A 71689-nucleotide genomic window follows, 5' to 3' on the forward strand; every position below is an offset into this window, starting at 1 on the left:
ATATACTTTTATTGTGTTTGGCATTATGGAAAGCAGGAACTTTAACAACAGTAGAGACTGAAAAGTAGTGTACAACTCTTCATGCCTTTTGTTTCCATAGATGCTACCGGGAAACCCTTTACTTAGGGTAGTGTGAAGATAGAACAGTAGCTCTCCAGCTCCAACCAGTGTCAGCATCACCCAGAGGACTTGTTACAACAGATTGCTGGACTCAGACCTCAGAGCTTCTGACTCAGAGGTGCTCTCCCAAATTAACGGCAGGGACCCAGGTACTTCTACCACCTGTGGTGTGCTTTAGCAGAAAGCTAGAATCAGGAGCAGAGCTGGGATTCAAATCACTCCAAATATGGGATATGGCTATCCCAAGTGACATCCTAACTGCTGTGCCAAATGGTTGTCTTTGTGTATGTGTTGTGTATGTGTGTTTTTTTATTCAAGAGATGGAGAGGGAGGGAGGGGGAAAGGGGTAGAGGGGGAGAGGGGGTGAGGGGGAAAGGGGGAGAGAGGAGGGAGCACTTTCATTCATCTGCTGGTTCACTCCCCAAATGCCCACAATAGCTGACATTTGACCATTACCAAAGCCAGGAGCCAGAACTCCATCCAGGTCTCCCAAGTGAGTGGTAAGGACACAGGATCTATACTGGCAGGGACATAGAATTGAACCTAGGGCATCTGATATGGGATATGAGTGTCTTAACTGGCATCTTAAATGGGAAGCAATATTCCTGTCCCCTTCCTGTAAGTTTTTAAGTTTTTTAAAGATGTATTTATTTATTTGAAAGAGTTACAGAGAGAGAGAGGAGAGGCAGAGAAAGAGAGAGAGAGGTCTTCCATCTGATGGTTCACTCCCCAATTGGCTGCAATGGCTGGAGCTGTGCCGATCCGAAGCCAGGAGCTCCATCCAGGTCTCCCACATGGGTGCAGGGGCCCAAGGACTTGAGCCATCTTCTACTGCTTTCCCAGGCCATAGCAGAGAGCTGGATCGGAAGTGGAAAAGCCGGGTCTCAAACTGGCACCCATACAGGATGCCAGCACTTCAGGCCAGGGCGTTAACCCACTGTGCCACAGTGCTGGCCCTGAGTTTTTAAGTTTAAGTAAAGGGGCCAGCGTATTAATTAGTACCATATTGTCCTATTTTTGGAGAATGTCATTTTAAATATGGAAAGGGGAGTGAGGACAGTCAAGAGAGTAAGCAGACAAGTCACAGATGTGGAAAAAATGTTCATGAAGGACGTGTCTGACAACGGAATGTTACCTGAGACACACCACGGGCTCTTGGAACTCAGCAATAATAAAGCAACTCAGCCTAAAAGTGGCTGACAGGCAGTGTGCACAGGTTTTTTATGTTTAGAAGACAAGAAGTGACTGTGGAAATGCAAATAGGAAGTGACTAATGTGATTAGCCAGCAAAGCAGTCGACAGCAGCACTGAATTCTGACCATGAAATAAAGGAAAATACATAAACTGTGCTAACATGAAAGAGGAGGAAAATAGATGAACCAGGGAAAAGGGGCGAGAAATAGAGGAAAGGAGGAGAAGGAAGAGGCACAGAGTGAGGTGTAAATCTAATAATGCATGATCCTAGATTCAGTCCAGACCAGGAAGAAAGCCTATACTAGGCATTATAATGAAGATGCCAGTTATTTTTTTCTTTTCAATTTTATCTAATAGATATAAATTTTCAAAGTACAACTTTTGAGTTATAGCAGCTCTTCCTCCATAACCTTGCTCCCACCCACAACCATCCCATCTCCCACTCCCTCTCCCATCCCATTCTTCATCACTAAGATCAACTTAGTATACCTAAGTAAAGATTTCAACAGACTGCACCCACACAGACACACAAAGAATAGAGTACTGTTTGAGTAGTAGTTTTACCATTAATTCACATAGTACAATATACAAGGGCAGAGGTCCTACATGGGGAGCAGGTGCACAGTGTCTCCTGTTGTTGATTTAACAATTGACACTCTAATTTATGACGTCAGTAATCACCTGAGGCTCTTGTCATGAGCTGCCAAGACTATGGAAGCCTCTCGAGTTCACCAGCTCCAATCTTACTTAGACAAGGTCATAGTCAAAGTGGAAGTTCTCTCCTCCTTTCAGAGAAAGGTACCTCCTTCTTTGATGGCCCTTTCTTTCCACTGGGATCTCACTCACAGAGATCTTTCATTTAGGTAAATTTTTTTTTTTTTGCCAGAGTGTCTTGGCTTTCCATGCCTGAAAAACTCTCCTGGGCTTTTTAGTCAGATCTGAATGCCTTAAGAGCTGATTCTGAGGGCAGCATGGACAGATGCCAGTTAAATCTGGGTTGTAGGATGGATAATGGGTTGTACTGTTAATAAATTTCCCATTTTTGATAACTGTGCTATGAACACATGAGAGGTATGCATTCAGGAAATCTGCAGGAAGGTATTTTAGGAAAAGGGTCACTATGTCTCCAAGCTACTCCTCTAGAGTTCAGAAACAATCAGTAACATTTGTGGCACACATAGAAGAGGGTACTTCACAGAGCTGTGGGAAGTGTGTATTATGCCTAGCGTGGACCTAGGCTGCACAGTGAAAAGATGTGTTGATTCTGATCTCAGGAAGATCACAAAAGAAAAGGCGATGGCTGGTGCTGCGGCTCACTAGGCTAATCCTCTGCCTGAGGCACCGGCACCCCGGGGTTCTAGTCCCAGTTGGGGCGCTGGATTCTGTCCCTGTTGCTCCTCTTCCAGTCCAGCTCTCTGCTGTGGCCCGGGAAGGCAGTGGAGGATGGCCCAAGTGCTTGGGCCCTGCACCCGCATGGGAAAACCAGGAGGAGGCACCTGGCTCCTGGCTTCGGATCGGTGCAGCGCGCCGGCCGTAATGGCTATTTAGGGGTGAACCAACAGAAGGAAGACCTTTCTCTCTCACTGTCTAACTCTGCTTGTCAAAAAAAAAAAAAAAAAAAAAAAAAAAAGGCGAGGCATTCCATGGGACAATTGGGCAGAAGCTTGCAGTGGAAACTGAACAAAAAAAAAGTGATGCTGTGGAGCAGCAGGGAAAGTACAGCCATGCGCAGTGAGCAGGACATCGCCAGTGGCCGCAGGGGACACCATCTTCTTGGAGCCAGGCATCTAGCAACCAGCAGGTGGAAAGCCATGTTAATAAGGTGAATAGAGGCTACTCTGGTCTGTGCACAACTTGGGGTTTTATCAGCGGGATAAATCCACAGTCCCCACTGACTTCGAGTCTGGCCTGGAGGGTTGGAAGGGGGCAGAGCAACTACTTAGGTCCACTCCCCTCCCCTCATTCCATTAAGACACTCAGACTCAGCTTGTCAAGGCAGAGCACTGACCAATCTCTACTGGTTAGACAGCTGGTTCTGGGAACACTCACGGCTCTTTCTGTGGACAGGGAAGCTCGCGGGGCTGACAGCGGATCCCCGGTGACTGTGTGGCTGTGTGACAGGGCATGTTGCAGTGGATTAGTTCTGAGAGGAGGAGCATGGTGGGGGCAAGAGGCGTGGAATCACCACACAGACCCTGGGAGTCAGGTGAAAGTGCGCCAGAGGTGAGCAGCCCGCAGACTCGTTTATTTCAGTTGGTACAGCAGCTTATATAGCCAAGGCAGCCAATCCGGTCAAGGGGCGGTTTATGCCCTAACCAATCACAGCCCATTGCCAGGTGGGTTTTGAAGCCATCCGATAATCACAGCCTTTTGCCAGGCAGGCTCTGTTGCCAGGGGGTTCCCGAAGCCACTCGCTTGCCAGCGGCCATCTTGGCATGGCCTTCTCATTCCAACACAAGGGCATGGCTAGTTCTTTGGGCCATCACTATTCCTGGCTCCAGAGGCTCAAGGTTCCGTATTCACACTGAGGAGCACACAGATCCTTTGTGTGGTTTGTGTGCCTTTGTGGGTAAGGTGTTAAGGCACTGTGGGCTCACCTTGGGTGGTGGGGTTACCTTAACATGAAGAGCTGATGCTGTGATCATGCTAGCTAACATGATCATATCCCCCACCCCCACTACCACTGATGACAGAGATCAGCCACACCCAACTTGGGTATCACTGTGGACTCTAGGCCCACCATTAAGTAAGCATGAGCCAGGGCTCCCTGACCACACCTCATATATACCTATGGAAAATCCACTTAAGAAGCAGATGGTCCATTAAGCCATGGAGACATGTTTTAAAGATAAAAGCTATGAGATGAGAAAAACCATAAATATTTCAATAAATGCCTAAAAATAAATGTAGAAATATAAGAAGCATGAGGGGCTGACACTGTGGTGCAGTGGGTTAAAGCCCTGGCCTGAAGTGCCGGCATCCCATATGGGCGCCAGTTCTAGACCTGGCTGCTCTTCTTCCAATCCAGCTCTCTGCTATGGCCTGGGAGAGCAGTAGAAGATGGCCCAGGTCCTTGGGCCCCTGCACCCACATGGGAGACCTGGAGGATGCTCCTGGCTCCTGGCTCCAGATCAGTGCAGCTCTGGCTGTTGTGGATGTTGTTGTTCATCTGGAGAGTGAAGCAGCAGATGGAAGACCTCTCTCTGTCTCTACCTCTCTCTGTAACTCTTTCAAATAAATAAAATAAATCTTTTAAAAAAACATGAACAAGGAAAATAGTATGATTCCCCAAAAAGAACACAAAAACATGTTAATATTAGAATGTTAAAGATGAAGCGACATGAGTGACATGGATGGAAAATTCTGCCAGGAGATGTAGATACTGAACAGAAATCAAACTGAAATATTAGAAGTTAAGAATTCAATAGATTAAAGAAAAAAATACAGCAGAAAGCCTTAACAGCAGACTTTGTGAGGCAGAGAAAGAATATCCAAGCTAGATGATAAATCTTTGGAAATACCTCAGTCAGACAAAACAACAACAACAAAGAGAAAGAAAGAAAAAATTAGAAAAACCAAAAACAGTGTTTGAGATTTATGGGATACTATCCAACAACCACACATACAAGTCTTAGGAGTTCCTGAAGGTGTGGGAAGAGAGAATGGATTAGAAGTTCCATTAAATGAAATAATAGCAGAAAACTTCTCTAATGTAGAGAAAGATAGGGACATCCAAGTACAGAAAGCATATGGAACTTCTAATAGACGTGATCAGAAAAGATCTTAACCATGACCCACTGTAGTCAAACTTTCAACAGTAAAACATAAAGAAAAGATTATCAAATGTACACAAGACAAATGCCAGATTACCTTCAAACAATCTCCAATTAGACAGACCACTGATTTCTCATTAGAAGCTCTACAGGCTAGGAGAGAATAGAACGACTTAGTCCAAGTCCTAAAAGAAAAAACTGTCAACCCAAAATACTCCACCTAGCAAAGCTCTCATTTGTAAAGGAAGGTGAACTAAACACCTTCCAAAACAGAAATACAAAAAATTTGTCACCACTCATTCAGCCTTACAAGGGATACTTAAATATGTGCTAGCCACAGAAACAAATAGTCACCATCTAGAATGAAAGGAAAGGCAAAAAATCTAGTTAAAGCACAACAGAAATCCAGAACAAACAATAGGAATATTTATGGGAAAATGGTGGGATAAAGCTGTTACTTATTGATAGTAACCTTGAATGTAAATGGTGTAAACTCTCCAACTAAAGGATACAGACCAGCTGAATGGGTTAAAAAACAACTGTTTAGGCCGGTGCCATGGCTCACTAGGCCCTGCAGCACCAGTACCCTGTGTTCTAGTCCCGGTTGGGTCACCGGTTTCTGTCCTGGTCGCTCCTTTTCCAGTCCAGCTCTCTGCTGTGCCCAGGAAGGCAGTGGAAGATGGCCCAAGTGCTTGGGCCCTGCACCCGCATGGGAGACCAGGAGGAAGCACCTGGCTCCTAGCTTTGGACTGGTGCAGTGCGCCGGCCGTAGTGGCCATTTGGGGGGAAGAAAGACCTTTCTAACGGAAGGAAGACCTTTCTCTCTGTCTCTTTCTCTCACTAACTCTGCCTGTCAAAAAAACAAAAAAAACTATTTGCTGCCTACAAGAAACACACCTCATCAACAAAAATACAGAGTGAAAGGATGGCAAAACATGGAAAACAAAAATTATCAGGAGTAGCCTTTCTAACATCAGACAAAACAGACTTTAAGAAAAAAACTGTCAAAAGTGACAGATGTGCATGATGCAATGATTAAGGAATCAGTTCAACAGGAAGAACTGACTATAATAAATGTGTATTCACCCAATACCAGGGTGCCTGGCTATTTAAAACAAATGTTGGTACATCTAAAAGAAGACAGCCTCCAATACAATAATAACAGGGGACTTTAACACCCCACTTTCATCAAAAGACAAAAAGAAAAGAAAAGAAAAGAAAAGAAAGAAGACCTAAATGAAAGATCTCTGCAAGTGAGATCCCAGTGGAAAGAACAGGGCCATCAAAGAAGAGGTACCTTTCTCTGAAGGGAGGAGAGAACTTCCACTTTGACTGTGACCCTATCTGAATAAGATCGAAGTCAGTGAACTCAAAAGGCTTCCATAGCCTTGGCAACTCATGACTAGAGCCTAAGGAGGTTACTGATGCCATAAACAAGAGTGTCAAATCATTAAGTCAACAACAGGAGTCACTGTGTACTTACTCCTCATGTGGGATCTGTCCTTACTGTGTTGTCCAATATGAAGTAATGCTATAACTAGTACTGAAACAGTATTTTACACTTTATGTTCTGTGTGTGCAAACTGATGAAATCTTTACTTAATATATACTAAATCGATCTTCGTATATAAAGATAATTGAAAATGAATCTTGATGTGAATGGAATGGGAGAGGGAGTGGGAGATGGGAGTGGTGTGAGTGGGAGGGACGTTATGGGGGGGGAGTCATTGTAATCCATAAACTGTACCTTGGAAATTTATATTTACTAAATAAAAGTTTAAAAAAAAAAGACAACAAATCAAAAAGGAAACAATAGAGTTAATCTATGCTACGGACTAAGTGGAACTAATTGGTACCTCTAGAATGTTTCATCCCACAGGTGCAGAACACACCTTCTTTTCATCAGTATGTGGAACTTTCTCTATGATAGACCATATTCTAGGCTATTAAATAAGTCTCAACAAACTCAGAAAAACTGAAATTGATCTACATATCTTTTCTGATCACAATGGAATGAAACTTGAAATTAATAACTTAAGAAACTCTAGAAAATATAAAAAATGGAGTGTGAACATCAATATCTCTGAATGAACAGTGGGTCACAGAAGAAATCAAAAGGAAAATAAAAAAATTCCTAAAATGAATACTGAATGAAGATCACAACATGTCAATCCTTACGTGATACAGCAAGAGCAGTGTTAAGAGGAAAGTTTATAGCAATTAGCACTTACAACTAGAAATTGGAAAGGCATCAAATAAATGATGTAACAATGCATCTCAAGAACCTCAAAAAACAAGAACAAATGCAACCCAAAATTAGCAGGAGGAAAAAATAATTAAAATGACAGAAAAAATTAACAAAATTGAAACCAAAATTGATACAAAAGATGAGTGAAATATAGAGCTGGGATTTTTGTTTTGAAAAAATAAATAAAATTGATACACCATTCGGACAACTAAGCAAAAAAAGGGAGAAGACCCAAATTTATAAAATCAAAGATGGAAAGGGAAATGTTACAACAGATACCACAGAAATAAAAAAATTATCAGGAATTATTAAAAATAGCTACATGCCAACAAATTGGAAAATCTAGAAGAAATGGATAGATATCTGGACACATACAACTTTGCAAATTGAGTCTTGAAGACGTGGAAAACCTAAATAAAAAAAAAGACGAATAATCAAGACGGATAATGAATCAGTAATAAAGATCCAACAGGCTGGTGCCACGGCTCACTATGCTAATCCTCCGCCTGCGATGCGGCACTCCAGGTTCTAGTCCCAACTGGGGCACCGGATTCTGTCCCTGTTGCTCCTCTTCCAGTCCAGCTCTCTGCTGTGGCCTGGGAGGGCAGTGGAAGATGGCCCAAGTGCTTGGGCCCTGCACTTGCATGGGAGACCAGGAGGAAGCACCTGGCTCCTGGCTTCTGATTGGTGCGGCGCACTGGCCATAGCGGTCATCTGGGGGGTGAACCAATGGAAGGAAGACCTTTCTCTCTGTCTCTCTCTCTAACTCTGCCTGTCAAAAAAAAAAAAAAAAAAAAAAAAAAAAAAAAAAGTCCAACAAAGAAAAGCTCAGCACCAGATGGCTTAACTGCTGTATTCTACCAGACATTTAAAAAAGAACTAATTCAAATTTTTCTCAAGCTATTCAAGGCAATTGAAAGGGAGGGAATGCTCCTAAACTCCTTCTGTGAGCCCAGCATCACATTAATTTCAAAACCAGAAAAAGATACAACAGGAAAAGTGAACTAGAGATCAATATCCTTGATGAACATAGATGCAAAAATCAACAAAAACTGATTGAATCCAACACATCAAAAATATTATTCACCTGGACCAAGTTGGATTTATCCCTGGGATGCAGGGGTGTTTTAATATATGCAAATCAATCAATGTGACACATCACGTTAACAAACTGAAGAATAAAAACCATATGATTATTTCAATAGACACAGAGAAAGCATTTGATAAAATACAACATTCTTTCATGAAAAAAAGTCTTAAGTATGGGGTACAGAAGGAATATTATTTAACACAAGGAAATATTTGAGAACTCCACAGAAAGCATCATAGTTAATGGGAAAAAGCTGGAAGCATTTCCACTAAGATCTGGAATCAGACAATCACTTTCATCATTGTTATTTAATGTAATCCTGGAAGTTTTAGCCAGAGTCATTTGGCAAGGAAAATAAATCAAATGGATATAAATTGGAAAAAAAGGAAGTCAAATTATCCTTGTTTGCAGATGACATAATTCTATATATAGGAGAACCAAAAGACTCTACTAAGAGACTAATGAAACTCAGAAGACAGTTTGATAAAGTTTCAGGATATAGAATCAACAGGCAAAAATAGTCTTTCTATACACAAACAATGCCATGGCTGACAAAGAATGTGTAAGATCAGCACCGTTCACAATATTTAAAAGAGCTTAAGTACTCTCCGATAAATTTAACCAAGGATATGAAAATCTTTATAATTAAAATCACAAAACATTAGTAAAACAAAACAAAACAAAACCTGGGCCAGCTCCATGGCGCAGAAGGTTAATCCTCCACCTGTGGCATGCAATCCAATATGGGTGCCAGTTCTAGTCCCAGCTGCCCCTCTTCCAATCCAGCTCTCTGCTGTGGCCTGGGAAAGCAGTAGAAAATGGCCCAAGTGCTTGGGCCCCTACACCTATGTGGGAGATTGGGAAGAAGCTCCTGGTTCCTGGCTTCAGATCGGCGCAGCTCCGGCCGTTGTGGCCATCTGAGGAGTGAACCAATGCAAGGAAGACCTTCCTCTGTCTCTCCCTCTCACTGCCTGTAATTTTACCTCTCAAATAAATAAATAAAATCTTAAAAAAAAACCCAAAAGACCCAAAAAGTGGACAACTATTTTATGTTAATGTGTTAGAAGGATCAATATCATTAAAATATCCATAAAACCCAAAGAAATTACACATTTAATGTCATCCCAACCAAAATACTTCCTCTGAGATCTAGAAAAAAATGCTAAAATTCATATGGAAATGTAAGAGACACCGAATAGCTAAGGCAATCTTAAATAACAAAAACAAAGCTGGAGGCATCACAATACCAGATTTAAAGACATACTGCAGAGCCAGCACCGTGGCTCAATAGGCTAATCCTCCGCCTTGCGGCACTGGCACACCGGGTTCTAGTCCCTGATTCTGTCCCGGTTGCCCCTCTTCCAGGCCAGCTCTCTGCTGTGGCCCAGGAGTGCAGTGGAGGATGGCCCAAGTCCTTGGGCCCTGCACCCCATGGGAGACCAGGATAAGTACTTGGCTCCTGGCTTCGGATCAGTGTGATGCACCAGCCGCAGTGCGCCGGCTGCGGCGGCCATTGGAGGGTGAACCAATGGCAAAAGGAAGACCTCTCTGTCTCTCTCTCTCACTGTCCACTCTGCCTGTCAAAAAAAAAAAAAAAAAAAGACATACTGCAAGGCAATTATAATAAAAGCAACCTAGTGCTTGCACATAAGTAGACATGTAGATCAACAGAATGAAATAGAAACCTAGAAATTTATCTATGCAGCTACAACCAACTACTCCTCCATATAAATGAGCTAAATCAATCCCTGGAGAAAGGATTGCTTCTTCAGCAAATGGTATTGGGTAAGCTGGATCTATGTGTGCAGAAGTATGAAATAAGACCCCTACCTTATACTTCATACAAAAATAAATTCCAAATAGATCAAGGATCTGAATCTAAGACCTGATAACATCACATCACTAAAGAAGAACATCGGGAAACTCTGCAAGACATTGGCATAGGCAAACACTTCTTGGAAAGACCCCTCTATTGCACAGGCATTAAAGACAAAAACAGACAAATGGGATTACATCCAGCTAAGAAGTTTATACACTGCAAAGCAAACACTCAACAAAGTAATGAGGCAACCAACAGAATGGGAGAAAATATTTGCAAGCTCTGTAACTGATAAGGGATTAATATCCAAAATCTATAAAGAGCTCAAGGAGTTCAACAACAATAACAAAACAAACAATCCAGTTAAAAAATGGGCAAAGGGCACAAACAGGCATTTTTCAAAGGGTGAAATACAAATGGCCAACAGACACATGAAAACTGCTCAGGATCACTAGCCATCAAGGAAATGCAAATCAAAACCACAATGAGGTTTCACCTCACCCCAATTAGAATGGCTATCATCCAAAAATAAAAAAAATACTAAGTGGCAGTGAGGATATGGGAAAAAGTTACCCTCTTCTGCTGTTGTTGGAAATGTAAGCTAGTACAACCATTATGGAAAATTTCTTTGAAATCTGAATATTGATCTGCCATATGACCTAGTCATCCCTCTCCTGGGAATTTACCTAAATCAAATGAAATCAGCATATGAAAGAGTAATTTATACCCTTGTGTTTATTGCAACTCAATTCACAATAGCTCAGATATGGAGTCAACCCAGATAACCATCAAGTGAAGACTGGATAAAGAAATTGTGGCATATATACACTATGGAGTACTATTCAGCCATAAAAAGGAATGAAATATTGTCTTTTGTAACAAAATAGATAAAACTGGAAACCAATATACTTAGTGAAGTCAGTCCCCAAAAGATAAATACCATGTTTTGTCTGATATGTGGTAATTAAATAGAACACAAAGTGTATAGGAATGAAATCAGTATCTTGTGGCTTGATTATGGTTTTCAGCCATTGTTTACACTGTTGTAGAACTGTGATCTTTCTACTTTTCACTTGTTGACTATTATGGCTAGTGGTGCAGTGAGTCTGTGATTATAGAGTGGACTGAAATTATTTTTGCAAAAATTAAAAAAAGAAACGAAGGAAGGAGAAGCATTGAGGGAGAGAACCAGGGAGGCAGTGAAGTATGGCTATCTTCTTAGAACTGTACCTATTAAAGACATGAAATATGTTCAGTGTTATTAATAAAGATAAAATTAAAAAAAACTATGCATGATTTTTGAAAATTTCTGGCACCAAAATAAACTCTTTTCATTCTATTTTCTGTGAATCTTTAAAGTCCCTGTATACATGTGGACACAGAGAAGACAAAATGACATGGTACAGCAATTAGTGAATCTGTAGAAAGGATGCATGGAATTCCTCTTAGAATTCCTTTAATATCTTGGTAAACTTGAATTGATATAAAAATGAGGTTTTAAAAACCTTATTACCCAAAAAGCTTCTATGATGCCAAAGGGCAACTTGCAGAAAAATATGTAAAGGTTATGGACAACTGACAAAAGAAATTGAAATTGTCAATAAAAATGTAATATATGTCTGGTTTTCAGGAAACATAAGTGACTTTCATTGAATAATTTTTTCTGTTCATTCACTTTTACTGACTTATTTTGAAAGCTGTGGTAAGTTATTTGTAACATAATTGATCATTTCGAAATGTATAGTGTAGTGGGTAGGGCTGTTCACCTTGTAGTGCAACCAGCACCACCATGTATCTCCAGAACGCTTTTTAGTCTTACAGAACCAAAGCTTTGTGCTCCTTAAATAGGAGTCTCCCAGTCTCCAGTGTGTGAAGATTCCAGTTACTCCATGCCCTCACCAACACTTGTCCTTTCTCCTTTTTCTTCCTTCTTCTCTCTCCCCCACCATCATTCCTTCTTTTTGATAACAGGTCCCGTAATGGGTAAGAAATCAGATCTCATTATGGTTTTGATGTGCATTTCCATAATAATATCAATCAATCTAATGCTGAGTGTTTTTAAACTATCTTTTTAGGAGGAGTGTCTTTTAAAGTCCTTTGCCTGTTAGGCTGGTGCTGAGGCTCACTAGGCTAATCCTCTGCCTGAGGCACTGGCACACCGGGTTCTAGTCTCAGTTGGGGCACCAGATTCTGTCCCGGTTGCCCCTCTTCCAGTCCAGCTCTCTGCTGTGGCCCAGGAGTGCAGTGGAGGATGGCCCAAGTCCTTGGCCCCTGCACTCGCATGGGAGACCAGGAGGAAGCACCTGGCTCCTGGCTTCGGATCGGCGCAGTGCGCCGGCAATAGAGGCCATTTGGGGGGTGAACCAATGGAAGAAAGACCTTTCTGTCTCTGTCTGTCTAACTCTGCCTGTCAAAAAAAAAAAGTCCTTTGCCTGCTTTTTAATTGAGTTTTTTGCTGTTGAGTTTTAGGATACCTCTACTAGTATTTCTCTTAATCTCTTATGAGACATATTATTTGAAAATATTTTTCTCTAATTCTGTGTATTGCTGTTTAGTCTGTTGATATTTTCCTTTGGTGCATAAATTATTTTTAATTTTTGAGGAAATCTATGTTTTCTATATTTTTCTTTTTTGACTATGCCTTTGGTGTCATATCCAAATCAATGCCAAGTCCAATGTCATGAAGATTTTCCACTAAGACTTTAACAATTATTTATTTTTACTTTACTTGAAAGTTTGTGTGTGTGTGTGTGTGTGTGTGTGTGTGAGAGAGAGAGAGAGAGAGAGAGAGTTATATATTGATTTCCCATCTACTGATTCACTCCCTAAATGCCTACAACATCCAGGGTTGGGCCAGGCTAAAGCCAAGAGGCTGGAACTTAATCCAGGTCTCCTATGTGGGTGGCAGGGACCCAAGTACTTGGACCATCACTGCTGCCTGCCAGGGTGTGCATGAGCAGGATGCTGGATCTGAAGCAGAGCAGCCTGTACCTGAATGATACACTCTGATGTGGGATATAGAGACCCCAAGTGGTGTCTTAACCACTGCCAAGTGCCTGCCTCTCTTCTAAGATTTTTATATTTTAGTTCTTAATTTTAGCTCCTTGATCCACTTTTAGCTAATCTTTGCATATGGTATAAGGTAAAGGCACAGCCTTGCTCTTTTGCTGCCGCTGCCCAGCCTTCCTGGCATCATACCTGGTGGAACCCATTCTTTCGTCCTGGGTGGTCTGGCCATCAGTGTCAAAATCATTGGACCACACATGGCGGGTTTGCTTCTGAGATCTCTGTCTCATCTAACTGGCCTATGTGTCTATGAAAGCGCTGCATTCTATTAATTACTGTGGCTTTTTTTGAAATTGTGAAATGTGACTCTCGTAACTTTGTTCTTTTTCAAGAGTATTTTGACTACTGCTGTCCCTTTAGATTCCAAATGAATTTTAGGGCAGACTTTTCCTTTTCTGAAAAAACATAGTCTTTGGAATTTTGATGGGGATTCTACTGACTCTTTCAAACACTTTGCATAGTATTGACATCGTATCAATATGACTCAGTACTGTGAATATTTCCAAACTATGAGAGGTCTGGTGTGGGTAGGACGCTGGGAAACAGGCTCTTCATGCCTTTCTAAGCAGAAATATTAACTATGGTAATTTTGGAAAGCACTTGGCAATACCTATAACAATCAAAAGCCCCGTTACCCCATTACAACAGTCGCACTTATACCACCACACATCAATATCCATGCACAGTGATACTGCTTGCAAGAGTGGTTGCTGTGAAAAACAATGACAGAAGATGTAGTTGTCTTTTATGGAGGAATTATTGTACAATTATAATGTGCTTACATTTTAGAAATTTCATACAGCAAGTTTGTGTGAGAAGTAAAAGACATGTGTATCAATTTAGCTCAGTAAAGAGGGCCGGTGCCCATGATCCTGGTTTTACACAGCACCATGCAAAGCCTGTGCACATACACGTCTGTACGAAGGCAGGTTTGGGAAACGTGGTTGGCTGTAACATTGCTATTTGGTGGAGGGGCCAAAGCTTGGAGGAAGCTGGTGAACAGAGAGACCTGGAGTGCAGCACAACTTCTGTTTCCTATCTCAGACCTGCAGTGACTCTCTCACCTTTAGGGTTGGGCTTCTTAGCTGCAGAGTTCACAACAGGCAGAATATGTGCAAATCCAACAATCTTCGGGCTTAATTTTTTCTTTTTAGATCGCCCTAAAAATGAGAACAATGTTACTAAATTCTACCAAGAATTATCTAATTTCAACATTTAAAAAAGTTAAATCGTTTCCACTTCTAAAGGACAGCTTCTTTAGTTTTCTCAGCAATTTAGATAGAGCAGCCTAAGTAACACAAACATTTCGTATCTGACATCTGCTTGCCTGGTGTTCGGGGGCCGAAATCACACACATAAAAATGTCAGCCCCCTGGGATTTCTGGGAAGTTCCTGTCTCTTCAGTTCCTGTGAACAGCATCCCAGCAACATTTTTTTATTCCTTCCATGGCACCCTATAGTTTATGTTCTTATTTATATTTACAGGACCTGTTTTGCCACCCCCCTCACATGAGCAGCAGATGGGCAGGGCCCCCTCTCCTGCAGAATCAGGGACCTGCCACCAGGCTCCTCGTTTCAGGCGTGGCAGCTCTTTCCAAACTCCTTCTTCCACATAAACAGAATTCTTTGTACACTTTCATTTACCTAGTTAACACATTATGCTTGGTTATCTAGGGTGTATATTCTTGCTCTCTTTTCGAAATTAGTCAAGTTTCTTTTATTTATTTTTTTATTTATTTGACAGGTAGAGTTGCAGACAGTGAGACAGAGAGACAGAGAGAAAGGTCTTCCTTCCATTGGTTCACTCCCCAAATGGCCGCCACGGTCAGCGCTACGCTGATCCGAAGCCAGGAGCCAGGCGCTTCCTCCCGGTCTCCTATGTGGGTGCAGGGACCCAAGCACTTGGGCCATCCTCCACTGCCTTCCCGGGCCACAGCAGAGAGCTGGACTGGAAGAGGAGCAACTGGGACTAGAACCTGGCGCCCATATGGGATGCTGGCGCCGCAGGTGGAGGATTAACCAAGTGAGCCATGGTGCCGGCCCCCAAGTTTCTATTTCTTAAATGAACCTCAATTTTCTGCTGCCTCATCCCAAACAATAGCCACCCAATTGCTGGGCACGGGAATGAAACCCTGACAGAAGCTCCAAAGTGCATCAGACTGACAGCCCCTGCTTGTGAGCTATAAACGAGGCCCCTGCTTTATTGTTCAGCGTTTTAGGGGAGCTATGCAGTAACATCACACTAACAGTGTTAGTGAATGGTTTGTCTGAACTATTGAAACTAACACTTTTGCCAGCAACCTGGGGAGAAAATGCTTTTCTCTGCACAACCATCTGCAATACAGGTTACTCATTTTTCATTTATGTTCTTCTGCATTATTAAATGACAAACTGATTTAATAGCCCTTTAGGAAAGCAATCTGGTAGCACCTTTTAACATTAAAAACCCATATATATTTTAACAAGAAATACCAATCCTAGGACAATACCCCAAAGAAATAAAGTACAAATATGAAAGAGGATATGTACATGGATATACCTGGTAGTATAGAAAATTCAGAAAGTCAATACTCTAATGCAATAACAGTTGAATAAATATCCTCTCCTGTGAAATGTAATGTTACCCATAGAAGTGATAAACCAGAGTCATTTCATCTTAAGACTTGAAGGATTTCTCTGAGATATTAATGAACCAAAAATAGGAGGCAGAGTTACCAAAAGGCACAAGACTACTCTGACGATTAGCTGCTGCTTCCTGTCTTCATGCCTCATTTCTTACCATGAGTTTCAAAGGGAGATAAGTTGATCACTTTCATGGGGAATTTACTTGGTGTAGTGCGCCTGGATGACATACTGTCCCGATACTCTGTGGAACCATCATATTTAAATAAACTTGTACCTCAAATAAGAATTTAAAGAGAAAAGCACATTAGTACTATGGCCATTCTCAAGCTGCTCCTCAGCCTCAATGGGTTAGCTTTGATTTCTACATTCGTAATATTCTTTCTGTGTTTTATCGAGTGAGCTACTACCCTAATTTCTGTAAGGGTTTGGGCATTTTCTTCAGAAGGTGTGAGTGCTCCTTCAGTGTGCGCACCTTATTCTGGAGCTGTGCCCCAACACAATACACTTTAAGCCAATTTCTGCATTTGGCCTGTAGTCTGTGTCTAAAATGATGGTTTCAGAGGGCAAAGCTTTGTACATAAACCACTGGATCTCCCATGCCCCAGTTCAACCACTGTTGGTTAGATTTACTTTTCAAAAATTGTATTTGTTATAAAAGTAATGCTATTATAGAAGACTTATATTTATACAAAATATACCTCATATTCTTTACTCATACTGCAGCTAAGAATTTAGAAGAGGCTGTAAATGACTATCATCAAGAGAACAAATTTTTGTTGGTACAATTTATTTCAGAAATCATGGCTCCAGATAGGGCAAAAGCAGGGGAGCATTTATAAACCACTAAAATACTTATGCTTGAGTGATGGCCCTGTGATCTCAAAATTTTATGTATTCTCAATATTATTTTCATGAGAGTGTCCTTGCCAAGATTAATTGCATGACACTCTTCTGATGTATCCTCACAGTGTGAGCTGAATGTAATTCTAGGTACAGGTAGTTTAGAAAACTAAGTATCCCAAGTGACCTCTCTTATTCCAGTGAGTAACATCCTCAATTAAAATATTTTGAAGAGGCCAGCGCTGCGGCTCACTAGGCTAATCCTCCGCCTTGCGGCGCCGGCACACCGGGTTCTAGTCCCGGTTGGGGCGCCGGATTCTGTCCCAGTTGCCCCTCTTCCAGTCCAGCTCTCTGCTGTGGCCAGGGAAGGCAGTGGAGGATGGCCCAAGTGCTTGGGCCCTGCACCCGCATGGGAGACCAGGAGAAGTACCTGGCTCCTGCCATCGGATCAGCAAGGTGCGCCGGCCGCGGCGGCCATTGGAGGGTGAACCAACGGCAAAAGGAAGACCTTTCTCTCTGTCTCTCTCTCTCACTGTCCACTCTGCCTGTCAAAAAAAATATTTTGAAGAAATAGTGCTGAGATGTGAAAAATGCATGCTAGATATAAGGAGTTAAAGCATTTGGCTTTGGAGATTAGTGTGTGTCTTTTTTTTTTTCTCAAATATGATTGACATGGAGCAATATGGGTAGAGGGGGAGAAGAGGATGTGTAGAATCCTACAGTAAAGAAGATAAGCACTGAAGAGTTTTGGGAAATACACAGAACATCATCAACTCTGTTTATAAGAAAGCAGAGGATGAGATTAATGGCAGTGAGAAATGGGTTGGTAGTTCTCCTGGATTTTTATATCCTCCTTTTCAGTGGCTTCAACATTTGTGTCCCCCTAAGCATCACAGGGGTGGTCTAGGATGTGGGATCCTTAGAAGATGACCAGGGCCCCAGGGCCAGCCCCAAGAATGGGAGCAGAGCTGCCTGTTCCTTGGGCCACAGGAGGACTACAGAACAGAAGGGGCACTCACCAGATTTTGAGTCCTCCAGGTCGTTGGTTTTAGACTCCACCACTTCCTGGACTGTAGGAGAAAACAATGCATTGTTTGTCACCCTGCAAGTCCAAGTGTTTTTGGTATAGTGCTTCAGCTGAGATGGTCTTCATATATTTTATGAATATTCAAAATATTTCACCAGGAGTAAAACTGAAAAGCATGCCAGAAGAACTATTCTAGGTTTATTTCATACCAGTACCTACTAACTTTTACCTTCACTGTCAAAAGATGATTTTCTTGACTTAATTGGTGCAATATGCTTGATAAAAATATCTTCTTGTGTGAGCATGTCTTTGTTTCTAAGTAAATTCACACCTAAAATGAAATGAAAGAGGAAAGTCACATAGAGATACCATGGTGACTCACGCACTCTCCCTGTATGCCTGCCTCAGTCCTTATTTCCATATTTGCAACTTTTCTTCCCAAATTTTATTAAGTGAATACTTCTCTATAACTCCAGTTTATACAAAATGTTTCATCACTATCTCTTCTTTCTTTGAAAGTGTCTTCCTTAATTTTTGTATTTGTCACAAACCGATTTTATTTTGAACAAGCTTATTTATGTGTTTGATCTGTAGTCTCTTTTCAACCCCTTTCCTCTTAACAATTTCCATTTTGAAATTTCATTTAAAGTAATTTTACTCTTGCCATTAACAAATAAGCACAAGTGAATTAACACAGTGATTCTTAAAAGGCTGATATTTTAAGTGGACTAGCCTCAAAGGAAAGCTTTTACTGCTGTGTCTGTGGTTGTTCAAGAGTGACAAGGATCTAATTATTAAGAAACACTGAATCCAAAGTAATTTAAAGAGATCCAAAATGGCTGAACAGGGTATAGCTACACTAACTTAAGCTGTTCTGAGATATGAAAAGGACAAACATTACATTTTCAGGGGTCTAACTGATGGACATTTTTAGCAAAGAAGAAAAAAAAATGAAGATTTCATAGGACAAGAGGAGAGAGGACAGAGACACCATTGCAGCCAGCCACATAGCACAGCCAGCTGCTGGCTTGAGCTACCATCTTACCACATCAAAGTAGGAAGAAATTGCTGTGCACCTGCCACTCACAGTTTTAAGCTGAGAGAGAATTCCAGAGTCACCTGCTGATTGTTACTTAAGCCTGCAGAGTTGAGTGGAGTCCAAGCAACTGCTGGGTGGGGAGCCAGGAAGCTGTATTGTTTCCTTCTCCTCCCCCACCCACAGAGAGCACCATACTTGGCAGCAAAAACTCATGCAGCATGCCTCTTCTCTCCCACCAGAATCATAGTCAGGGAAGCTGACTATGCAACACATGGGGCAAAGGACAAATCTCCTGAAACCGTGTTTTTTTGTTTTTTTTTTTTTTTTTTGGCATCAGTCCCAGGGACACTCACACACTCACCCACTCACACACTCACCTGAGCCAGGGGGATGCACCTCAGCTTCTGGAGAATAACACCAGAAACAGCCCAGAAACAAATTCACTCCCACTCTGGGAGATTTGGGTAATGTACCCACTATATCCACAACACCAGTACTGTACCGATTTGCTCTAAATGTCTTGGTGCCACTGGAATCTACCCTGTGGACACAGGGAAAAACAGAACGGTATGCCACCCCTCTGAACTCATACCCTACAAAGTAAAATTTCCTGTATACCTTGTAATAGTCACCCTGTAGGACGGAACACGGTTCAGTACACATGTCCTAGTCCTAGGACTAGGGCTGTTGGTATTATAAGCCACAGCACCAGTTGGACTCTCTTGGCAGGACCCAAGAAAGAGTCCATCTGTATCACACAGTCCTAGAGTCACAGCTATTGGTGCCACAAGCCCAGGCATCACTAAGGCTTGCCAGCAGGATAAAGGGGTAGCCACCCTTGTCTTCTTTAGCACCAAGAACAAGGCCCTGACTATTATACTTGCCAGGGCGACAGATACCAAACTCTCTGTAGGCTAAAGATATACACCCAAGGAAGTCCTTATTCATCTTGTATCCCTATGAACTGCAGCAGACTAGACCAATGTGTCACTTACAGACACAGTTGACATTAAGACAAAAGAAATCACTCAGAGACTACACGCCTGGGCTTACCTAGAACCAAAGCCAAAGCAACAAGCCAAGTGATACCCTGCATTCCAGCTAAACTATAAACTCTTTTCTAATAAAGCCTACTCCATAAAGAAGAAAGAATGAGTATACAGATAGGAAGATATCAACATAGGGATACAGCAGATATGAAGAAGTAAGGTAGCATGATGCCCTGAAAAGAACACATTAATTCCCCATGATCCCCCACAGTTGAACCCTGAAATGAAGGAAATCTAAATAACAGATATATAGATACAGAATTCAAAATGATGATTGTAAGGAAACTCAATAAGATAAAAGAGAGTACAGATTAAAGAAATGAGGAAATCAATTAGTGACATGAATGAAAACATTACTAAGTAGGTAGAATTCATTAAGAAGAACCAAACAGAAATCTTTTAGATGGAATCTACAATCACTAAAATAAAAAAAAATCTGAGAGCTTTAACTGCAGAATAGACCAAATGGAGGAAAAAATTTCTGACCTTGAGGATAAGAATTCTGAAATAATCCAATCAGACCAGACCAAAATAAAGAGAAAATAATTAAAAAGAATGAAAGGAGTCTACATGAAATATCATCCGGATCTGGTTAAAGGTCCATGAGAGTCTCACAGGCATGGGAAGCCATGACACGGTGGCAAAAAACAATCTAAATGAAAGATCCTGGTGAACAAGACCCCAGCAGAAGGAACAGGCCATTAAGGAGGGAGGCGCCTTTCTCTGAAGGGAGGAAGGAACCTCCACTGTGATACGGCCTTGACTAAACAAGTTCAGAGTCGGTGAACTCAAGGGGCTTCCATAGCCTAGACAGCTCACAGCAAGAGTCTCGGGTGATTGCTGACGTCATAAATAAGAGTGCCAATTGTTAAGTCAACAACAGGAGTCACTGGGTACATGCTCCCCACGTAGGATCTCTGTCCTTAATGTGTTTTACCATGAAACTTAAAAACAACACTACTAGTCGAACAATGCCCTATACCTTGTGCGGTTGTGTGAGTGCAGCCTGTTGAAATCCTTGCTTGGTGTATACTAAGTTGATCTTCTGTATATGAAGGTGATTGAAAATGAAACTCGATGAAGGGCTGGATGGGAGAGGGAGTGGGAAAGGGGAGGGCCGCGGGAGGGAGGGAGGGAGGTTGGGGGGGGCCACAACAATACAAAAGTTGCACTTTGTAAATTCACATTTATTAAATAAAAAAAAGAACTTATGGCGGGAAAAGCCATTGTAATTCATAAACTGTACTTTGGAAATTTATATTTATTAAATAAAAGTTAAAAAAAGAAAGGAGTCTACATGAAATATGGGATACTACTAAGTGACAAAATATTCATATTGTAGGTATTCCTGAAAGAGAAGAAAAGGCAAAAGCCATTGAGAGCCAGGTAAATGAAATAATAGTTGGACATTTCCAAGGTCATTTTTTTCTGATGTGTAGTATTCCATACAGTACATATCCCATAATTTCTTTATCCAGTCTTCAGTTGATGGGCATTTTAAGTTGACTCTATGTCTTAGCTATTGTGAATTGAGCTGCAATAAACATGGGGGTGCAGACAACTCTTTAGTTTGATCATTTCATTTCCCTTGGGTAAATTCCCAGGAGTGGGATGGCTGGGTCATATGGTAGGTCTATATTCAGATTTCTGAGGATCTCCAAGCTGATTTCCATAGTGGTTTTACCAGTTTACATTCCCACCAACAGTGGATTACACTACTTTTGCCCAATATCATCACCAGCATTTGTTGTTTTTTGATTTCTGTATGAAAGCCATTTTAGCTGGGGTGAGGTGAAGCCTCATTGTGGTTTCAATTTTCATTTCCCTGATTGCTAGTGATCCTGAGCATTTTTTCATTTGTCTGTTGGCCATTTGGATTTCCTCTTTTGAAAAATGTCTGTTTAAGTCATTTGCCCATTTCATAACTGGGTTGTCTGTTTTGCTGTTGAGTTTCTTGATCTCTTTATATATTCTGGATATTAATCATTTTTCAGTTAAAGAGTTACAGAGAGAGGTAGAGACAGAGAGAGAGGTCTTCCATCTGCTGGTTCACTCCGCAGATGGCAGCAATGGCTGGAGCTGTGCCGACCCGAAGCCAGGAGCCAGGAGCTTCTTCTGGGTCTCCCATGTGGGTGCAGGGGTCCAAGGACTTGGACCATCTTTTTTTTTTTATTTTTGACAGGCAGAGTGGACAGTGAGAGAGAGAGACAGAGAGAAAGGTCTTCCTTTGCCGTTGGTTCACCCTCCAATGGCCGCCGCTGCAGCCGGCGCACCGCGCTGATCCGATGGCAGGAGCCAGGATCCAGGTGCTTTTCCGGACCATCTTTTTATTTATTTATTTATTTATTTATTTATTTTCTGACAGGCAGAGTGGACAGTGAGAGAGAGAGAGAGACAGAGAGAAAGGCCTTCCTTTTCCACTGGTTCACCTCCCAATGGCCGCTGTGGCTGATGCACTGCACTGGTCCGAAGCCAGAAGCCAGGTGCTTCTCTTGGTCTCCTATGCGGGTGCAGGGTCCAAGGACCTGGGCCATCCTCCACAGCACTCCCGGGCCACAGCAGAGAGCTGGCCTGGAAGAGGAGCAACCGGGACAGAATCTGGTGCCCCGACCAGGACTAGAACCTGGTGTGCTGGCACTACAGGCAGAGGATTAGCCTTTTGAGCCACAGTGCTGGCTGCACTTGGACCATCTTCTACCGCTATCCCAGGCAATAGCAGAGAGCTGGATTGGAAGAGGAGCAGCCGGGTCTGTATCCCCATGTTTACTGCAGCTCAGTTGACAATAGCTAAGACATAGAATCAACCCAGATGTCAATCAACTGTGGTATATATATATATATATATATATATATATAGAATACTACTCAGCTGTAAAAAAAAAAAAAAAAAAGAATGAAGTTCTGTCATTCACAACAAAATGGGCACAACTGGAAATCATTAAACTTGGTGAAATAAGCCAGTCCCAGAGATAAAAATAGCATATGTTTTCCCTGATCTGTGGTAACTAACAAAGTACCAAAAAACATGGATTGTATATGATAAAAATTGGCATTCTGAGATTTGTTGATTATTTACAGCCCTTGCTTCTACTGTTGATGATCAGTGTTATTTTTTGCTATTTGTTGAACTCTTTATATAGTGTAGGGTTAATCTTATGAGTGTAAAATAAAATGAAAGTAGATCACTGTAAAAATTAAAACAGAATAAGAAAGGAAGGATTGCTCCTCAATCTGTATATATGACATACATGGAATTTGTTCACCTTAAAAACTAAATAACTTAATTATTAAAAAAGAAACCAAGTTTCCTAGGTAAGCCAGAAAGACAAAGTCGTTGTACAGTGGGTTAAGCCCCTGCCTGTAACATTGTCATCCATGTGGGTGCCGGTTCTCATCCTGGCTGTTCCATTTCTGATTGAGCACCATGCTAATGCTAAAGTGCTTGGGCCCCAGCCATCCATGTGGGACACCTGAAGGAATTCCAGACTCCTGGCCCAGTCTTGGCCGTTGCAGCCATTTAGGGATTGAACAGTGGATGGAAGATCTTTCTCTCTTTTACTCCATCGCTCTGAAACTCTTTCAAATTAATTAATTAAAAAAAGAAAGCTGGTAGACTAGCATTAGAAAGATACTCATCATGTTGTTTTTTAAAAATTGCTTTATTTGAAAGGCAGAGTTACTGAGACAGAGAGAGAGACAGAGAGAGAGAGAGAGATCTTCTATCCACTGGTTCACTCCCCAGATGGTCACAATGGCCAATGCCAGGCCAAACCCAGGAGCTTCTTCAGGTCTCCCATGTGTGTAGCAGAAGCCTAAACATTTCTTTCTAAATGCACGAGTGTTCGTTCTTTCTTTTTCTTTCTCTCTCTCTCTCTCTCTCTCTCTTTTGACAGGCAGACAGTGAGAGAGAGAGAGACAGAGAGAAAGGTCTTCCTTTGCCGTTGGTTCACCCTCCAATGGCTGCCATGGCCAGCGTGCTGCAGCCGGCGCACCACGCTGATCCGATGGCAGGAGCCAGGTGCTTCTCCTGGTCTCCCATGGGGTGCAGGGTCCAAGGACTTGGCCCATCCTCCACTGCACTCCCTGGTCACAGCAGAGAGCTGGTCTGGGAGAGGGGCAACCGGGACAGAATCCGGTGCCCCAACAGGGACTAGAACCCGGTGTGCCGACGCCGGAGGGCGGAGGATTAGCCCAGTGAGCCGCGGTGCTGGCCTCTAAATGCATGAGTTTTAAAACCTATAGTATGTGGCTAATTTCCCACTGATAATAAATAGTAGAGTTTAATCAGGAGGGAATTTATAATGAGTTTTGTCCATGTACTGTTGAGATTAGAGATATATATTTAAATTAATTCTAGAGAGGATAAACAAATCCCAAATATCAGAACTGAAAATCATTCTTATTACCTGGGTAACCTCTTAGTTGTAACTTGTTGTCACCAGTTATTTTACCAAATCCAGTAGCACTTGTCAAGTGTTCTGTATCAGTCTCTTTGGACATAAAAGAGATTCTTTTTTTCACTGAAATTGAAAATTCTTTTTTTTTTTAAACTTTTATTTAATGAATATGAATTTCCAAAGTACAGCTTATGGATTACAATGGCTTCCCCCCAATAACGTCCCTCCCACCCACAACCCTCCCCTTTCCCACTCCCTCTCCCCTTCCATTCACATCAAGATTCATTTTTGTTTCTCTTTATATACAGAAGATCAGTTTAGCATACATTAAGTAAAGATTTCAATAGTTTGCTCCCACACAGAAACATAAAATGAAAAATACTGTTTGAGTACTAGTTATAGCATTAAATCTCAATGTACAGCACACTAAGGACAAAGATCACACATGAGGAGTAAGTGCACAGTGACTCCTGTTGTTGACTTAACAAATTAACACTCTTGTTTATGGCATCAGTAATCAACCTAGGCTCTTGTCATGAGCTGCCAAGGCTATGGAAGCCCCCTGAGTTCACTGACTCTGATAATTTTTAGACAAGGCCATGGTCAAAGTGGAAGTTCTCTCCTCCCTTCAGAGAAAGGTACCTCCTTCTTTGATGACCCGTTCTTTCCACTGGGATCTCACTCGCAGAGATCTTTCATTTAGGTTTTTTTTTCCCCCAGAGTGTCTTGGCTTTCCATGCCTGAAATACTCTCATGGGCTTTTCAGCCAGATCCGCATGCCTTAAGGGCTGATTCTGAGGCCAGAGTGCTGTTTAGGACATCTGCCATTCTATGGGTCTGCTGTGTATCTCACTTCCCATGTTGGATCATTCTCTCCCTTTTTTATTCTATCAGCTAGTATTTGCAGACACTATTCTTGTTTATGTGATCCCTTTGGTTCTTATTCCTATCATTATGATCAATTGTGAACAGAAATTGATCACTGGGACTAGTGAGATGGCATTGGTACATGCCACCTTGATGGGATTGAATTAGAATCCCCTGGTATCTTTCTAACTCTACCGTTTGAGGTAAGTCAGCTTGAGCATGTCCCGAATTGCACATCTCTTCCCTCTCTTATTCCCACTCTTATATTTAACAGTGATCACTTTTCAGTTAAGTTTCAGCACTTAAGAAGAACTGTGTATTGATTACAGTATTCAACCAAAAGTATTAAGTAGAACAAACAAAAAAAATACTAAGAGGGATAACATATCAAGTTGCTCATCAACAGTCAGGGTGAGGGCTGATCAAGTCACCATTTCTCATAGTGTTCATTTCACTTTAATAGGTTTCCTTTTTGGTGCTCAGTTAGTTGTCACCTATCAAGGAGAACAAGTGGTATTTGTCTCTTTGGGATTGGTTTATTTCACTCACCATAATGTTTTACAAATTCCTAACAGGGATCACTTTCCAGTTAAAATTTAAACACCTAAGAATAATTGTGTGTTAATTACAGAGTTCAACCAATGGTACTAGAACAAAAAAAAAATACTAAAATGGCAGCTCAATTCACAATAGCTAAGACCTGGAACCAACTCAAATGCCCATCAACAGTAGACTGGATAAAGAAATTATGGGACATGTACTCTATAGAATACTATACAGCAGTCAAAAACAACGAAACCCGGTCATTTGCAACAAGATGGAGGAATTTGGAAAACAACATGCTAAGTGAAAAAAAAAACCATGCTAAGTGAATTAAGCCAGTCCCAAAGGGACAAATATCATATGTTCTCCCTGATCGGCGACAACTAACTGAGCACCAAAGGGGAAACTTGTTGAAATGAAATGGACACTATGAGAAACAGTGACCTGATCAGCTCTTGTCCTGACGGTTGATATACATAAAAGAGATTTCAAAATACTTTGTAAGGCAACCATTAACGTAAGTATTTTGGTTCCCGCCCCCGTCTGCATTTTATAAAATTCCTGTTTATAAATCTGTGTGATGACGCGTCAGCAGGGTATCTTCCTTTGTCCTTGAAGAGTCACTGCAGCTCTAAGAACATAACTGAGTAACAACCACGTTGCTGGCCAAGTCTAGCATTTGCACTCTCACAAGATTTGTTTCATAAGCTTTTTATTGGTATAGTCATACTTATTGTTTCTTTGCAGGCCAATTATTTTTGCTCAAGACTTGAATGTTCAGACAACACACTGCAGTATCTCCAGACGCTGATTTCTTCCTCCTCTATGTGGAAGTACTTGCTGTTTTCTCTTCCTTGTTTACTGATGTGACTGGGATTTTGCTGAAGCCTCAGCCACTGCACTCAGCACCCCTGGAGTAGGGGTTCCTGGGCCCCCTCTGACCACCACCCCTTACTTTTCCTTCTGTCTCTTTTGGTATCATACCTAAAATAACAAGAAACTATTCCCAACACTGTTACTTCAGGATGAAAGGCAGTGGTATAGTTTCTGAAACAACATAAATAAGGGACTCTCAGTGAGACATTATAAAGAAGCTTGACTTTTCATCAATTAGAGACAGCCTTATCATAGAGTCACTCTTTTCCTTGCTTTGTTTCTTTGCACACCACGACTACTCTCTCACATGACACATCTCTTTACCTGTGATACCTCTCACATGTGACACCCCACTTTCCATGTGTGACAGCCTTCTCATGTGACACCTCACTCTCTGTCTGAAACCTCTTTGTCACGTGACTCCTCTCTTCAGGAGACACTCTGTCCACCTGACACCTCTATTCCCAGGTGACACCTCTCTTACCATGGGGCACTTTTCTCTCCCTGTGACACATTTCTCACTGTGGGACACCTCTGACCAGAAGACGTATCTCTCTCATAGGCTCCCACTTTGTGATGCCACCTGTCCTGTTGTGACGTGGCCAGGAAGCCCTCACCAGAGTCTCACTGGAAGGAAGCACCCATTGTTGGACTTTCAGCCTCCAAAACTGTGAGCTAAATCAACCTCTTCTTGATAAGGTTCCTAGCCTCAGGTAGAGCAACATAAAATGGACCTAGACAGTCACCAGTGAAATAATTATCCATGGCATTCCTTTCATCATCAGCTAGCCTTTCTGCTTTTGCCAATTTGATATAACTTTCTGGAAATAAAAACTGAGTACAATATCAACTCAAAAGGGACCAAATACTTGAATGGAAGAGGTGAAACTGTGATACTACTATTATAGAATAGGGAAAAAACGTCAAGACTTCGTATAGGAAACTTATTTTTTGGAGAAGACCACAAAAGCACAGGCAACGAAAACAAAAGTAGGCAGACAGAACTCTATCAATGAAGATTCTACACCTTACTGGAAATACCTAAGCCAAGTCTATTTTAAGATAAGTAAAACATGGATCTTAAATAAGTGCTTTCTAAATTGATGAGCTTTAAAACTAATAATACCTGGCTAATGTTTGATGTACCACAGTGTAGTTATAGAAGCATATTAATGACTAACTTTATCTATGTAACACAATATATATGTGTATATATACAAATTACACAAAAACACACATACACAAATACGCAATACTGCTGTCATTAAGGTCTTCACGTAATTTAACTCCAGGAATATAAAGAAAATATAAATATTAACTTGAAAAAGTCTTGTTCTCACCAGGATGACTCTTTAATTGTGTTTTGTTGGGCCCTTTTATCGTACTTCTTCCAACGAGATTTGTCATGGGATCTGTATCAGGCTCTGTAGAATTAAGACAGATTTCAAAATGCTTTATAAGGTAGATATCACCAGCTGTCTGTAAGTGTGTGCAGTGATAACTTTACTAGTACTTGTCACCACAGAAGAAGAGTTCTGATATAATGTCTGGATTGCAGAATGACAACACTTTAGGATCAAGTTCTGTTCACATTCATAAAGCCTCATCACACTGAGGTCTAGACTATTTAGTGAATGTACCAAGACCTGATGTTGAGATGAAAACATTGTGTACAAACCTCATAATTCTTAAGGAGTGCTAGTTTCATAAAATGTTATCTTTCAAGCAAGCTAGTCACCCTCAATAGTTTGCAATAATAACTTTCCAGTTGACATTCACAGCACATTCATATTGCAGGATTATAGCTGGTGAATTGGAATATCACATTTCCTGACAAATCAAGTTGCAAAACATGGTTTCCACAGTCACAGAAAGCTACTGTAAGCCAGAAATTCTTCCACGAGTCTCTAAATATTTTCATGCTCCCTTTAAGGTTATTTAACTATAAGTCAAATGGGCATCACACAATGGAAAATTATAACAACAGAAGACAGAGCAAGACAGAAGCTAAAATGCCCCAGAAACCATCTCCCCACAGAGAAATGAATTTGAATAGCTGTGAATGCACCAAACCACTTCACAAGGGCTACATAAGCCAGGTGAGAGACCAGAAGACCCGGTTTTAGTGTGACAATTTCAGAAGAGATGAATCGAGGGAAGGCAGGAAGGAAAGCATTTTCTCCATCACAGCTGCCCAACCCTAAGCAGCAGCATAGAGACCTCCTGCTTGGGGAACTGAATTAAGGCCATGCCTTCGACTCATGAGAGCCAGCACTGGAGAGGGCCCTATGCCCCTGACCATAGGCCAGAGCCAGGCATCTGAGTCTCTGGACACTCTTAGCCAGGTGACTAACAGACCACCTCTACCACTCCTCCCTATACCTCAAGCAGGCAGAGAGAATCAAAACTCCAATGGTTTAGGAACAGGGCAGGAAAGTAAGCACAGGAATTAAATACTGGCTGAATTAAGTTAAATGCTGGGCTGGCAAAACCTAACATGAGAAATCTTGATTCCTGTCTCTAGGCCATTGCCTGTGGATGGAACCTCTGGATTCACCCAAGTGATAAGTGGAGACCTGTGGCCCAGCTAATTGGCTACATCCTGGCCAACATCACATGTGGCTCATTGTAGAAGTCTCAGGATGCAAGTCTTCCCCATCAGTAGGGAGCCCACAGAACACGCTGGACCTGAAGTCTGTGGGCCCTGGGTGTGATCTAGTATTGTGCACTGGTGGCTGTGAGACTACCTAAGCCCTTAGTCCTCCAAGCCCAGGTGGCACAATAACCCAGAGAGTAACTGTCCACTTGGCCAAAGCAAAGCGTGTTGTGCTCACGTCACCCTGGGGGAGCTGAGGCTGGTCCCTCCACAGCGAGGTCCAGAGACATAGGACAGTGACTGTGTATGAGGCACCAAGGAGAGACACTGGTTCAGTTCACTCTGAACAAGAAACTATTACAAATTTGGGACAAATCAGGGGTTTCAGTGCCCTCTAATGCTAAAATAGTCAGAATATGCCACCAGCAGACCAGAGGGAAATTTGGACTTAGGGCAGCACCTAGTGCTGAATTAGCAGAAGTCTCCACAGGCTCAGAGAAAAGGAACTGCATAGAATTCATAGATGGGCAGGCACAAACAAAGCTGGACTACAAGTTCTGGGAATAAATACTCGATGCTTCAATGCGCAGGTGACAGCAAGCATAAGAACTTTCAGGGAACCACGGCCTCACCTAATGAACAAGAGAAAGTCCCTAAAACTGAAAATATGGAAGCTGTTATCTGCTAACCATGGGAAACATCATTCGATATAGCTGTTTTAAAGAAATTCAACAAGCTTTAAGAAAACACAGGTAAACGATTTAATACTGTAACAGAGCCCATCAGAAAGATGTGAATGATGACTGGACAGATTAAAAAAAAAAAGACCCAACTATGTGGTGCTTACATGAAATTCATATCCCTTCTAAGGATATAGGTAGATTGAATGTGAGGGGATGAAACAAGGTACTCCATGAAAATTCAGTCCAAAAGAAAGCAAGAGTAGCTATACTTACATCATAAAGCAAACTTTACATTAAAAACAGTAAAAAAAGACAGAGAAGGTCTTGATAAAGGGGACACTTTAGTAAGAGGAAATAGCACTTATAAATATATGTATGCAATTAATACCAAATTATCAAAATATACAAAGAAATATTAATAGAACTAAAGGGAGAGATAGATTTTTTAAAATTATTTGACAGGTAGAGTTATAGACAGTAAGAGAGAGATAGAGAAAGGTCTTCCTTCTGTTGGTTCATTCCCCAAATGGTTGCTACGGCCAGCGCTGTGCGGATCCGAAGCCAGGAGCCAGGTGCTTCTTCCTGGTCTTCCATGCAGGTGCAGGGGCCCAAGCACTTGGGCCATCCTCTGTTGCCCTCCTGGGCAACAGCAGAGAGATGGACTGCAAGAGGAGTAACCGGGACTAGAACCCAGCGCCCATAAGGGATGCTGGCGCCGCAGGCGGAGGATTATCCAAGTGAGCCATGGCGCTGGCCCCGAGATAGATTTTTTAATACAATAATAGTAGTGGGACTCTAATGCCTCATTTTCAGCAGTAAACATATAACCTAAACAGAAAATCAGCAAAGAAGCATCAGAATCAGAGCCAAATTTCAACTTCGACTCAGCAAATCTAATAGACCTCTATGGGACATTCTATTCAATAGCTTCGGAATATACATTCTGCACAACAGCATATGGGACTTTCTCCAGGATAGACACAAATGGTAGGTCACAAAACAAGATCAATACATTTGTAAGCATTGAAATAAATAATATTAAGTGTTGGGGTCGGCGCTATGGCACAGTGGGTTAACGCCCTGGCCTGAAGTGCCGGCATCCCATATGGGCACCGGTTCTAGTCCTGGCTGCTCCTCTTCCAATCCAGATCTCTGCTATGGCCTTGGATAGCAATAGAAGATGGCTCAAGTCCTTGGGCCCCTGCACCCAAGTGAGAGACCCAGAAGAAGCTCCTGGCTCTTGGCTTCAGATCGGTGCAGCTCCGGCCGTTGCAGCCACCTGGAGAGTGAACCAGCAGATGGAAGACCTCTCTCTCTCTCTACCTCTCTCTGTAACTCTGTCTTTCAAATAAATAAAATAATTTTTTAAAAAAAATACTAAGTGTAATACTGTAAAGGAGAAATCATTAATAAGGAAAATTTTCAAAACTATAAAAATATGAGCACATGGAAATCAAATAACTTACTCTTGAAAAACCAATGGATTGAGAGAGAAATTCAGAAGAAAATTTAAAAGTTCTTGAAATGAATAAAAGTGGAAACACAACATACCCAAATCTATGGTATGCAGGAAATAATAAGGGAAGTTTATGGTAATCAATTCCTACATTCAAAAACCAGAAATATCAGGGCCAGTGCTGTGGTACAGTGGGTTAAACTACTACCTCCAGTGCCAGAATCCAATATGTGTGCCGGTTCAAGTCCCAGCTGCTCCACTTATGATCCAGCTTCCTGCTAATGTGCCTGGGAAAGTAGTGGAAAATGGCCCAAGTTCTTGGGCCCCTACACCCAGGTGGGAGACCTGGAAGAGGCTCCTGTCCCCTGGCTTTCAGATCTGCCCAGCTCTGGCCATTGCAGCTATTTGGAGAGTGAATCAGCAGAAGGCAAGTCTCTCAATCCTTCTCTCTCTCCCTCCCTCCCTCGCTCCTTCTGTCTACCATTCATATAAATAAATAAATCTAAAAAAAATCCAGAAATATCTCAAATAACAACCCATCATCACATGGAACTAGAAAAAGAGTATATTAATTAAAAATAGAAGAAGAAATATAACAAAGACCAGGGCAGAAACAGACTTAAAAATATAAAAGTTCAGTGAAAAAAAGAGGTGATTCTTAGAAAAAGCAACATTCATAAATCCCTAATAAAATTAACTAAGGAAAAAATAGAGAATACTAATACAAATGAAATCAGAGATGAAAATGGAGGCGTGAAAACATATCCTCAGTGAATATAGATGCTTAATTCTCAACAGAATACTAGAAAATCAAATCCAAGAACAACATCAAGCACAACCAGAAATTCAAGACTGGCTCAACATTTGCAAATCAATAAACATCATAAATCATATCAATTGGATGAAGAACAAAAGCCATATGATCATCTCAATAGATGCAGAGAAAACATTTGATAAATTTCAATATCCCTTCATGATAAAAACCCTCCACAAATTAGGTATAGAAGGAATGCTCCTCAAAGTCATAAAAGCTACATATGACAAGCCAAGAGTCAATATTATACTGAATGGGAGAAAGCTGATAACATTTCCCCTCAGATCTGGAACAACACAGGATGTCCACTTTCACCACTCTTATTCAATACAGTACTGGAAGTTTTAGGGAGAGCAATTAGGGAGGGAAAAGAAGTATAGGAAATAAAAACTGTAAAAGAGGAAGTCTAATTATCCATGTGTGAGATGCATGATTTTGTACAGGGAAACACCTAAGCACTGCAGCAAAAGGCTGTTAGACTTGATAAAACAATTCAGTAAAGATGCAGGTTACAAAATAAAAATACAAAAACAGTAGCTTTTTTTGTAGGCTAATGATGAACTCAGAGAGAGAAATCAAGAACGAAATCCCCTCCACAAGAGTCACAAAAATTAAATATTTAGGAATAAATGTAACCAAAGAAATGAAATGTCTCTACAAGGAAAATAATCAGACATGAATGAAACAAATCATCAAGAAAACACACAACAAAATGGAAAGATATTCTTTGCTCACGGATTAGAAGAATCAATATCATTAAAATACCTGTACTACTTAAAGCTATCTACAGATTCAGTGTAATCTCTCTCAAAATACCAATGACATTCCTTACAGAATTAGAAAAACCAATCCTAAATTTCATATAGAATTACAAAAGACCCAGAACAGTCAAAGCAATCCTGAACAAGAAAATCTATATAGAAGCATCACATTATCTGACTTCAAAGCATACTTCAAAGCCATGGTAATAAAAACATTATGGTACTGGCACAGTAGCTAAGATATGGAATCAACCCAGATGTCCATCAACTGTTGACTGTACAAAGAAATTATGGTATATATTTACTATGGAATACTACTCAGTGTTAAAAAAAAATGAAATCCTGTCTTTTGCCCCAAAATGGATGCAACTGGAAGCCATTATACTTAGTGAAATAAGCCAGTCCCCAAAAGACAGATACCATATGTTTCCCCTGATCTTGGGTAACTAGTAGAGTATCTAAAATGTAATGTAAGGCCGGCACTGTGGCTCAATAGGCTAATCCTCCGCCTGCGGCACCAGCACACCAGGTTCTAGTCCCAGTTGGGGCACCAGATTCTGTCCTGGTTGCCTGGCTTCAGACTGGAGCAGCACCGGCCGTAGCAGCCATTTGGGGAGTGAACCAACAGAAGGAAGACCGTTCTCTCTGTCTCTCTCACTGCTAACTCTGTCAAATTAAAAAAAAATGCATAAATTTCATGCATTTAATATGTACTTATGTACACTGTTCCTCAACAGAAGCAAGTTTAGAGCAATTTATAGTAGTTTATAGTAGAGACAATGGATGTAAATGATCATTGAATCTTAAAATGTCCATTTCACTCCAAAAGTTTACATTACATTTTTTTTGACAGGCAGAATCATATTGTGTTTCTGCTAATCATATTGTGTTTCTGCTAATGCTTGTCATACTTATATATTTAAGTTTAGACGTTTATGGAACCCCTGGTTGCTTTTTTCCTCTGATGCTTTTTTTTTATATGCATCTGTGGCTTATTGGTATGTCTGCTCCTTCAGGGGTGTGTGCTGGGTGTGGCAAGTGAGCTCTGGTCATTATGTGGGTGTGGTGCTAGAATCCAGGGAGTCACTTAAGTTGGATATGGTAGATATTCTCCATTACCAGCAGAGGGGAGGGTATGATGTCATGGGCTGGTGTGATCACATTCTCACCACCTCTCTGCCAAAGTGATCAATGCCTGTGTGTGAGCCCACAGCGATTTCACACTCCATCCACACAAGCGCATGAACTACACAAAGGATCTGTGCATTCCTCAGTGTTAGCATGGAACCCTCTGCCATGACCCACCCAGGCACTTGGGGAACTCTGAGGGCCCAAGGACCCAGCCACACCCCATGCCCTCTTGCCTAATCACTGAATTCCCATAGTCACAGCATGAAGCTCTCCTAGTCACAGGGAATGGGATCCACTCTCAGCCTCATGAGCCTCCTCCATCCACAGAGAGAGCTGCAGCACTCCCAGGGGCAGCTGCTTGCCTAATAGATGTTGGTCGGTACTGTGCCTTGGAAAAGTTGATTCTGGGCACCTTGACAGTTAGGGGACTGGAGCACTTCACAGGTCTGAATGGGCTTCCTTCCCTACTGCCAACCCTCCAGGCCAGGCTCAAAGTCAGCAGGGACCTGTTATTTTTCTCTCTGATAACATTTTCCAGTCACTCAGGCTGTAACAGACTCTAACTGCCTTATTAAGATGGCACCTCCTTCTGCTAGTTTCTAGGCACCTTTGAAATTTTCTTCTTTGTTAGTATCTCTTTCAGTTTGAAGAATTCCTTTTACATTTGTAGGATGAGGGCTTGGTGGTTTCCAATTTTATAAACTCTTGTTTGCTTGGGAATGTCTTTATTTCTCTCTTACATCTGAAGTACAGCTCTGCTGGGTACAGTATTCCTGGCTAGCAATTATTCCTTTAATACTATGAAAGTCTTATCTCACTCTGTTCTGCACTGTTAGGTTTCTTCTGAGAAGTCTGAAGTCAGACTACTGAGACTCATTTACATGTTACATACTTCTGCTTCTCTTGAAGCTTTGAGAATTCCCTCTTTATATTTGACCTTGGGGAGCTTGATTATTGTATGCCTTGTGGTTGATTTGTTTGGGTTGAATCTGGTGACTCTGATCTCCTTGTACATGAAGTATCTTTCTCTTGGTTTGAGAAGTCATCCATTATTATATCTTTGAATATATTTCTATATCTTTGGCATTCTCAAGTAACTTTTGAACATAGTAACTTGGGTACTTGATTTTTTTTTGTTTTTAAAACATATACTTATTTATTTGAAAGACAGAATGAGAGAGCGAGATGGAGAGAGATGGAGAGAGATCGTCATCCACTGTTTCACTCCCCAAATGGTGACAACAGCTAGGTCTGGGCCAGGATCAACCCAGGACTCAGGATTTCCATCCTGGTCTTCCACATTGGTATCAGGGGCCTACATGCTTGGACCATCTTCTGCTGCCTTCCCAGGTACATTAGCAGCAAGTGGGTAGGAAGTGCTATAACTGGAATCCAAATTAGTGCTCTGAGATGGAATGCTGGCATTACAATTGGCAGCTTAACCTGCTGCACCATCACACGGCTACATGAAGAACTGTGGGTGCATGCCAGCTGGTCTGAGGATAGAGGTGACACATCAGAACATGTCTCTCCCACCAGAACATGAGCCTTTTCCCAATGTCAGGCAAGTCCCAAGGCTCCATGATTGAGTACCAGCCCAGGGTTAAAGTCTCATGATGGTGGGCCAGGCTTTGTTCTCCAAGGCAAAGACCTAAGTCTCCTATTCTGTCCTCTATGGCAGATGGGATCTTGCTCTGACTCCTGGTGGACATTGTGGGCAGGGTGGTGGAGGCCACCTGGCTACGTAGGGCTCAAACACTCATTCTGCACATAGGTCCCAGGGAGCAGTGGCTGTGGGGCTGTGACTCCGAAAGCTATCACAGAGGACTTGGCATTGGGATTCAAGTCTAGGGACTAACTCTCGCTCCTGCAAGGAACAGCTGTCTCTAGGCTCACACCATTATTAGGGGAAGGGTGATGCAGGCAACTCTGTCCTTTCTACTTTCTTTAATGAGATTTTTCTTATCATTATACTAAAATAAGACAGTAATTTCTTACCTAACTTCTATAGTTCTTCTTAAAGTGACTTGGTACATGAACAGCTGCTCAAATTGATATCTCTGTGTTGAGGTATGTGCTGAAGTATCTCATTCAGCTGTTGTCTTGCTCCTACTCTCCAGAGAGGTTTACTTAGCTCATGGTTTTGAAGGTTCAAAGGTCCACACCTGGTGATGGCCATGTTGCTGGCACAGGTCCAAGGCATCATAGGTAATCACATTGCAAGAGATTGGGATAACATGCATTTCCATATACTTGTCTCCGTCTCTCTTTATATAAAGTCACTGGTGCTCAATCATAAGGCCCCACTCTGATGATCTTATATAACCCTAATCACCTCCAAGGTGATTAGTCACATTGAGTTTCCATCCTTTTCATATTTTACAAAGGAGATTAAACTTCGACATGAGTACTGGATGGACAGTCATGTTAAACCATGGCAGGCAGGGCAGTAACTATAGTGTATTAGAGCTATCTTTGACTCTCTTCTTAATAGGATTTTCTTTGGTCATATACTTTCCTTACTTCTCTGTTAATGTGTTTGCCTCTTTTTGTGAATACTTCCCAAGTTCTACATTTCAAGGTTTGGTCCCCAGAGTGTTAGTGCTGGGGACCTGTAAGAGGTGGAGCTTAGGGGGAAGACCTTAGGTCACTGGCTGGTGTAATGAATGCATTTTAATTGTGACATAGACACAGGTCCTTTGAGATAAATGGGAGAATGCTATAGCTTCGATGAGTGTCTCCTAAAGTTTCATGTATAAAGGTGTGGTTGCCAGGATGGTGGCATGAGGTTCTTTGGACATTTATGAGGTAGGGCCCAGAGAAGGGTCCTCAGGTCATGGAGGGATGCGCTCTCCCTCAAAAGGGATTGTGAGTTTCCAGTCAGGCTCTCCCCTCCCACCCCCCTTATTCCTGGCTTTCCATGTGATCCTTTCTTCTTCTATGTGCTCTGTCATCTACATGGGGCTTTACAGAGCCTGCAAAAATGCCATTTGGACTTTCAGTCACCCAAAGCATGAGCTAAATAAACCTGTTTCCTTTCTAAGTAGCTTGTCCCAGGTATTTCATCATAATAATGAGAATCTGACTAATACAATGCCAGAGATCAAAGTGTGATATGTCTAATACTATTGCTCTCAGACTAAAGATGTTAGTATTATAACTGAAATAAATACATCTAAAGCATAAATACATTTATGATATTATGAATTTGCATGACATTTTACTTTTATAGAGGGAACCAGCAACCATGAAATAATTATCTATTATGTTCCTTTTTATAATATTCATCAATTAACACTTATACATTTTCAAATTAAAAACACATTTTATAAGCCAGATATATAAGGTAAGTAGATAACATTGGAAATGCTTACACCAAGATTTTTAAGTGTCACTACAACACAGTATATTGTATGTATGTCTTTCTAAATGGAGCATTCATAAACTTATATTTCTAGAATTCCAATGGTATTAAATATGAGGCTATAGGAGGTTAATCATGGAGTTTACCTATGTAGTAAGTTACTCTTAACTCTTAATATTTAAAATCCTCATGTAATTTAACTTCAGGAATATAAAGAAAACATAAATACTATACTTGAAGAATTTCTGTACTTACCAGGCTGATTCTTTGGTTGTGTCTTAAAGGATCCCTTCATTACACTTCTTTCAACAAGTTCTGCCAAGGTTTCCGTATCATTCTCTAAAGAATTCAGATATTTCAAGTAGATTTTAAGGTAGAATTCAAAGATATTTCAAGTACATTTTAAGGTGAGTATGTGTGTGCAGTGCTAACTTTACTAACACTTGCCATCATAGAAGAATTGTAATATAATGTTCAGATGGCAGAATGACTAAGCCTTAGGATTAGAAGGTTTGTTAGAGATCACATAGTCCTCATAGTATTGAGGTCTAGAATATGTTGTGACTTACTTGAGATCACACATCAAGATAATGATGAAATGGATGCCCAAGGTAACACCTCATGATCCCTCAACCAGTGCTTTTTCTATACAATGCTGCCTATTGTGCAAGCTAAAATAAACCAGGAGTTTATGAATAGTTATCCTACCGTGGGGATGTAACTGGTGAGGTAAGATATCATTTCTTTTTTTTTTTTTTTTTTGACAGGCAGAGTGGATAGTGAGAGAGAGAGACAGAGAGAAAGGTCTTCCTTTTGCCATTGGTTCACCCTCCAATGGCTGCCACGGCTGGCGCGCTGCGGCTGGCACACCGCGCTTATCTGAAGGCAAGAGCCAGGTGCTTCTCCTGGTCTCCCATGGGGTGCAGGGCCCAAGCACTTGGCCCATCCTCCACTGCCTTCCCGGGCCACAGCAGAGAGCTGGCCTGGAAGAGGGGCAACCGGGATAGAATCCGGCGCCCCGACCGGGACTAGAACCCGGTGTGCCGGCGCCGCAAGGCAGAGGATTAGCCTATTGAGCCGGGGCGCTGGCCTAAGACATCATTTCTAACAAGTGAGTTTGCAAACTATGGTCTCTAAGAATTACTCTGAGGCAGAAATTATTTAATTACTTTAGGAATGTTTTATATTATCTTTAAGTCTATAAACTGTGAATGAAGTAAAGATCAATGATACAGAAGAATAATAACATAGTCTGTGCAGTAAAAAAAATCGCCTCCCAGCTCTTCTGAGTTTGTAAATGTTGTAGCTGAGGAAAATGAAGTGGGTAAATGCACTGGGACTCAGCTACTTTTCATTTGAGTTATTGTGTGATTTGAACATTTTGCTTGATTTGAGGACTATTAGTAAGTCCAATCACGAGAAAAATACATGAAAGATATTAAAGTGGAATTCATATTAAGAAATGAACAATTAGGTTGGGGAACTGGGACAACCAATGGACCTAACATTTTGAGACTGAAAATTGGTTATAGTACAGCACATACCTGAAGTTAGGGGCCTGTAATGACCCACATACCATAGAGTAGAAGCTTTACTCCAAACAAGTATCTAAACTTCTGAAAAAAAAATGCTAAAGCTTTCATTGTAATATTTATAGTCCAAATATACCGCTACTGAAATCTAAAGCACAAACTAGCTGGGGACATCAACACCAAACTGAATTAAGACAATTAGATAGAACATCCTTTCCATGAATACATGATTATGTATTATGAAAGTAAGTAGAGCTACGACAATACAAAGTGGGCAATATTAGCACATGTGTTTTAGGATCTCTGGTTCTTTCTCCAGCTGGTATATGGAAGAATGACCCATATAAAATGTGAATGTAAAGATCTCTAGATAAGCACAGAAGCAAGAGAAAAGCATTTTAGGGGAGATGGGATAAGCACTAGGAATATAATTTGTTGTCTCACAGAAGGTGTGAGAAGAAAGGACCTAGTATTTATTTATAGTGTTTGTCATAACAACATTCATATTCATTGTATCTGGCTCTTTGCATTTATTCCAGTGGATCTGAGTTACCATCTAGTGTTATTTCTTACTAAAATTCATGACCGTTTCTGCCTTCCTCCTTTGTTTTGCATTGTAATATATTTCTTTATTTTATAGGCCTAAAGGTATATATTACTTAATATATTGCCTTTTAAATTATAAAGAGGGGGCTAGCGCTGTGGCATAGTATGTAAAAACTGCTGCCTGCAGAGCTGGCATCCCATATGGATGCTGGTTTGAGTCCTGGGTGCTCTACTTCCAATTCAGCTCTCTGCTATGGCCTGAGAAAGCAGTGGAAAATGGCCCAAGTCCTTGGCCTCTGCACCCACTTGGGAGACCTGGAAGAAGTTCCTGGCTCCTGGCTTTGGATCAGCATAGCTCCAGCAGTTGTGGCCATCTGGGGAGTGAACCAGTGGATAGAAGACTTCTCTCTGTCTCTGCCTCTCTGTAACTCTGCCTTTCAAATAAAATAAAAATATCTTCAAAATATTGAGAAAAATGATAATAATATGCATTAATTTACTATACTGTAATTATATTTATATTCTCTTTGTGTGTAGATTCTAGTTACTCTGCAGAAACTTAAATTTCAGAGAACTTTCTTAGAATTTCTACTAAAGTGAGTTTCCTAAGGACAGATTTTCTGAAGTTTTTTTAATTGAGGTTCTTAATTCACTTTAATTTTTAAAGGATAGTCCTACTTGGGGCCAACGACATGGCTCACTTGGTTAATCCTCCGCCTGCAGTGCCAGCATCCCATATGGGCATCGGGTTCTAGTCTTGCTTGCTTCTCTTCCAGTCCAGCTCTCTGCTGTGGCCCAGGAGTGTAGCGGAGGATGGTCCAAGTGCTTGGGCCCTGCACCCTCATGGGCGGCCAGGATAACTACCTGGCTCCTGGCTTCGGATCGGTGCAGTGCCGGTTGGGGCGGCCATTCGGGGAGTGAACCAATGGAAGAAAGACCTTTCTCTCTGCCTCTCTCTCACTGTCTATAACTCTACCTGTCAAATAAATAAAAATAAAAAAAGATAGTCCTACTCAGCACAACATTTTTGGTTCGCTGTGTTTTCTTCTGACACTTTTGAATATGCTCTCCCACTGCCCTCTGGACAGCACAGACAGTGTTGTGTCAGCTGTCAGTCTCAATGGAATTCCCTTTACACAATGAGCTATATTGAGCTTCCTGCTTTCAAGATATTTTCTTTCAGCATTTTTAATATGGTGGGTATGGCTGTGGATTTCTTTGTGTTTATTTTAACTGTATAAAATAAAACAAATATGTAGATTAGTCGGAAAAAAGTATCTTCAGATATTAAAGTATTATTTGCGCAAATACTTTTTCCTGTTCTTTTTTCATACTTTCTGGTATTGCCATTACTAAAACTGTCATAATTCCTTCTTCTATAGTTCAAGCCTAATATCAAGACACTCTGGAGAATTTTTCCTTTGCAGTTACACTTTTTAAAAATATTTATTTATTTATTTTAAAGATTAATTTATTTATTTGAGGAAGGAAACCAAGGAAGGAAAGCTCACAGCAAAAGATTACAGGGAATTCAAAGCATATATTAGAACTTATCTTTGGCAAATGGCAGGGCAAAGTTACCACTTATCATTAGTCACATTGAACGTGAATGGCCTGAACTGTCCAGTTAAAAGACACCGATTGGCTGACTGGGTTAAGGAACAAAACCCATCTATTTGCTGCTTACAAGAAACACATCTTTCCAACAAAGATCCATACAGACTGAAAGTGAAGGGCTGGAAAAAGATATACCATGCCAACAGAAATGAAAAAAGAGCGGGCGTAGCCATCTTAATATCAGACAACATAAACTTTACCACAAAAACCGTTAAGAGAGACAAAGAGGGACACTACATAATGATTAAGGGATCAATTCAACAGGAAGATATAACAATTATCAATGTATATGCACCTAACTACAGGGCACCGGTTTATCTAAAAGATTTGTTAACGGACTTAAAGGGAGACTTAGACCCCAATACAATAGTACTGGGGGACTTCAATACTCCACTCTCAGAAATAGACAGATCAATAGGACAGAAGATCAACAAGGATACAGTAGATTTAAACGACACTATAGCCCAAATGGATCTAACAGATATATACAGAACTTTCAATCCTACAGCTAAAGATTTTACATTCTTCTTAGCAGTACATGGAACCTTCTCTAGGATTGACCACATACTAGGCCATAAAGCAAGTCTCAGCAAATTCAAAAGAATTAGAATCATACCATGCAGCTTCTCAGACCATAAAGGAATGAAGTTGGAAATTAGCAACTCAGGAATCCCTAGAGCATATGCAAACACATGGAGATTGAACAACATGCTCCTGAATGAACAATGGGTCATAGAAGAAATTAAAAGAGAAATCAAAAACTTTCTGGAAGTAAATGAGGATAACAGCACAACATACCAAAACTTATGGGATACAGCAAAAGCAGTGTTAAGAGGAAAGTTTATATCAATAGGTGCCTACATCAAGAAATTAGAAAGGCACCAAATAGATGAGCTCTCAATTCACCTCAAGGATCTAGAAAACCTACAGCAAACCAGACCCAAATCTAGTAGGAGAAGAGAAATAATTAAAATCAGAGAAGAAATCAACAGGATTGAATCAAGAAAAACATTCCAAAAAATCAGCCAAACGAGGAGCTGGTTTTTTGAAAAAAATAAACAAAATTGACACCCCACTGGCCCAACTAACTAAAAAAAGAAGAGAAAAGACCCAAATCAATAAAATCAGAGATGAAAAAGGAAATGTAACAACAGACACCACAGAAATAAAAAGAATCATCAGAAATTACTACAAGGACTTGTATGCCAGCAAACAGGGAAACCTATCAGAAATGGATAGATTCCTGGACACATGCAACCTACCTAAATTGAACCAGGAAGACATCAAAAACCTAAACAGACCCATAACTGAGACAGAAAGTGAAACAGTAATAAAGGCCGTCCCAACAAAGAAAAGCCCAGGACCAGATGGATTCACTGCTGAATTCTACCAGATATTTAAAGAAGAACTAACTCCAATTCTTCTCAAACTATTCAGAACAATCGAAGAAGAGGGAATCCTCCCAAATTCTTTCTATGAAGCCAGCATCACCTTAATTCCTAAGCCGGAAAAAGATGCAGCGCTGAAAGAGAATTACAGACCAATATCCCTGATGAACATAGATGCAAAAATCCTCAATAAAATTCTCGCCAACAGAATGCAACAACACAGCAGAAAGATCATCCACCCATACCAAGTGGGATTTATCCCTGGTATGCAGGCATGGTTTAATGTGCGCAAGACAATCAATGTGATACACCACATTAACAGATTGCAGAAGAAAAACCAAATAATTATCTCAATAGATGCCGAGAAAGCATTTGATAGAATACAACACCCTTTCATGATGAAAACTCTAAGCTAACTGGGTATGGAAGGAACATTCCTCAATACAATCAAAGCAATCTATGAAAAACCCACGGCCAACATCCTATTGAATGGGGAAAAGTTGGAAGCATTTCCACTGAGATCTGGTACCAGACAGGGATGTCCACTCTCACCACTGCTATTCAATATAGTTCTGGAGGTTCTAGCCAGAGCTATTAGGCAAGAAAAAGAAAGTAAAGGGATACAAATTGGGAAGGAAGAACTCAAACTATCCCTCTTTGCAGATGACATGATTCTTTATTTAGGGGACCCAAAGAACTCTACTAAGAGACTATTGGAACTCATAGAAGATTTTGGCAAAGTAGCAGGATATAAAATCAATGCACAAAAATCAACAGCCTTTGTATACACAGACAATGCCATGGCTGAGGAAGAACTTCTAAGATCAATCCCATTCACAATAGCTACAAAAACAATCAAATACCTTGGAATAAACTTAACCAAGGACGTTAAAGATCTCTACGATGAAAATTACAAAACCTTAAAGAAAGAAATAGAAGAGGATACCAAGAAATGGAAAAATCTTCCATGCTCATGGATTGGAAGAATCAATATCATCAAAATGTCCATTCTCCCAAAAGCAATTTATAAATTCAATGCAATACCAATCAAGATACCGAAGACCTTCTTCTCAGATCTGGAAAAAATGGTGCTGAAATTTATATGGAGGCACAAGAGACCTCGAATAGCTAAAGCAATCTTGTACAACAAAAACAAAGCCGGAGGCATCACAATACCAGATTTCAGGACATACTACAGGGCAGTTGTAATCAAAACAGCATGGTACTGGTACAGAAACAGATGGATAGACCAATGGAACAGAATTGAAATACCAGAAATCAACCCAAACATCTACAGCCAACTTATATTTGATCAAGGATCTAAAACTAATTACTGGAGCAAGGACAATCTATTCAATAAATGGTGCTGGGAAAACTGGATCTCCACATGCAGAATCATGAAGCAAGACCCCTACCTTACACCTTACACAAAAATCCACTCAACATGGATTAAAGACCTAAATCTACGACCTGACACCATCAAGTTACTAGAGAACATTGGAGAAACCCTTCAAGATATTGGCACAGGCAAAGAATTTCTGGAAAAGACCCGGGAGGCACAGTCAAAGCCAAAATCAACTATTGGGATTGCATCAAATTGAGAAGTTTCTGTACTGCAAAAGAAACAGTCAGGAGAGTGAAGAGACAACCGACAGAATGGGAAAAAATATTTGCAAACTATGCAACAGATAAAGGGTTAATAACCAGAATCTACAAAGAGATCAAGAAACTCCACAAAAACAAAACCAACAACCCAATTAAGAGATGGGCCAAGGACCTCAATAGACATTTTTCAAAAGAAGAAATCCAAATGGCCAACAGGCACATGAAAAAATGTTCAAGGTCATTAGTAATCAGGGAAATGCAAATCAAAACCACAATGAGGTTTCACCTCACCCCGGTTAGAATGGCTCACATTCAGAAATCTACCCACAACAGATGCTGGCGAGGATGTGGGGAAAAAGGGACACTAACCCACTGTTGGTGGGAATGCAAACTGGTCAAGCCACTTTGGAAGTTAGTCTGGAGATTCCTCAGAAACCTGAAGATAACCCTACCGTTCGACCCAGCCATCCCACTCCTTGGAATTTACCCAAAGGAATTTAAATTGGCAAACAAAAAAGCGGTCTGCACCCTAATGTTTATTGCAGCTCAATTCACAATAGCTAAGACCTGGAACCAACCTAAATGCCCATCAACAGTAGACTGGATAAAGAAATTATGGGATATGTACTCTTTAGAATACTATACCGCAGTAAGAAACAACGAAATCCAGTCATTTGCAACAAAATGGAGGAATCTGGAACACATCATGCTGAGTGAAATAAGCCAATCCCAAAGGGACAAATACCATATGTTCTCCCTGATCGGTGACAACTGACTGAATACCAAAAAGGAAACCTCCTGAAGTGAAATGGACACTATGGGAAATGGTGACTTGATCAGCATAGCCCTGACTGTTAATGAACAACTTAATACATTATCCCTCTTAGTAGTTTTTTTGTCTGTTCTACTTAATATGACTGGTTTAATTCTGTAATTAATACACAGTTATTCTTAAGTGTTGAAAATTAACTGAAATGTGATCCCTGTTAAACATAAGAGTGGGAATAAGAGAGGGAAGAGATGTATAATTTGGGACATGCTCAAGCTGACTTGCCCCAAATGGTAGAGTTAGAAACATACCAGGGGATTCCAATTCAATCCCATCAAGGTGGCATGTACCAATGCCATCTCACTATTCCAAGTGATCAATTTCAGTTCACAATTGATCATAATGAAAGGACTAAGAGTCAAAGGGAGCACATAAACAAGTCTAGTACCTGCTAACACTAACCGATAGAATAAATAAAGGGGAGAGTGATCCAACATGGGAAGTGAGATACTCAGCAGACTCATAGAATGGCAGATGTCCTAAACAGCACTCTGGCCTCAGAATCAGCCCTAAAGCCATTCGGATCTGGCTGAAAAGCCCATGAGAGTATTTCAGGCATGGAAAGCTAAGACACTCTGGCAAAAGATCTCTGTGAGTGAGATCCCAGTGGAAAGAACAGGTCTTCAAAGAAGGAGGTACCTTTCTCTGAAGGGAAGAGAGAGCCTCCACTTTGACTATGACCGTGTCTAAACAAGATAAGAATCGGAGAACTCAGAGGGCTTCCATAGCCTTGGAAACTCATGATTGGAGCATAGGGAGATTACTGATGCCATAGACAGGAGTGTCAATTGGTAAAGTCAACAACAGGAGTCACTGTGCACTTACTCCTCATGTAGGATCTCTGTCCTTAATGTGCTGTGCATTGAGATTTAATGCTATAACGAGTACTCAAACAATATATTTCACTTTGTGTTTCTATGGGGGTGCAAACTGTTGAAATCTTTACTTAATGTATACTAAACTGATCCTCTGTAAAAAAAAAAAGAAATTATCAACTCCCAACTTGACTCTCACTGGGATTAAACATGACAATAGGTCTGATCTGATTTCATCATCATTTAAAAAAATCATCTATTATTTTTCACTTTATGTTTCTGTGTGGGAGCAAACTGTTGAAATCCTTACTTAATGTATACTAAGCTGATCTTCTGTATATTAAGATAATTGAAAATGAATCTTGATGTGAATGGAAGGGGAGAGGGAGTGGGAAAGGGGAGGGTTGTGGGTGGGAGGGACGGTATGGGGGGGAAGCCATTGTAATCCATAAATCGTACTTTGGAAATTTATATTCATTAAATAAAAGTTAAAAAAAAGAAAAAAATATTTATTTATTTATTTTAAAGATTAATTTATTTATTTGAGAGGTAGAATTACAGAGAGAGGGAGAGACAAAAAGTTTTTCTATCCTTTGGCTCACTCCCCAAATGGCCTCAATGGCAGGAGCTGGGCTGATATGAAGCCAGGAGGCAAGATCTTATTCTGGGTCTCCCACATGGGTGCAGGGGCCCAAGCATTTGGGCCATCTTTGCTGGAATGGAAGAGAAGCAGGTCATACACAAACTGGTGCCCACATGGGATGCTGACACCGCAAGCAAAGGCTTACCCTACTACAGCGCAATGCTGGTCCCCCAAATATTTAATTACTTATTTATTTGAAAGGCAGAGTTAGAAAGATAGAGAGGCAGAGACAGAGACAGAATCTTCCACCCACTGGTTCTCTCCTCAAATGGCCACAACAACCAGGGCTGGGCCAGCCTGAAGCCAGGAGCCACAAACTTCATCTGGGTCTCCCGTAGCAGATGGCAGCTAAACCTACAGTGCCACGACACCACTACAGAAACCAACTTTGACAGCGCTTTGATCATGAACTTCTAGTCTTCAGAATGGTGATAAAATACATTTCTTTAAAGTATTTCCTTTTGGAAACCTGAACAGCTAATACAGATATTTTCATCATACCTTCACGTAATGCCTTAAGCATGTTTTTTAAACAATTTCTTTGAGTGTTTTTAAAATTATTTTGTGGTCTGGGACTTTCACAAGCATTCCCTTTTTCCTTTTATACAGATCACACCTCATTGCTTCTTTTAATGATCCATTACTTCAAGTTGAAAATTGGATAGCTTAGATTATACATTAGAGAAAAAATAGATAATGACTCATGCATCTCCTTTCAGGGCTTGTTGCTGTTGGTTTATTTGTTTAGGGATCTATGCGACCTTTTGCTTAAGTCCCCTTCCTTCTGCTATGGGAAGCCTCTGATGTTGCTTCTCCAAGAGCACAGCGTGTGTGTGCACACTGGCCACTTCAGATGATGTGGTTAGAACAGTCCTCTCTTCAAGTGCCTCTCTCCCTTATGTATCTGTTAAGCTCTCTGTCTCTTTTGATATCTCACCAAGGGCCCATGAAAAGTCTTTCTGTGATTTCAGAAGTAAATTTAATTATATAACCATTGAGTTCTATGGATAAGTTTTAAACTAATAATATAGGAAATAGTCCATTGGTAGTATACCAGAGTTCTACTAATTATAAAAAGAATTCATGAAGATACTTGTCCATGTAATATTAACTTAAAGATAGAGTTGCCATCAAAGATCCTTATTTAATTCCAGAGAAGTGAAGTAAACATAAATCCTTACTGGTCTGAGTCTTGAATTGTGTCTTGACTGGTCCCTTTCTTAGACCTTTTCCAACCGCCTCTGTCACACGTTCTACAGTAGTCTCTATAAAAATTATACACATATCAAGTGCTTTGAAAGGTTAAATTGTGCTCTCTCTGTTGGCTGCAGCATACAAGTAGTGGTAACTTAATTCATAATTGTTATTAAAGGAGGAGAATGATTTAAAAGGTTTGGGTTGCAGAATCACAAAACCTTTGAGTCAGAAGCATTCTAAGCAATCACATAAGCCTCATTTTACTGAATAATTTCAAAATTACTACTAAATCCAATAACATACAAAAATACAAGTTAATAAGTCACCATCTCGGCCTAAAATTTTATCATTAAGCTTGGTTTTAACAAAGTATAACAGTAGTTGGAAACCTGTAATGACTTAAACCCCACAGTCAGAGACCCATGGAGTCAGAGTTTTGCATTGGAGAAGTGGCTGAGATAATGAATAACTGTTAAGGCTGCGCAGTGATCCTGACATCCCACGTGTATGCTACAGCAATCTGTGTAAATCCAGGGATGAGTTAGAGCATCACCACCAAAATGAAAAAAGATACACTGAAATCAGCAGAACAGTAATTAATAATCAACAGGTGATAAGTTATGTCATTTGGGGGACCCTTTGGTGTTACTGAAGTATTTCCTCCACTCCTTACGATGGGAAGCTTTCACGCACACAGTTACCTGCGGATGAGCACTGTTTTAATAGGGATCTTCATCTTTCCCAGATGGCTTTGATAAGTTCTCTATTTTGGTATCACACCAAAAGTCAAGGACAAATGTGAAACTACATCAAGAATAAGGCAGTAACGTAATCTCTGAAATAAGTAACAAGACTGAAGAACCCTGTTGAAGCTGAACTATTACAAATTCTCCTGATACTGCAGCAACACAGAGAAACTGTACAGCTGATTTTCCATGGAGAGTAAGTTTTACAGTCAACTAATTATTACAGTCAACTAATTATAGGAGGGAATTCAAAAAGACTTTTTCTCATGTAGTGATATACAGGTACTGGGTACTGTTAACATTAAAGAATCATACTTAAGAGAAATCCATAGAAGGTAAATAAATCAAAAGTAGATTTTAAAAGTTATGCTTCTTACCAGGGTGACTCTTCGATTGTGTTTTATTTTCACCCTTTAGTATGTATCTTCCAATTACATCACTGAATTGTTCTGTATCAGTCTCTAAAAAAGTAAACATATTTCAGTATTAATGTGTGCTTGCAGCTCTGTCATAATTAGCATTTCTGATTGGAGTAGAATTATAATAACATGCACACTGCAGTATCATAACAACTTAAAATTGGAAGAACTAGTATAAATCATATAAAACTCATTATTCTAAGGCTTAGATATGTTCAGTGATTTGATCAATAAGACATCAGTAATAACAAAATTTGTGCACAACTACAGCTGCTGAATACCTCAAATAGTGCCTTTCCACAGAACACAAACTCATATGCAAACCCGAATCACCCTGGATAGCTTATGGCAACTAATTATTAACTTCCAGTTATGTATCACAAAACTATTCTTTCTGTAGGCAGATATCTGTTGAGGCAGAAAAGGACATGGTCATCATAACTTACTGAACATTCCATAAAGTAAATATCCATGAATACCTCAATGGCATTTTTTGGGTTGTAAAACTGTAAGTCAAACAGACATCAGTTATGGAAAAGAATAAAAAGCTTCCTCTCAGTTCCTCTTAGTATGTAGACAGTACAGCTAGTAAGAAGAAATTAGAATATTTAAATTAGTACCAAATTTTGGATTTCATTCTTTTCTATTTGTGTTTTTCTGTGATTTTTACTTTTTTTAGTTAGAATAAGAAATATCTAGGTATAATAACTGAAAATTTAAGATGAAATCTATGAAACACACTTCCTTTATAAGAAGGAATAATTAGAATTGGTAACTCTGGAATTAAAGTTTTTTTAAGATTTATTTGAGGGGCAGAGTTAGAGGGAAAGATAGAGGGGGAGAGGGCAGGGAGAGGGGAGGGATTGAGGAGTGAGATAGGGAAGGGGAGAGAGAGAGGGAAAGGAGGGGGAGCAGGAAAGGAGGAGGGGGAGAAGGAAAGAAGGGGGAGAGGGAGAGGGAAAGGGGAGGCAGGAAGAGGGGGAGAGGGAGGGAGAGGGGAGAGGGAAAGGGAGAGGGAGAGGGACAAGGAGAGGGAAAGGGGAGAGGGAAAGGGAGAGGGAGAGGGACAAGGAGAGGGAAAGGGGAGAGGGACAGGGAGAGGGAGAGGGAGAGGGACAGGGGAGAGGGACAGGGAGAGGGAGAGGGAGAGGAGAGGGAAAGGGAAAGGAACAGGGAGAGGGAGAGGGAGAGGGACAGGGGAGAGGGACAGGGAGAGGGAGAGGGAGAGGGACAGGGAGAGGGAGAGGGAGAGGGAGAGGGAGAGGGAGAGGGAAAGGGAGAGGGACAGGGGAGAGGGACAGGGAGAGGGAGAGGGAGAGGGAAAGGGAGAGGGAAAGGGAGAGGGAAAGGGAGAGTGACAGGGAGAGGGGAGAGGGACAGGGACAGGGACAGGGACAAGAAGAGGGAATGGGGAGAGGGAAAGGGGAGAGGGAAAGGGGAGAGGGACAGAGAGAGGGAAAGGGGAGAGGGAAAGGGGAGAGGGACAAAGAGAAGGAAAGAGGAGAGGGACAGGGAGAGGGAAAGGGGAGAGGGAAAGGGGAGAGGGAAAGGGGAGAGGGACAGGGGAGAGGGACAGGGGAGAGGGACAGGGAGAGGGAGAGGGAAAGGGGAGGTAGGAGGAGGGGGAGAGGAAGGGAGGGGGAGAGGGACAGGGAGCGGGAAAGGGGGAGAGGGAGAGAGATGGAGGTGTCCTCTATCCTGTGGCTTGCCCCTCAAAAGGCCACAGAAGCCAGGGTTGGATCAGGTTGAAGCCAGGAGCCACAAGCTACATCTGAGTCTCCCACATTGGTGTAGGGACCAACCACTTGGGCCATCTTCTGTTGCTTTCCCAAGAGCATTAGCAGGAAGAAAGATCACAAGTAGAGCACCTGGGACTCAAACCATCACCCATATGGGATGGTGGCATTACAGGCAGTGACTTAACCTGTTAGACCACAATCCCAGCCCTTGGTTTAAAGTGTTTTTTTGACACAGCATGTTACTGAAGCTGTAATCCTGTTATGTTATGATACTGGCATCAGAGAGTGGGGAAGTCTTGCTTTGGGGAACTGGATGAATTTTGTACTATGGTTATTGAGGCCCAGATATACCATCAATGCAATGTAAATAGAGTGAAAAATTAGAGGAAGTATTATTAACAAAAGATGGATCAGATTTAACAAGTTATAAATCAATAGATAATATTTTATGAAAGTAATGAGCTTTTTTTACCAACATAAACTGGGGACATTAGCAGACACACTAATTTATGGTCTCTGGTCTTTATCTAGAAGAAATAAGAGAGACTGATTTGAAACAAGAAAGGAAAGGAATCCCAAATTTGAAAGGAGACAATGAAGAAAGCCTGTTAGTGCAGATAGGAGCAAACACTTGGAATGCAGGTTTATGCTGCAGACACTGAAAACCTAGTGAGAGTCACACATTTCCTCCCCCACATTATCATTATTCAAATTTTTTAAAACATGTTATTCTTCTTGGAGTTTCTCAGAAATTTTTAGTTTAATTTATTTTTGATTAAAACATCTCACAGATGTACATAATTATACCGAGGCACTATGTGATAGCATTGATACGTATATACACCATGTGATGTACAATCAGAGTAAATATATTTATCTCCTCAAACACTCATTTCTTTATGGTAAAAACCTCCCAAGTACTTTATTCTTTTTTTAAAAATAAAACTTTTATTTAATGAGTACAAATTTCATACAAATTTCATAAGTATAACTTTAGGAATATAGTAATTCTTCCCCCCATACCCACCCTCCCACCCCCACTCCCACCCTACCTCCTCCTCCCTCTCCCATTCCCAGTCCCATTCCCCATTAAGATTCCTTTTTCAATTAAGTGTTAAAGTGATAATATTAAGTTTCAAATTGATCATATAGAGAGGATTAAATGTGAAAGGGATCATATAATTAGAGCAAGTGTCTGGTGATAACAATAGATAGAATTAAATAGGAGACAATGTTCCTACATGGGAAGCAGTCCACAAAGCAGACTCATGGAATAACAGTAGCTCCAAAGAGCACTCTGACCTCAGAATCTGCCCTTAAGGCATTTTGGTCTGGCTCAAAAGCACATGAGACCATTTCAGACACAGGAAGCCAAGACATGTGGCAAAAAATATCCTACATGAAAGATCTCTGTAAGACCCCACCGGAAAGAAGTAGCCATCAAAGAAGGATGTACTTTTCTCTGAAGGGAGGAGATAACTTCCACTTTGCTTATGGCCTTGCCTAAATATTGACAGAGACTGTAAACTCAAAAGGCTTCCATAGCATTGGCGGCTCATTTCAAGAGCTTCATCAGGTGATTGCTGACATCATACATAAGAGCGCTAATTGTTAAATTAACAGGAGTCATTGTTGATAGCGATATACAGAGTATACTAGCCTTATCCATAGTAATTACACTATCCAATAGAATATCAGAATTTCTTGATCCTATCCAGCCATAATTTAGAATGCATTGATTAACCCTTCTCTTCACTTACGTCTCATTTGCCTCCCAGCTTCTGGTAACCACCACTATACTTTTAACTTGTGAAATCACTCTTCTTAGACTCCATGTAAATGAGATCATGTGATGCTTATCTTCGTGTACTTGGCTTATTCCACTTACCATATGACCTTTAGATGCATCTGTGTTGTTGCAGATGGCAAGATCTCATTCCTTCTCATGACTGAATACTATCCCAATGTGTATATACCATATTTTCTGTATCCATGCAACAGTGGACACTTTGGTTGTTTCCATTGCTTGGCTACTGTGAATAGTGCTGCAGTGTAAATGGGAATGCAGATGTCTCTTTAACAGACTGGTTTCATTTCCCTTGGGGATTTCCCTTCCTTCCTTCTTCCTCCTCTCCCCTCCTTTCCTCTCCTTTCCTCTTCCTCTCCCTCTCCATCTGCTCTTCAGTGGTTCATCTCTTCAACTTCTTAACTAGTTGTTTCCTCAGGTACTTACATCTTGGACCTTTTATCTTCAAAGTCAGTACTTATCTTCTTGGTGATCTTATATCATTTCATGGCATTACAACTGTGGTAAAAATTTCCAAATATATAATCTTTTCCCTTGAACTTCAGGCTCATATTTCTTATTGTCTACATGGTATCTTCACAAATTTTTCATACTTTATATGTCTAAAGCCCAAATTCCAATCTTGCCCTTCATTCATTTTCCTATAGTCTTCCTCATCTCAGTAAATGACAATTCTGTCCTCTGCTCAAATCAAAAAATATGTAGCCGCCTTTGACTTCTTCTAATACCATGCATCTAATCTGTTAGAAAATCTTGTTGGCTCTACCTTCAGAATATACATATATCTATATCTATATCCATATATATCTATATCTATATCCCCAGTAGTGAAATTGCTGCATCATACAGTAGTTATATTTGGGGGGGTTCAGTTTTTGTTTCTATAATGGCTGTGGTAATTTACAGTGCCACCAACAGTATGCAAGGGTTCCTCTTTGTGCAAATCCTCAGCAACATTTATTAAATTGTTTTTTTTTTTTCGGCCATAGCCAATTTCAATGGAGTGAAGAGATAGCTTGTTTTTATTTGATTTTATGAAAGAGCAGAAGAATTGGGCACTTTCCCCCTTGTATCAGTTGACCATCTGTATGTCTTCCTTTGAGAAATGTCTGTCAAGCTGTACTGCTCATTTTCAAAATGGATTGTTCATATTTGTTTTCTTTTGAGTTGTCCGAGTTCGTTATGTACCCTGGATATTAACCCCTTGCCTTATGCACAGCTTGTCAACATTTTCTCCTGTTCTGTTGGTCATTTACTCACTCTTGATAGTTTCCTTTGCTGTGCAGAAACTGTTGACTTTAATGAAATCCCACTTGTCCACTTCTGGTTTTGTTTCTTGTGCTTTGGGGATTTAATTTAAAATATACTTGCCTATTACAATGTATGGAAGTGTTTCCTCCTTATTTTATGGAAGTAGTTTCAAAGATTCAGGGATTACCATTTTTGGTTTAAAGAGAGAGGTCTAATTTCATTATTTTACATGTGGATAGAAATTTCCTCAGGATCACTTATTGAAAAGACTGTCTTTCCCCATGCATGTTCTTAGCACCTTTGTCAAAGGCCAATTGGCTATAGATGCATGGTCCAAGGATCTGTTTTTATCTGTTTATAGCTAAAACAATCTTATACAACAAAAATAAAGCTGGCAGTGAACACAATACCAGATTTCAAAATAGCCTGGGACTGGCACAAAAACAGATGTGTAGAACAATGGAAAAGAACAGGAACTCCACAAATTAGCCCATGCATCTACAACCAACTTATCTTTGACAAAGGAGCTAAAATCAATCCCTGGAGAAAGCACAGTCTCTTCAACAAATGGTGCTGGGAAAACTGGATCTCCACATGCAGAAATATGAAACTAGATCCATACTTTACACCTTACACAAAAAATCACACAAAATGGATCAAAGACCTAAATATACAACCTGATACCATCAGATTATTAGAGAACATTGGGGCAACTCTGAAAGACAATTGTCATAGGCAAAGAGTTCTTGGAAAAGACCCCAGAAGCACAGGTAATCAAAACTGAAATGGACAAATGAGATTACACCAAGCTGACAAGCTTCTGTGCTACAAAACAAATACCTGATCAGCAAAGTGAAGAGGCAATCAACAGACTAGGAGAAAATATTTGCAAACTACATAACTGATGAAGGATTAATATCCAGAATTATGAGAATGTAAACTGGTACAGCCACTGTGGAAGACAATATGCAGATACCTTAGAAATCTGAAAATACATCTACCATATTACCCAGCCATCCCACTGCTGAGAATTTACTCAAAGGATCCAAAATCAGCATATGAAAGAGTTATCTGTACCCCATGTTCACTGCAGTTCAATTCACAGTAGCTAAGATATGGAATCAGGTCAGATGTCTGTTAACTGAAGACTGAATGAAGAAATTATGGTCTGTGTACACCATGGAATACTACATAGTGGTAAAAAATGAAATCCTGTCTTTTGCCACAAAAGGAATGCAAATGGAAAACATTATACTTACTGAAATAAGCCAGTCCCCCAAAGCAAAAGACAAATACCATATGTTCTCCCTGACCTGTGGTAACTAGTACAGTACCTAAAAGGTAATCTATAGAAGTGAAATTGACACTTTGTGATGCGATGACTTTGAACAGCCCCTTGTTGTGACTGTTGAGCAACATTTTTTTTCCTTCGTACTATTTTTTAAATATTTTATTTATTTATTTGAGAAGTAGAGTTACAGATAGTGAGAGAAAGAGACAGAGAGAAAGGTCTTCCTTCCATTGGTTCATTCCTCAGATGGCTGCAACGGCCAGAGCTGTGCCGATCTGAAGCCAGGAGCCAGGAGCTTCCTCCAGGTCTCCCACGCAGGTACAGGGGCCCAAGGACTTGGGCCATTTTCTACTGCTTCCCAAGGCCTTAGCAGAGAGCTATATTGGAAGAGGAGCAGCCAGAACTAGAATCGGTGCCCATATGGGATGCTGGCAAGGCAGGTGGAGGATTAACCTACTGTGCCATGGCGCCAGCACCTCCTTCATATTATTTTTTGAACTCTTTTCTTAGTGTAGGGTTAATCTTATGCATATAAAGTTAACCGAAAATAGATCTTAGTAAAAAATAAGATATGGGAATAGGAGAGAGAGGAGGAAGAAGGGTGAGAGGGAAGGAAGGATGGGAAGAATCATCATGTTCCTAAATTTGTAAATATGAAATACGTGAAGGTTGTATGCCTTAAATAAAAGGAATAATAATAACAGTAATAAAAAGAACTATTGATGTTCTTTGCCCATTTCTCAACTAGATTGGTTGTTTTTATTGTTGAGTTTTTGAAGTTACTGTCAGATAGGTGGTTTGCAAATATTTTTCTCATTCTGTTGGATGTCCCTTCATTCTATTGATCTTTTTGTTTTCTGTGCAAAAGTATCTGAGTTTGAAACAGTCCCACTAGTTAAGTTTTGCATTTGTTGCCTGTGCTTTGGGAGTCTTATCCTAGAAGTCAACTCCTACACTAATGTCTTGGAGTGTTATCCCTACATTTTCTTCAAGCAGCTTCATCATCTCAGTTCTTCAATTAAGGTCTCTGAACCATCTAGAGTTGATTTTTGTGTATGGTGAGAGGTATTGATATAATTTCATTCTTCTACATACACAGATCCAGTTTTGCCAGCATTATTTTTGAAGAGACTGTCCGTACTCCATTGTATGGTCTGAGCACTTTTGTTAAAAATCAGTTGGCTGTATGTATATGAATTAATTTCTGTAACTTTTCTTTTCCATTGGTCTATGTATCAGTTTATATGATAGCACCATGCTGATTTAATTACTGAAACTATGTAGTGTGTTTTCAAGTGAGGTATTATGATGCCTTCAGCTTGATTTTTCTTGTTCAGGATCACTTTGGTTATTCAGGGTCTTCTGTGATTCCATATGAATTTTGGGATTGGTTTTCCTAATTCTGTAAAGAATGTCATTGGTATTTTGACAGGGATTGCATTGAATCTGTAAATTGCATTAGGTACTACAGACTTTTTGATGATATTGATTCCTCCAATGCATGAGCAAGGGATATCTATCCATTTTTGTGTGTGTCCTTGATTTTTTCAACAGTATTACATAATTTTCATTGAAGAGATCTTTCACTTCTTTGGTTAAATTTATTCCTAAATGTTTGATTTTTCTATAGCTATTTTGAATGTGATTTTTCTTGATTTCTATTTCTGTGAATTCATCATTATTATTTTGTAAATCTGCAAATTTACTGAATTGCTTTATCAATTCTAACAGCTTTTTGGTGCAGTGTTTAGATTTTTCTATGTACAGCATCACGTCATCTGCACACATAGACAATTTAACTTCTTTTCCCATTTTGTTGCCCTTTTTCTTTCATCTTGGTAACTGCTCTTTCTAAAACATCCAGTACCATACCATATTGAATGGGAGTGGTGAAAGTGAACATCCTTGTCTTGTTCCAGATCTGAGAGGAAATACTTTCATCTTTTCCCTATTCAATATGACAATAACTATCAGTTAGTAATATCCAGCCCTTATAATTTTGAGGAATGTCCTTCATATACCTAATTTGTGGAGAGTTTCTATCATGAAGGCTTGTTGAATCTTATCTGTGCATCTATGGAAATGACTATATGGTTTTTGCTCTTCATGCTGTTATAAGATTTAAGATGTCCATTGATTTGCAAATATGAAACACCCTGGCATTTCTGGGATAAATCCAACCTGATCCTGATGTATGATCTTTTTTATGGAGTTTTGTATTCAATTTACTATTATCTGGTTGAGAATCTTTGTGTCTATGTTCATTAAAGATACAGGTCTATAGTTTTCTTTTTTTATTTGACGGTCGAGTTTACAGATGGTGAGAGAGAGACAGAGAGAGACAGAGACAGAGAGAGACAGAGACAGAGACAGAGAGAGACAGAGAGAAAGGTCTTCCTTCCATTGGTTCACTTTCCAGATGGCCACAATGGCTGGAGCTATGCCGATCTGAAGCCAGAAGCCAGGAGTTTCTTCCTGGTCTCCCAAGTGGGTGCAAGGGCCCAAGGACTTGGGCCTCTTCTACTACTATCCCAGGCCATAGCAGAGTGCTGGACTAGAAGAGGAGCAACCGGGACTAGAACCCGGTGCCCATATGGGATGCCGGCATCACAGGCCAAGGATTAACCGAGTGAGCCATGGCGCTGGTCCCTATAGTTTTCTTCTCATGACGTGCCTTTTGTTTTCCAGTACAATAATAGTGGGTGACTTTAACACCCCCCACTCTCATCAATGGACAAATTATCCAGACAAAAAATCAATAGATACATCAGAGTTGAAACATACAATTGAGCAAATGGACCTAACATATATTTACAGTACATTCCCCCAGCAACTACATAATAGACATTCTTCCCATCAGAACACGGAACATTTCCTAGGATAGATCATCTATTAGGACACAAATCAAGTCTCAGCAAATTTAAAAAGATCAACATCATATCATATGTATCTCCTCAAACCACAAAAGAATAAAACTAGAAATCAAGAACAAGAAGAATAATAGAACACTCATAAATACTTGGAAATTAAACAACATGCTACTGAGTCATCAATCGGTCATTAAAGAAATTAAAAAGGAATAAAAATCTTTCATGAAATAAATGAAAACACAACACAACATATCAAAGCCTGTGGGATACAGCAAATACAATATTAAAAGAGAAATGTATAGCCTGAAGTGCTTTCACTTTAAAAATAGAAATGTCTCAAATTAAAGATCAAATGATACTCTTGAAGACTTACAAAAACAAGAACAAAACAAACCCCAAATTAGGAGGAGGTAAGGAATAATAAGGAGCAGAGTAGAAATTAATGAAATTGAAACAAGAAATATATCTTCCGATTTTTTTCAGAAGATAAACAAAATAGACCTCTAGAGACGAAAAAGGAGACAGTACAGTCAACACCACTGCAATAAAAAGGATCATAGGAAGAATCTATGTTAATAAACTGGAAAACCTTGAAGAAATGGATAAATTCCAGGATTTGTATAACTTACAAAGATTAAATCAAGAAGATAGGAGCCCCTAACAAGCAATGAGTCTTCCAGCAAGGTAAAGTCCAGAAACTAATGGCTTTACTGCTAAATTCTATAAATCATTCAAAGAGGAAGTAACTGCAAAACTCTTCAAACTATTGGACAGGATGGAATTCTGCCAAACTCTTCTTATGAGGCCCAGAGTAATGTTTCTAAATCTCACTGAACTTCAATTGAAATAAATGTGGCAAACTTTCCAAGATTGACTAGATAGTGATTATGCATAAAGGTGACCATACAGTCATCCCACAGGAGCCCTCATGGGTACAAGAATTCCCAAAGACTCAATACATATAGTGTTTGTATTTAAATCATACATTTCATCCCAAGAACATTTATAATATGTGATGCAATGTAAACACTGTGTAAGTACTTACTACACTCAATTCTTTAGAGCTTAATAAGGAGAAAAAAATCTATACATCTTCAGTACAGACATATTTTTCCTTGAATACAGAAGGTCAACTACACGAATACCTACTGATTTGGATGCATCAAATGGGAAACTTTTATGATGTACTACATATGTTTTAGCATATTTAAGTTTATATACAGAGTTTAATGTATATAACACATATAGCTGTGAACAGGATAAAATTTGTAAAATTTGAAACAAATAAAAATTAGAAATCATGCTGAGTATCTGTTCTGAAATAATGAAATAAAGCTAGAAATCAATAACAAAAAATTTAGAAACTAGATAAATACATGTCTATTACATAAATTGCTGCTATTAAACCAATGGATCAAGGAAACAGTTAAAGAGGTTGCTTAAAAAATCTAGAAATGAATAAAAATGGAAATATGGCATATCACAACCTAGAGGATACAGCAAAAGCAGTATTAAGATGAAAGTTTATAGTAAAAAATGCTTGTTTGAAAGAATGAGGAGCATCTCAAGTAAGCAACAGTGCATTTCATGGAACTTAAAAAAAAAGAATAAATAAAATCCAAAAGTAGAAGAAAATAAATAACAAAACTTAGAGCACAAATGCCACAGATGCTAAAAAATCAGTTAAAGAACTGATTCTTTGAAAACATTAAGCAAAATAGATAAATCTTTAGCTTGATTATGAAAAAACAGGACTCAAATTCATAAAATCAGACATGAAAGTAGACAGTATGATTAACAACACAGAACTACACAAGACTTTTAGAGATTTTGATAAATAATATATAGCTACAAATAAGATAACCTAAAAGAAATGGACAAATTCTTGGACATATATGCCCTACCATGATTGAATCATGAGGAAGGAATAAAAATCGTGACGCAGCAGGTAAAGCCTCTGCCTGCAATGCCAGCATCCCACATAGGCATGTGTCTTGGCTGCTCCACTTATGATCCAACTTCCTGCTAATATCCTGGGAAAAGCAGCAGCAGATGGCCCAAGTGCTTGGGTCCCTGCCACCCACATGGGAGATGTGGAAGAAGCTCCTGGCTCCTGGCTTTAGTCTGGCCCACTTTGGCCATCTAGGGAATGAACCAGCAGGTGGATTCATTCAATCATATTCTCTCTCTCTCTCTCTCTCTCTCTGTATCTTTCCCTATTGCTCTTTCAAAAATTAAATTTTTGATAAAGAGATTGAATCATAAAGAAAAAGAAGACCCAAACAGAACAATGAACAGCAACAGTGGATCAGTAAAGAAAAGTAAGAAGAGGAGGCAGAAGAATGGGAGTGAGTGATGGAAGGTAGGTTGGGAAGTATCATTATGCTTTTAAAAGTGTGTAGTTACCCCAATTGAGGGAAAATAGATATCAGGGACTGGCTATAATGGTTGACAGTTGCATCCTTGCTGCAATAGACAGGATTTCCTTTTTTTTAAACCACTGTGTTGTACTCCACAGTACATATATAACATAACTTTATCCAGTCTTCAGTTTGTGGACATCTGAGTTGATTCCATATTTTAGCTATTGTGAATGGAGCTGCAATGAACATGGGGGTACAGATAACTCTTTCACATGCTGATTTCCTTTCATTTGTATAAATACCCAGGAGTGAGATGGCTGAATCATATAGAAGGTGTATATTCAGATTTCTGAGGTATCTCTACACTATCTTCCACAGCAGCTGCATCAGTTTGCATTCCCATGAACGGTGGCTTTGGGTACCTTTAACCCTACATCCTCACCAGCATTTGTTGTTTATTGATTTCTGTACGAGAGCCATTCTAATCGGGGTGAGGTGAAACCTCATTGTGGTTTTGATTTGCATTTCCCTGATGGCTAGTGATCCTGAGCATTTTTTCATGTGTCTGTTGGCCATTTGGATTTCCTCTCTAGAAAAATGCCTATTTGAGTCCTTTGCCCATTTCTTTACTGCATTGTTTGTTTTGCTGTTGAGTTTCTTGAGCTCTTTATAGGTTCTGGATATTAATCCTTTATCACTTGTATAATTTGCAAATATTTTTCCCATTCTGATGGTTGCCTCTTCACTTTGCTGAATGTTTCTTTTGTAGTCCCAAAGCTTCTTAGCTTGATGTAATAACATTTATCCATTTTAACTTTGACTGCCTGTGCTTCTGGGGTCTTTTCCAAGAATTCTTGCCTATGCCAGTGTCCTGCAGAGTTTCCTCAATGTTCTCTAGTAATTTGATGGCATTGGGTCATAGAGTTAGGTCTTTGATCCCTTTTGAGTGGATTTTCATGTAAGGTACCAGGTGGGGATCTTGTTTCATACTTCTATGCATAGAGATCCAGTTTTCTCAGTACCACTTGTTGAAGAGACTGCTCTTGCTCCAGGGACTGATTTTAGCTCCTCTGTCAAAGATTAGTTGGTTGTAGATGCATGGATGTCTTCTAGAGTCTATTCTGTTCCATGTCTATTTTTGCACCAGTACCATGCTATTCTGATAACTGCACTGTAGTATGTTTTGAAATCTGGTATTATGATGCCTTTGGCTTTGTTTTTGTTATGTAAAACTGCTTAAGCTATTCGGGTCTCCTGTGTTTCCATATGAATTTTTAGCATCACTTTTTCTAGTTTTGATAAGGTGTAGCTGATATGTTGATTGTGATTGCACTGAATGTGCAAATTGCTTTTAGCAGTATAGATATTTTGATGATACCGTTCTTCCGATCCATGAACAATAAAGATTTTTCAATTTTTTATACCTCATTCTATTTCTTTCTGTAATGGTTTGTAATTTTCATCGTAGAGATCTTTGACATCTTTGGTTAAATTCATTTCAGGGCATTATATTTTGTGTAGCTATTGTGAATGTGATTGATTTTTTCAGAGTTATTTATTTGAAAGATAGAGTTACAGAGGTAGAGAGGTAGAGGTAGAGAGGTAGAGGTAGAGAGAGAGAGAATTTTCCATCCAATGGAAAATTTGGTTCAGTCCCAAAAGGCCACGGTCAGAGCTGAGCTGATCTGCAGCTGGAAGCCAGGTGTCTCTGACGTGAGTTCAGGGGCTCAAACTTGTGTCATCCTTTGCTGCTCTCCCAGGCAATTAGAAGGGAGCTGGATCAGAAGTGGAGCAATGTGCACTTGAACCAGCACCCATATGGAATATTGGTGCTGCAGGCAAGGACCTTAACTCACTGTGCCACAGTGCAGCCCTATGGGATTGATCTTGGAAGTTCTTTCTCAGCCATGGAATTGTCTGTGTTTACAAAGGCTATTGATTTTTGTGTATTAATTTTATATCCTACCATTTTATCAAACTCTTTTATGAGTTCCAATACTCTTAATGGAGTCTTTTGGTTCCCCTATATAGAATATCATCTGCAAATAGGGATATTTTTACTTTTTAACTTCTATCCCTTTGATTTTTCTTTCTTGCCTAATTTCTGGCTAAAACTTCCAGGACTAATTGAATAACAATGGTGAGAGTGGGCACCCTTGTCTGCTTTCAGATTTTAGTGGGAATGATTCCAATTTTTTCCCTATCCTATAGGATGCTGGCTATGCATTTCTCATAGTCTTGATTGTGTTGAGGAATGTTCATTCTATACCCCATTTGCTTAGGGTTTTCATCATGAAAGGATGTTGTATTTTATCAAATGCTTTCTCTGCTTCTGTTGAGATAATCATATGGTTTTTGTTCTTTAGATTGTTAATGTGATGTATCACATTTACTGACTTGTGAATGTTGAACCGTGTTGGGTTTGGTTTTTTTTCTAGGTCCTTGAGATACATTGATAGCTCATTTATTTGATACCCTTCCAATTTCTTGATGTAGGCACCAATTGTTATACACTTCCCTGCTAACCTGCATTTGCTGTATAACTTAAGTTTTTTTAAAAATTTTTTTTGACAGGCAGAGTTAGACAGTGAGAGAGAGAGACAGAGAGAAAGGTCTTCCTTTTCCATTGGTTCACCCCGCAAAGTGGCCACTACAGCTGGAGCATTGTGGCTGGCATGCTGCACCGATCCAAACCCAGGAGCCAGGTGCTTCCTCCTGGTCTTCCATGCGGGTGCAGGGCCCAAGCATTTGGGCCATCCTCCACTGCACTCCAGGGCTACATCAGAGAGCTAGACTAGAAGAGGAGCAACTGGGACAGAATCTGGTGCCCTGACCGGGACTAGAACCCGGGGTGCTGATGCCACAGGCGGAGGATTAGCCTAGTGAGCCGTGGCACCAGCCCATAACTTAAGTTTTGATATGATGTATTGTCTTCTTCATTTCCAGAAATTTTTTGATTTAGCTTTTGATTTCTTCTATGACCTACTGTTCATTTAGAAGGATGTTGTTCAGTCTCCATGTGTTTGCATATGATCTAGAGATTCCTGAGTTGTCAATTTCTAGCTTCATTCCATTGTGGTCAGAGAAGATGCATGGTATGACTTAGATTTTTTTGAATTTGTTGAGTCTTGCTTTATGGCCTAGCATATGGTCTATCCTAAATAAAGTTCCATGCATTGGTAAGAATAGTGTGCATTCTGCAACTGTAGGATGAAAATTTCTGTAAATATCCATTAGGTCCATTTGGTCTATAGTGTCTATTAACTCTGTTGTTTCCTTGCTGATTTTCTGTCTGGTTGATCTGTCCATTGTTGAAAGTGGGTACTGAAGTCCCTGATTGCTATTGTACTGGAAATTACATCTCTCTTTAGATCAATTAACATTTGTTTTAAACATCCAGGTGCCCTTTAATTTGTTGCATATATATTTATTATAGTCATATCTTCCTGCTAAATTGATCCCTTAATCATTATCTAGTGCTTTTCTTTGTATCTTTTAACAGTTTCTGTTAAAAGTTTATTTATGTGTTAAAGTCTATTTTGTCTGATATTAGGATGGCTACACCTGCTCTTTTTTGCGTTCTGTTAGTATGGACTCTCTTTCTCCATCCTTTGACTTTCAGTCTGCGTGTATCTTTGTTGGTGAGATGTGTGTCATGTAGGCAGCAAATAGAGGGGTCTTGTTTTTCTTATTTACTTTTTTTGGTCTTGTTTATTAATCCATTCAGCCACTCTGTACCTTTTAACTGGAGAACTGAAGCCATTTACATTCAAGGTGACATTTGATAAGTATCTTGACCCTGCCATTTCCCAATAAATATTCCTATCATTTACTTTGGATTTCCTTTGTACTTTTACTGGGAGGTTTTCTGCCTTCACATTCCTTCATAGAGATGACCATGTTTCTTTGTGTAGCACATCCTTAAGCAACTTTTGTAGGCTGGATGAGTGGTGACAAATTTTTCAATTTCTGTTTGTTAAAGAAGGTCTTTATTTCATCTTCATTCATAAAAGAGAGCATTGCAGGGTACAATATTCTGGGTTAACAGTTTTTCTCTCTTAAGAGTTAGACTATGTCTCTCCATTCTCTCATAGCATGTAGAGTTTTTAATGAGAATTCAGCTGCGAGTCTAATTGGAGACCCTCTGAAAGTAATCTGGTGTTTCTCCTGTGCACATTTTAGAATACTTCCCTTATGTTTTACTGTGTAAAGTTTGACTACAATGTGTTGTGGCAAAGAAATTTTCTGGTCATGTCTATTGGGAGTTTTATGTGCTTCCTATATTTGGATGTCTTTTTCTCAAATTGGGGAAATTTTCTGTAATTATTTCACTAAATAGGTCTTCTAATCCATTCTCTCTTTCCTTGCTTTCAGGCCACTACAGCCGGTGCTACACCGATCAGAAGCCAGGATCCAGGTGCTTCCTCCGGGTCTCCCATATGGGTGCAGGCACCCAAGCACTTGGGCCATCCTCCATTGCCTTCCTGGACCACAGCAGAGAGCTGGACTGGAAGAGGAGCAACCAGGACTAGAATCCAGTGCCCAATGGGATGCCGGTGCCGCAGGCAGAGGATCAACCTAGTGAGCCATGGCACCGGCCCCTAATTTCTTCATTTTAAATAATTTTTTGCTCTGTCAAATTTTGAGAGATTTATATTCTATCCTGAGTAGCCTTTTTTTCTGCCTCACTGAATCTGTTGTTAAGGCTTTCCACCACATTTTTTAAATTTGATCTATTGAATTCTTCATTCTAATATTTTGTTTTGATTTCTCTTTAAAAACCTAAATTTCGTGGGAAAGCATTTTTATTCATGTCATGTATGAGTTTTTTTAATTTGTGGATTTGCTTGGTTACTTCTGAGTAATTCTATTTTTATTTTTTTGAATTTTATTTCCAGTATTTCATCAATCTCTTCACTTCACATTTTAGTATTGAAGTGTTGTGTTCCTTTGGGGGTGGTCATGTTGTCTTTTATTCTTGCTTTTTGAATTTGTTTATTTTATGCATTTGTGGGGATACTTTATTTATTTATTTATCTTTGGACTATGCCTCTTGGCCTGGTGGAGTGTTTATTCTTTCAGTGAATACCCAGAAGTATGTATTGGGTGTGGCCAGGGAGCTCTGTTCAGTGCTCCAGGGTGAGGAGAGCGTCCAAGGCAACACTCAAGTTGGGAGTGGTAAATCTTTTTTTTTTTTTTTATCAGATGGAGAGTTGAATCATATCTGTTGGCATTGTCTCACACTGACCTCCTCTCTTCCAAGGAGACCAATTCCCTGGGTACTAGCCCCAATGAATGCAATATTCATCTGTGCTGTCACAAGGACCACAGAAAAGATCTGTGAAGTCCTCAGTGTGAGCATAGATCCCATAGCAATGATCCTCTGAAGGCAATCAAGAGCCCTGAGTGTGTGGAGCTGCCCATAAGACTGCCCAGAAACCCAGCGATACCCTGAACCCTCTCACATCAGGTTTAGTGAAATAAGCTGGACACAGAAGGACAAATACCATGGGTTCTCCCTTATATGGAGGAACCAAAATTAAAAATAAATTAAAAAGAAAAAATAAATTTCTGTATGTATCAGTATTGTTGCAAACACAGTTTTGTAAAACTCTGCTTTATACCTTTGTCAAATCGATGATTATGAATGTTATACTACTATAATTTTAATGATCTATGACTACTTTAAAATTTACTCTATATGAGTGAAATGGTCATTTTCCATTGTTTGCCTGTTCACATGTTAATCATTTTGGCTGTATTATTTTACTGAAGTCTCCTAGAGTGAGAAGGCTCCAAAGCAGTTCCTCTGTTGAGGAGCCTTGGGTGTACACACAATCAGCTCTGAATGGCAGTGACTTCAGAATGTCTCTCAAGTGTCTCTTCCTCTAACTTCTTCATTTAGCTTCTTCTATTATACCAGAGATCAAAGAGTGTTCTAACTTTGCTACTCCAAGACTGAAACAGTGATATAATCTCGGAACTATATGACACATCTAAAGGACTCTTCTACAGTTCAGATATTATTACTATGCCTGACATTTAAAGTATAGTGGGAACAGGTCTAATGAAATAACTATTTTTCCTTTTTTCGTATCTGTCAGCCTGCCTGTGCTTTTGCAAACAAAGTAACTTTCTCTCTAATCTCAAAACAGAAGGGACTAGAATAGCATTGGACATACATGCCCCAGAGTATGTTCTAGGCTCACTCTACCATTTTATTTTATGAATTACTTTCCAAATAGATGAGTTTTAAGAGCAATGATATGTAGCCAACTTTCTATTTCAAGAAAATACCACATCTCAGGGTCTCCAACCTACAACCTACTGTTGATGGTCTTTGACTGTGTCAAAATAGCGCACAGATAGTGTTGTTATTAAAGATACATGTATAATTAAACTCCAAATTAGATTTCAAAATGAGAAATATTAGACTTGCAATTTCTTTCTTACCTGGGAGAAGTTTGGGTTGAGCCTTGAATTCACTCTTTAATAGTTGCTTTCCAAAAACATTTCTCAATTGTTCTGGATCAGTCTCTGTAGAAACAAATATGTTTCAAAACACTTTTTAAGGTAACCCTAACATAGGAATTTGAGAGGTATGCATGTGTTAACACATGTGCATGTGTGACCTAACTTAATTACCTTTTGTTATTAATTAAAAATAATATGAATATTATAGTTATTAAATCACTAAACATCAGAATTTAAAGATCTTTTAGTAATCACATGAGACTCAGTGAACTGAACCTTAGAGATATTTAGTGCTTTGACTAAGACATCCAGGTAATAATAAAATTATTGCACATACTGATGCCTCAGGATTCCTTAGCCATTGCTCTGCCCATACAATGCTATCTCTTTTGCAAAATAAAAATATCTTATATAGTTTATGATAACATGAATTTTAAGTTTACATTAAAATTACATTTATACTGTGCATATGTACCTGGTAATGTACAATATAGCATTTTATCAAAGGCCAACTTGAAAACCATGGTCTCCACAGTTAAATAAAGCACACAAATTCTTTAATCCAGGAATATTTATATCTCATTTTAGGTTATATAACTTTAAATAAAGAAGGTTTCAATGGAAAATAACAACAAGTTATCTGGTCTGTTTGTTTGAAAATTATTTTAATTTTTTAATAACATAATATTTATACAGTATAATATTTCAACACACATATACGGCATAGCAAAATAAAACTAAGCAACTAGCCTTTCCATTTCTTATCTTTTAGCATCTGTGGAGCCTTCAGTTCCTCAGACATCATATATATTATTGTGAAATATAGTAACTTCTTTTTTTATTTTTTATTTATTTATTTTTTATTTTTGACAGGCAGAGTGGACAGTGAGAGAGAGACAGAGAGAAAGGTCTTTGCCGTTGGTTCACCCTCCAATGGCCGCTGCGGCCGGCGCACCACGCTGATCCAAAGGCAGGAGCCAGGTGCTTCTCCTGGTCTCCATGCGGGTGCAGGGCCCAAAGACTTGGGCCATCCTCCACTGCACTCCTGGGCCATAGCAGAGAGCTGGCCTGGAAGAGGGGCAACGGGGACAGAATCCAGCGCCCCGACCGGGACTAGAACCCGGTGTGCCGGCGCCGCAAGGCAGAGGATTAGCCTATCGAGCCACGGCACCGGCCAATGAAATATAGTAACTTCACCATGCTGTGGGTCACTAAAGCTTACCTGCCTGTGCTTTGGTACCTGGTTACTAAGTTCCCTCTGTTCCTTCTCCCTCACCCTTCCCAGCCTCTAGTTATCACTATCCTAACCTCACATTGACTATTTTGTTAAACTTCCACAAATGAGAGTGAGCAGGTATGTTGTATTTGTCTATGTCTGGCTTATTTCACATACATAAAAGTTTCTGGTCCCATCCATTGTGCAGCAAATATCAGGATTTCATTCACTTTTATTGCTAAGGAATATTCCATTGTGTTCATATGCTACATTTTCCTTATCTGTTCACCCATCAATGAACATCATTGAGGTATCATCTCACTTTAGTTACTGTGGTTATTATAAAAATACAAAAATAATGCCAGTGTAGATATGAGAAAAGGATCCCCTTAAACACACTTGGTGGGAATACAAATTAGTACAGCTCCTATGGAGAACAAGATGGAGGCTCCTCAGAAAACTAATAGATCTACCATATGACCCAATGTTCTCACTTCTGGGTATGTGTCTAAAGGCAATGAAGTCAGCATATGAAGGAGATGCTTGTACTCCCAGGTTCACTGTAGCCCTATTCACTGAGATCAAGATATGAACCCCACCTAGCAAGATATCTTTGGACTGAGAATAAAGTGCCCTCTTAGGTCCCCTTAATATGTAGATCTCGTAACTGTCAGAAGGATGTCCTGAAATTTGAGTGTATCAGGAGTGAGACTGAGGTCGGCGCCGCAGCTCGCTAGGCTAATCCTCCGCCTAGCGGCGCTGGCACACTGGGTTCTAGTCCCGGTCAGGGCGCCGGATTCTATCCCGGTTGCCCCTCTTCCAGGCCAGCTCTCTGCTGTGGCCAGGGAGTGCAGTGGAGGATGGCCCAAGTGCTTGGGCCCTGCACCCCATGGGAGACCAGGAGAAGCACCTGGCTCCTGCCTTCGGATAAGTGCGGTGCACCGGCCACAGCACACCAGCCGTGGCAGCCATTGGAGGGTGAACCAACGGCAAAAGGAAGACCTTTCTCTCTCTCTCTCTCTCTCTCTCTCACTATCTACTCTGCCTGTAAAAAAAAAAAAAAAAGGAATGAGACTGAGATCCTGTATCTGCTAGAATCTGTTGGAGCTGGAAATCTGTTGTGACAGGATTGTAGACAGTGTAGACTGAAATCTGGTTTGTTGGAGAAATGGCTGACTCTGAGTAAGTGTGAAGGGTTGCTCTACAGCCATGGCAGCAAATATACACCACTACTGTGGTCTCTAGCGAGGCAGGGACCTGCTGAGCACCAATCCAAAGTGAACAAAGATGCATCTGATTGGGCAGAACACATTTTTGATATGAAAGAAACAGCATTTTCTGAACACAGTAAGATCTGAGCAACAAAAATGTAGGTAACATTACTAAACATATTTTAGCCTCTCTGCTACCTTTGCCAATTGGTATATATAAGAAAGACTGATTCACTTGAAATTAGCATTTAAATATTCTTATTTTTATATGCTTATTTCATATTTAAGCATATTCCTTAAGGAGTTCTAGAATAAATCCCTTACATATATGAAGGATTACTGTATTTATATTTCTCTATTCTTGGAAACATACCCCCTGATACACACAGCGCATGGCCCATGGGGATTTCAAATTCATGAGGAATTGAATTAAATGATAATGTGTATTTTTCATGAACTTCTAGAAGACACCTTACATATAGATATTTAATTGTGATACTTCTGGTCATTTACCGAGGAAAGAGCTAGAAGAAGTAAGGGGTAAAGGCAGAGACCACTACTCAGAAAATAGGAATTATCACACTTTGGTTCTTAATTTGAATTTTATAGGTTCTTAATTCACGAATATAGTGAATGATTCCACCTTCTATTCTTCTAGGAAGAATTACATGACCCATAAGGAAGTGAAAAATTTGAAAATTTGTACATGAATTTTTTTAGCAGGATTATACATAAGAACCAAAAAATGGAAGTGATCCAAATGAACATCAATATAGTATTATCAACACAATGGGATAAATATAGCAATAAAAGTAATTATTGATATTTGCTACAGCATGGATGGCCTTAAAAAAACATTACACTAAGTGAAAGAAGCCAGGCATAAAAGACAGTATGGGCAACCTAGAGACACAAAATACATTAGTGGTTGCCTGGAGGTGCAGATCTGGAGAGCTAGTGGCTCCTCTACAGGCAAGGTCCCTGGAATGGTTGGTGGCAAGGTAGTGAACACTTGGGTATAAAGACCATGGTTGGCCTGTTGGCCTCAGGGTACAGGGGTTCAGAGCAGCTCAGCTCAGGGTATTTAGGCCATTTACATTTAATGTTGTTATCCACATAGTTGTGTTGATAGCTACTGTATTGCTATCATTTGTCTCATCTGCCCTTTGTTTCCTTTTTTCTCCATGATAGCTTTTTCTTTTTTTTTTAAACTTTCATTTAATGAATATAAATTTCCAAAGTACAGCTTATGGATTACAATGGCTTCCCCCCCATAACTTCCCTCCCACCCACAACCCTCCCTTCTCCTGCTCCCTCTCCCCTTCTGTTCACATCAAGATTCATTTTCAATTATCTTTATATACAGAAGATCAATTTAGCATATATTAAGTAAAGCTTTTAACAGTTTGCACCCACACAGAAACACAAAGTGTAACATACTGTTTGAGTTCTAGTTATAGCATTAAATCACAAAATACAGCACATTTAGGACAGAGATCCTACATGAGGAATAAATGCACAGTGACTGCTGTTGTTGACTTAACAAATTGACACTCTTGTTTATGGCATAATTTTTTACTTTTAGTTTTTAATTTTTTAACAGACTCAATATAGTTCATAGTTAAAATTTTAAGAATAAAATTATTTGCCAACTTCTCCTCTCCCACCCCTACCCTCCTTTCCTTTCTTTCTCTTCCTTCCTTCCTTCCTTTCTCCCTCCCTCCCTCCTTCCTTCTACCCCTCCCTCCTGCCCTCCTTCCCCCTCCTCCCCTTCCCTCCCCTCCTCTTCTCTCCCCTCCCCTCCCCTTCCCTTTCCTTCCATTCCCTAACTTCCCTCCCTCCCTCCCTTCCTTCCTTTTTTGCCTGTTAACTCTTTATTTGGTAAAGAAAGGCAGCTTTATTTTGTATTAATTGACGATCATTTTATCTATACTATTATACTATTAGATTATTAGCTGAAACCATGTTATACTTTTAAGAGATGTACTAGGATTTATGGTATGCTTTTGTTAATCAAGACTTTCCTCAGATAATATTCCAGTTCTTCACATTTTACTATTTCTCTGTAGAATTTATAGTGATTTCCATTTTCCTTTTTAATCTGCTCCATTTTGATTAGTTTTTGTATATGGTTTGGATAATGATCCAACTTCATTCTTTTAATAGAAGCATCCATTCAACCATTCGATGAAAATAGTCTATCATTGAATGGTTTCAGTATCATTGCTGAAAATTACTTGTCTATAAGACAAGGATTTATTTTTAGCCTCTACATTCTATCCTATTGGTCTGTGTATCTGTTCCTAAGCTACTATATTACTATTTTGATTACTGTAACTCTGTAGTATGTTTATTGAATCCAGGAAGTGTGAGACCCACAACTTAGTCCTACAAGATTGTTTTGAATATCCATGGTCCCTTAAAATTCCATATAAATGTTAATATGTGCTTTCCTATTTCTGAAAAGAGCTATTAGGAGTTTGATAAGAACTGCATTGAATCATGTGAATCACTTTGGGTAGTTTTCCATGTTAACAATATTAAGTCTTCTGATGCATGACTATGAATATATATATATTGAAATAATCACACTCTTCCCCAGAAACACGTACAATTACTACATGTTGATCAAAATTAGTTTTCAACAGTTAAGGGTAATGGAAATGCTAATCACTCTGAAGTGATCAATTTGCACTGAATGTATAAGTTGAAGTATTATACCCCACAAAATTATACAATGAACATAAAAGGT

At 40.0% G+C, this 71689-nt stretch overlaps 1 protein-coding gene across 1 annotated transcript; it reads right to left on the reverse strand.

Moving 5' to 3' along the window:
- Positions 1-17676: 17676 nt before the first annotated feature.
- On the reverse strand, positions 17677-48811 carry LOC149122860 (uncharacterized). The gene is made up of 6 exons (XM_089312499.1): positions 48674-48811; positions 47535-47618; positions 37634-37717; positions 27914-27997; positions 18032-18133; positions 17677-17845 (listed from the first exon to the last, which is right to left on the reverse strand). Exons 1-6 carry the CDS (start codon positions 48771-48773, stop codon positions 17679-17681), a joined length of 621 nt encoding a protein of 206 aa, XP_089168625.1. The 5' UTR covers positions 48774-48811; the 3' UTR covers positions 17677-17678.
- Between the last annotated feature and the right edge of the window lie 22878 nt (positions 48812-71689).

This window comes from Oryctolagus cuniculus, chromosome 13 (assembly GCF_051225735.1).
Source record: "Oryctolagus cuniculus isolate XC-2025 breed Fujian yellow rabbit chromosome 13, ASM5122573v1, whole genome shotgun sequence".
Classification (NCBI taxonomy): Eukaryota; Metazoa; Chordata; class Mammalia; order Lagomorpha; family Leporidae; genus Oryctolagus; species Oryctolagus cuniculus.

Bases quoted from the DNA above. Each gene is read 5' to 3' on its own strand.
- LOC149122860 (XM_089312499.1), bottom strand. From the start codon at position 48,773: ATGTTTACTTTTTTAGAGACTGATACAGAACAATTCAGTGATGTAATT. The intron at 47,619-48,673 runs GTAAGAAGCATA...TAATTTTTATAG, and splicing joins ACAATCGAAGAGTCACCCTG to AGACTACTGTAGAACGTGTG. The intron at 27,998-37,633 runs GTAAGTACAGAA...TTAATTCTACAG, and splicing joins ACAACCAAAGAATCAGCCTG to AGCCTGATACAGATCCCATG.